Here is a 70,643-nt window from a genome sequence, read left to right as displayed (position 1 = left end):
AGGTGGGAATTGGATTTTTGGTATTGTTTTGTTGTGCAGGAACCATCTAACTGATACAATAAATACTATAAAGACATCTGAATATCATCGAAAATTGCAGAGCCCATAATGTCTTTTTAGCTGACAGTTCTGGTTTAAGACACTAAGCAATTCAAAGGTTAATTACTATGGAATGAGTGATTTTTATACTGCAAAACGGTGCTTAGCTTATGTGATTATTTCTGCCTTGTGAAGTATCTCTTATCATGGCACAAGTGGTGTCTGAACGTCCCTTTTCTGAAGGAAACTATCTGGGTTGTGAACTTATGTCTTTGTATGCAATCTGCATTCCATAAGATTTCCTCCCATTCCAAAACTCCCCTTGATGGGAAACTGGGGTGGCCTGACCTGGCTGCATTGCTCCTTCCACTCACAGACCTTGCACTTGGGGAAGAGGAATTGGAAGGTGCTGGTAGAGAATCCTAAAAGCATAGGGCTGGAAGGGACCTTGAGAATTCATCAAGTCCAGCTCCCTCCGCTGAGTCAGGACCAAGTAAACCTAGACCATCCTTGATAAGTGTTTGTCCAACCTACTCTTAAAAACCTCATCACAGGGATTCCACAACCTCCCTTAGAAGCCTGTTCCAGAGCTTAACTACCCGGATAGTTAGAAAGTTTTCCCTAATATCTACCCTAAATCTCCCTTGCTGAGAATTAAGCCCACTAGGTCTTGTCCTACCTGCAGTGCCCATGGAGAGCAATTGATCTCAGTTCTCTTTAAAAACAGCTCTTTATATTTGAAGACTGAGGTGGGGCCTGCAAACAGTCTTCTTTTCTCAAGACTAAACATACTCAATTTTTTCCACCTTTCCTCCGGGGTCAGGTTTTCTAAACCTTCTATCATTTTTGTTGCTCTCCTCTGGACTCCCTCCAGTTTGTCCACATCCGTCCTAAAGTGTGGTGCCCACTGCCCAGAACTGAACACAGAACTTCAGCGGGGGCCTGACCAGTGCTGAGTACAACGGGACAATTAGCTCCTGTGTCTGACACCCCAGACTGATATTAGCCTTTTTTGCAACTGTGCCACATCATTGACTCATATTTAATTTGTGATCCACTGTAACCCCCAGATCCTTTTCACATTTTGCAGTTCTGCATTTGATTTTTCCTTCCTAAGTGTGGTACTTGTCTTTATTGTGTGGATGTGCTAGTTTACGGCTACGGCTACTGTCCCACTCTGCCCTGAAGAGCTTAACATTTTACAATTGATTGTATTTCCCTAAATATTTGGGCTAATTGAGGCCTAGGAAATTGAGGGGGGAAATTTCCAGATTGATTTTAGATTTGGCAGACACCGTCTCTTCTATTTGCTTGTACCGGGCCTGGCACTATGTGGCCCTAATCCTCTGGGTGCCACTAGAAGACGCATAAATCATCATCATCACAACCTCAAAAATAGGCCATCCCTTGACTTTCTTTGCTTCTGTCTCTTCATTCCTCACTCCTGGCATGGGCCAAGCCACTGCCCTCTGCTCATGGCAGTCCTGTCTCAAACAGCGTGTGTGCAAACATTAATGCTCTAGCTATAGAGAGAGCTGGTTTGTACATTGCATGGAGATGCAATCATCATGGCTGATCTGGTATTTCTGGGCATGGTGTTTTTCCTCTCACTTAGGCCACACCTACCTTTGCTGCAGTGTGGCGAGGACGGACACTGCACGCCCAGATAGCGCGGCTATAAATACCAGTGTAGTCAGTGAAGCACAGCTTAGGCAAATAGAGGACAGTGCCCTATGTGGCTGAACCCCCATGTTATATTGTGATACTCTGTACCTCAAAATAGCACCGTGGAACGCCCATCTTCACCACAGTGATGTGATTCGATGTTTTGTACAACGGATGCCTTGTGAAGTATGACTTAAGAAATCTTGATCTGTTGAAGATTAATATCCTGATGAATTGTAGGCACTATCATTGCATCTGAAGTTATCAAGTTTTGCCATGTGCACGTTACTGAAATATGTTGTGAGGTTGGGAGCAATTAAGACTGGCCAGAGAGGCGTTGATGGCCCATTAAGGAGAATCCACTCACCCAGTGGCCCTCCCAGAGAATCCTCAGGGAAGGCACATACGCAATGGGAACTGCCTAACCCCCATGTCACAGCAAGCAGCGTTCTAGCACTTGGAGAGAAAGTATCAGTGAGGGTTGATGACATCACACCTGGGCCTCTCTCCTCCCCCATCTCAACACCTGGAGGATCATCTGGAAGACCAAGACTTTGAACTGGGGAGACTGGTCCCTGGCTGAAAGGGAATTCAGCCTGTGCATTAAGAACTGTGAGCTGCCTGTAACATCTAGTAGAGTGAGAAACTGCTTGATTCAAATCTTGCTTATTCTGTAGAATTTAGACTGCAGATTAATTTTTTTATTTTTTATGTAACCTACTCTGATCTCTGTGCTTGCTACTTATAATCACTTAAAAATCTGTCTTTCTGTAGTTAATAAATCTATTTTATATTTTATCTAAAACAGTGTGGGTTTGGGTGAAGTGTTTGGGGAATCTCAGCTCAGGTTAACAAGGGCTGTTACACATCCACTACCATTTGTAGGAGTCGCAAACTAATTAATGAGCTTGCCCTGTCAGAGGGACGGGTGTTGAGTGCAGTGGGAGTCCACTGTGCTGGACTGTGACAGGGCAGGAATGGAATGCAGCAGGTACAGACTGGAGCCAGGAGGTTGATAAGAGTGGGTTGGCAGTGTCTGGGGGTGCATGGGAAAGTGTTTTGTGACAGCGGCTTCAGGGTGTGGCAGGCATGGAGCTGCCCGGTTTGCAGTGCTAGTACCACCTGGAGCATGTCCACTTGGTGTTCCATAATGTTTAAGAGCCGCTCCCTGGCTTCGTTCTGGTGCGCTGTGTTCTTCTTTCGGTCCCTGTTCTTGCTGTCCTGCCACTCCTTCAATTCTTGTTTCTCTGTGGCGGAGTGCATCATAACCTCACGCAGAAAGTCCTCCTTGGTTCTTCTTAGCTGCTTTTGAATTCTGCATGGCCATTCAGCAGCCGATAACATAGAGGGAGGCTGGGCTCCCAAGGTCGTCGCTGTGAAGTTTAAATGCAACATTTTACAGAAGCAGTATTGTTTGCAACACAGACAACAGTGATTCAGTGCTTTAAAACGCAGCCAGTACTCACACCTGTCACTAACTGGCTGACCCCAGGCAAGTACACTGGAGGCAAACTGCTGCTCTGGTGCTGCACCCACGAGCTGCCGGCTCTACAAAGAGCTGGACGCGATACCCCCAACATGGTGAGTAGCTGCAGGGGCAGGGGAAATCTCTCTTCCCGGACGCTGCTGTACACTGGGCACGTGGCTCTTGGGGAGAGCCAGCACTATAGGAGGGGCCCGATAATCATTCCTGTCCCCACACTTTCCACAGGGACAATTACATACCCCCCCCCCCGGGCGCCTCTAGGAGGCAATACTTCCTCACTCGCAAGCACAGAGTCCGAGTGTAGCAAAATCCTTTTAATAAAGGAGGGAAACAATGCGGCATCACGTTGGAGAGACACCACAAACAGGATTATACACAAACCATAAGCAAAAAACCCACCTCCAAGTACATTTGGCACTGTCCTTTCCCCCTTAGAGTCTTAAGTCCAATCACCCCAAAGTCCAACAACCCAAAAGTCTCTGTCTCTGGTCAGTGCCACCCCAGAGTTCAAAAGTTTATCTGCAGAGTTTTACCCCCCCTAGCCTGGGTGGAAATGGGGGGGGGGCACACACAGGGTGTTAAAGGACACCTTACGTGGGCCGGGGCCAACTGCTCCGCCTCTCCGTGGAGTTCTGCTGCAGCCTTCACCATGACTGGCTCCGCTCCACCAGCTGTGCTGCTCCTCCAGCCGACCCATGAACCGCGTCAGCCGTCCACGCGAACCGCTCCACACTGCTCACTGTTCCATGGGCTGCTCCAACATGCTGCAGACTGCTCTGCTCGCTGCTTAGCAATAGATCTTCAGGCTCCCCCACTAGTTAACACAGCACTCAGTGATCTCAGCTCAGTAAGCTTAGCTCTTTTAGTGATTTCAGCTTGTAGTAGGGGAGCCCCAGTGCTTGTGCACCGTTGGCCCAACATGAATTCAAGTCAGCAGCCTCTAGATGGACTCCTAAAGGATTTAAAATTAGCTCTGCTCTTCAACAGTGGGCAGAGGAGGATGTGCAATGGGTGTTCCAGGCTCTCAAAAGGGGCCCATGCCATCAGGTACACACACACACCAATCCCCAACCTCTCTCAATTTACTGGGTTTTGGAACCCATGTCCCTTGTCTAGCAAGTACTATTTAATTTATTTCTGTCATAAAGCAGTCTCATAGTTCCTCATTCACATAATTAGGGTGACAGCACCTTTTTTCCTTCCTGCCCCAATAACAAAGAAACTGGGGATCCCAGCTGTCAAAATAACCATCCCATGCTGCCGTGGGAAATGCTTTGCCACTCCTTGAGATTCTTTCCACACTCCCCATAATTCACCACCAGATGTCAGGGTAGAGCTCATCCTGACTCTGCTTACACCAACAACTTGCTCCAGTGATTCCCAAAATCAGATCCACTTACCAGGGGCCTCCTCTCCTGTTTGTGCTTCACCAAGCTCCGACAGCTGTGACTGGCTAGTCTCCTCTGGGGTAGAGAGGAGCTCCTGGCTGCGTGCATCTCTGACCTCCAAGTCGTCCTCTGCCTCTGGGTCCCTTCCCCTTCCACAGCCTCGTCCAAGATTTCCTCCTCCTGGCTCAGCTCACTCTCGACCGGCATGTGAGCACCAAAGTATGCACAGCGGCTGTCGCAGTGGAAGTGGGGTCACCACCGAGTATCGCGTCCAGCTCTTTGTAGAGCCGGCAGCTCGTGGGTGCAGCACCGGAGCGGCGGTTTGCCTCCTGCGGCTTGTGGTAGGCGTTCTGCAGCTCCTTCACTTTGACCCTGCACTGCAGTGTGTCCCAGTCATGGCCCCTTTCTGTCATGCATCGTGAAATCTGTCCACAGGTATCATAATTCCTACGGCTGGAGCACAGCTGGGACTGGACAGCCTCCTCTCCCCAATGCTGATGAGGTCCAGCAGCTCAGCATTGCTCCAAGCGGGGGATCGCCTGGTGCGTGGAACAGGCATGGTCACCTGGAAAGATGCACCGAGACCACTGCACGCGTCACCGAGCAAACAGGAAGGGGACTTTCAAAATTCCCAAGGAATTTACAGTGTGGGGCTGATGGTTGGTCACCTGAGGGCAGGGCAGTAGAGTTCAAACTGATGACCAGAGAGGCAAGAACAGGCATTGTGGGACACCTCCCGGAGGCCAATCACAGCGCTGTAATTGACCAGGGTGTCTACACTGGCACCACGGTGCTGTAGCCCCGGCACAGAAAGCTCTACGCCTCTCGTTGGGGTGGTATTTTTACAGCGCTGCAACTGTGCAGTTTCTGCGCACTAAGGGGCTTGGCAGTGTGTGCACCTTGGGAGTTACAGTGCTCAAAGCTGCTTTAATGTGCAGAAACTTGCTAGTGTAGACAAGGGCCAACTTTGATCTCTGCCTGCTACTTATAATCACTGAAAATCTACCTTTCTGTAGTTAATAAATCTGTTTTATATTTGATCAAAAACAGTGCCATTTTGGTTGTCCTTGCTCACCAGGGCGCCCTGCCCAGGGCAGGTGGAGGGTTCAGGGCTCCCCTCAGCAGACCAGACTGACCTGCTCCAGCCCAGGCTCCTGGGCCCCGGCCCCACAGTCACTGCTCCCCAAGGGCTCTGCTGACCCTGGAATCAGATCCCCCCCACCTGGGCAGCTCTTACTGGCTGCGAACAGCCAGTGCCCTGCACTGCCTGATTCCTGGCCTCTGACCTGGCCAGAAGGCAGGGCCATCGAAAGGGGTGGGGCCTTGTGGCAAGGGGGGGACACAGCCCCCCAATTTTCTGTCTGGTCCAGCGTAGCCCCCCACCAGGAACAGGCTGGCAGCGCCCTGGTGCATAGGGACTATGTCGACTCCCCTTTGTGTATTTCTTCTCCCACTCTGTGTTTAGACAGTGAGCTCCTCAGGGCAGGGAAGGTGTCTTAGGGTACGTCTTCACTACCCGCCAGATCGGCGGGTAGCAATCGATTTCTCGGAGTTCGATATATCGCGTCTCATCTAGACGCGATATATCGAACCCCGAACGCGCTCCCGTCGACTCCGGAACTCCACCGGAGCAAGTGGCGGTAGCAGAGTCGACGGGGGAGCCGCGGACGTCGGTCCCGCGCCGTGAGTACGGGTAAGTAATTCGAGCAAAGCTACTTCGACTTCAGCTACGCTATTCACGTAGCTGAAGTTGCGTACCTTAGATCGACTCCCCCCCCAGTGTAGACCAGGCCTTACAGTATGTATGCACCGGGCCTGAAAGAGTGGGGCTTTACTGGTGGGTGAGGACTCTAGGTGCAGTGGGAATAAATAATAACGTGAATTGTCCTTTCCCTCCATCTCAGACTGTCTTCCTCACCTCACCTCATTTCCTTTTTCTTTGTCTATTTTAATTCCTCTTTCCTTAGACCCCTACATCTTTCTATCCCTCTCCCCTGCTTTGCACACAGTCACTTTCTCTCTCTCCCATCCTCTCTTTCCCTCAGTCTTCTCCCCTCCATCATCTCCCTTTTGTCTCATCTCTCCCATCTCGATCTCTCTTCTTCGAACCCTTCTCCCCCAAGTCTCTGTTTGGCTCATTGTTGAGATTTGCCTCCCTGGAGCAGACACTCCACCGTGGGGCCTGCAGGCCCAATTCCCTGCATCTGGGCTCCTCTCTAGCCCGCTAGGAGCCACCCAGTGCTCTCTGGCTGGCACTTAGGGAGAGGCCCCTGGAGCCCGTACGGCAGGCTGGAGCCAGTGGTGCAGGCCGGCTAACAGTGCCAGCAGGGCCTGTGCAAACTGCCCAGTCTGAGCCCTCCCCACTCACTGCTCTGAACTTCATACCGTTATACCTTCAGCAGGGAGTTCCTGCTCGTGCACTTTTAGAGAAATGGAAACATTCTGCAGTGGATCATTTGCAAACAATTTTGTTTGATTTAATTCTTCCTCCTGTTGCAATAATTTCAAATAGTGACACTGAACTTTGTGTTTCAGGAGCTGCAGAAAATACTGCTGCTGTCATTGTGGTGAATCAGATACCCCCCTCTATCTGTGCAATGGAAGGGTCAGAGTTCACCATCGAGTGTACATTCACCACAAGCAATAATTCACTCAAGTGGTTTGCTGAATGGAATAAAACCAGAAACAATGTAACAGCCAAGGTGAACAATGGAACAGATCGAATCATATTATCAACAGATAGAGAAAAGAGGTCTCTTTCCCTCACTGTGAAGAAAGCCGACGTCACTGATTCTGGAACCTACGTATGTGGGGTTGGGAGCAAAAATGGGACATCTCCTGGGACTGGAACCCAAGTGACCATTGATGGTAAATACCAGCATTTCCTTCTCTGTTCTACAAAACCCTTCGGGGGAGCTCAGGACACTGGCCTGGTTCCAGAGAGCTGGGGCAGGTGGTGCTGGGGGAGGTGGAGCAGCACAAAGTGTAAAGGGCAGAGCTGTGGGCAAAACTGGGGGACATTGTGTGGTACGTACAATGGTCCTGATCCTGCATTGCACTGATTTCTGTGGGGGGTTTGGCTGCACAAGGAATGCAGGGTCAAGCCCCAGATATTCAAACATTGTTTTGAGATGGGGTGTGAGGGGAGGTTTCTGATTGCCTAAACCTGTGAGGCCTTATACGCAACTTGAGAGACAAGGTGGGTGAGGGAATATCTTCTATTGGACCAACTTCTGCTGGTGATAGAGAGAGAGACAAGCTTTCAAGCTTCCACAGGGCTCTTCTTCAGCTCTTGGAAACTTAGATCTGGTCTACACTACAGACCTATGTCACCATAACTACATTGCTCAAGGGTGTGAAGAATCCACATGTCTGAGCGACGTAGTTTGTTACACCGACTGAACCCCCTGTGTAGACAGTGGTGCAGCTGGGCTGATGAGGTGTTTTAAGTATCGATGTACCCTTACTCCGAGTGTCACAGGTAAAGACAAGGTAGAATGGCTGGTTTAGCATAAGTAGTTAACACATATTTCAAGGGACCATTCAAGGCAGGGTGGCCCGTTAACACTTCTGAAGTCATAGGACAAAAAGACGGGGTTAGGGGGTTACAGATTGTTGTAATAAGCCATAAATCCAGTGTCTGTTCAGTCCATGATTTTTAGTGTCCAGCAGAGTTATGAATTTAAGCTCCCAGGCTCGTCTTTTGAAAGCGTTGTGCAGGCTTCCTTTGAGGATGAGGACCACTCTGTACCTGACCTGTGAGACGTGTTCCCCACAGGAGACAGGGCGGTTTTGTCTTGTATCATTTTCCTGTGTGAGTTCATTCAAGAGCACAGTGATTGTCTGGTTTCACCCACATCGTTGTTATTGGGGCATTTAGTGCGCTGGGTGAGGTACCCCACAGGTTGTGATAGTGTTGTGTAGGTGTATTGTGTGGGGTGTTGATCATTGTAGCAGTGGAGATGTGTCTGCAGATTTTGCAACTGTTGTTCTGGCAGGGTCTGGTGCTGCTTTGAGTTGGTGTGTCCAGGTCTGTGGGCAGCTTGCTTCTGATGATGCCCTTGGAGAGGCTGGGGGGTTGTTTGAAGGTCAGAAGTGGGGGTTCAGGTAAGACTTGTTTCAGGATGTGGTCCCCATCAAGTATGGGTCATAGTTGTTTGATGAAACCCCATAGGGGTTCCAGGATAGTGTGGTAGGTAGCAATTGATGTGCAGTCAGAGGAGGTTTTATTTCTGTATTCAAGCATGTTCTCTCAGGGTATTTGGACAGCCCACTCCATGGCTCCACTCACCTGGGTTCTATGAGGGGTTCCTCCCACTCTGGGTCTGTGGGCCAATCCGCGCCACTGCCGGTGGTTACTGGGTTTATGAAGGGAGGTGTGTTGATCTGTGGGTTTCTTGTCTAGGGTTGTCTGTGGGGTTCCATTGTTGAAGCTGATGGTGGTATCCAGGAAGTTGATGCTAGTGTGGGAGTGTTCCCCAGAGAGTTTAATGGATGGCTGGATGGGTGGTGGTTGTTGAAGTTGTGGTAAAATCTCTGCGGGAGTTTAAGCATTGCAGTTTGCTGTGGCACTGGGAGTGCATCTCCCAGACCTGAGGAAGAGCTCTATGGAGCTCAAAAGCTCATCCTTCTCACCAACAGAAGTTGGTCCAATAATAGCTATTACCTCACCCACCTTGTCTCTCTAATCTCCTGGGACTGACACAGATTCAGTGCACTCAACGTGATGGCATTTCTCTTTGCCTGAGACACAATAATTTGGAACACCACAGCCCATCACTTCCAAAATTTCAGGGAGTATTGAAGCATCACTGGGCAGAACTCTGTTGATATTAGAGAAATCAGAAAACCCAAAGGGGAAAGTGGGGGAGACATGGAGAGCCTGCTCCCTGTTTAGCAGAATAACAGCTCGGAGCAAAGCCAGCTCTGTAACTGTCTAAATCAAAGAACCAGTTTATGGCACCAATTAATACTTTCCAGTGGAAAAACATTCCTCTCTCATCTCTGCTCCTTCCCCCAGTAGAGTGTAACATGCTGACACTCTGGATGATTTATGTCCTGGGCAGAAAGAAGAGAAATAATAACAGTGGGGAAGGGAGGAGGGGAAGGCTCACAGAGCCCCTGGCATGGGGAGGATGGGGGACCTGGTCTGGGGACAATGCTGGAATGAGGGTACAGCCAAAGCCCTGAGCATGCAGGGAGAATGGAGGATCCTGGAATGGTGGACTGTAGCATGGGGGGAAGAAATGGGGGACACACAGAGCTCCTGGCATGAGAGTGGGGGCTAGGAAGTCCCTGAAATAGAGGGGGATGGGACGTGGCACCCAGGGACCTTGTGAGGGACAGAGGGATGCAAAGAGTCCCTGGTGCATGCAATGTGCTTGACCCACAGAAGTAACAAGACGTGGGCATCCCTCTAGTTTAGCCCTCAAAGAGACTAACCCAAACCCACAATGGGTTGAGCAGAGTCAGGATGAAGTTGTTTGCTCAGTAATAGGTTATTATTGAGTGTTTGCTTTGCAATAGTGCTCAGAGACCTCAACCAACATGTCAGGCCCACTGTGCTAGGCTTTCAGCTCCATGGCAGGGACAATGGAAGTGCCAGGAGCCCTGGCTCAGACAGGGAGCCTAGCAGACAGCAAGAGCCCCTAGAGACCTGGCTCTGCCACAGAGTGGGGAGCCCATCCGCCCTGAGACTCAACTCCCGACTCCACGGGCTGGAGCTTGCGGGACATAAGAACAGCCACACTGGGTCAGACCAAAGGTCCAGCTAGCCCAATATCCTGCCTTCTGACAGTGGCCAATGCCAGGTGCCCCAGAGGGAATGAACAGAACAGGCAATCATCCAGTGATCCATCCCCTGTCGCTCATTCCCAGCTTCTGGCATCCCCATCCCTGCCCATCCTGGCTAATAGCCATTGATGGACCCATCCTCCAGGCACTTATCTGGTTCTTTTTTGAATCCTGTGGATCTTGGAACCTTAAATCCAACATCTGGGTGCCATGGAGATCCTCAAAACCCCTGCTCAGCTGCCCCCTAGCCCTGGAGCTGCTGAAGTTTCCACCAGTAAAACCAGTGTTAAAGACTTGCTGACACTCTCTCGCTACGCTGTAAGCACAGCCCTGCCCAGAACAACGGTTGCACCCGATCCTCGCTCCCCTGCCATTGCCAGCAGAAGTGCATCACTTCTCAGAACTGCCCATTCCACGTCCTTCAGTGAATCCCATTTTTCTGTAACGAAGGAGAATTGGCCACCATCTCTCTTGCCCTGCATTGGGCTGGTGGAGGGAAATAGGTCTCAAGAAGGTTTTGAATGTGAGGAATTTGGCAGGCGTGTCAGGCGTACACAGGGTTCAGGTAAGAAGTCACATTGCTGGAGGGGATTTGTCTAGACTGAAGCTTCTGGGGTTACCTGCTCACTAAACATAGCAGAAAAGTCTTGACATGCACGATACAGCTCTATATGGGGCCAAGCGAAACAACATCAGATTAAACTCTTAACAAGTAGGGGAAACTAAACAGCAGGACTGGAGAGATTCATTTTGTACATCTGCCCTTGTCTGCTGGCACATGGAACAATTTCTCAATGAAGGTGCCATCATCTGTGTTTCTCTTTCTGCAGAAATTACCGACCTGATGGTGAATCAAACCCCAGCCAGTGTCAGTGATTTAGAAGGCTCAGAACTTACCATGAATTGTACATTCAAGACAGTCAATAACCACAGCCCCATGTATGTGCGATGGTATAACTATGGGACCGAGGGACTAAAGCAAGAGCTGGTGAATGAGAGCGAGGTGATCACAACGCTGCATTTGGACAATGGGTTTGCCTCTCTCACGTTGAGGAATGTGAATTCATCTAATACAGGAACCTATGTGTGTGAGGTGGGGATCACAGCAAGGAACCTCTCTGGGAATGGAACAGGAACCCAAGTGACCATCGAGAGTAAGTGCCAGAATTTCCTACCTGATCTTCTTGGGGAAATTAGGGCGAGCGAATGAGAACAAGAGCACACGTCTCCTGGAAGGTGTTGAGTGTCTTTAGTTCCACCTTCAATGGGAGCTGAGGGTGCTCCACGCCTGTCCAGAAGCACTAAACTCCTTGCAAGATAGAGCCCTGTAGGCCGGTATTAAGGGGGAAAAATGTTTCCATTTTAGATTGTTTACAGCCAAATGTTTCACATGGCCTGAAATTAGTCTCTAAATGTTTACTTGCCTATGTTGCATGCACACCCATTGGTATGTTCAAAGCCTGCCTGCGTGCCCAGACTGAACATTCGGGGTGAGGTGGGGTGCGGGGATGGTTTGCTGGTCTTGCCAGGCATCCTAAAGCTATGAGTGGAACTAAGTGAAAGCATCACTTTAACCTCTGATAAGCAGGGGATATTAAATGGCCAGGCTGGGAAAAGTACACAAAATACTGGAGGGTGAGACATTTCTTTTAATACATCCCCAGTCACCAGCCATTGCCCCTGAAATTCTCCTGCATCAAGGTGCAATCGTCTGTTTCTCTCCTGCAGAACTTCCCAAGCTGATGGTGAATCAGACCCCAGCCGATATCCATGCGTCAGAAGGGTCAGTTCTCACCATGGAGTGTAGATTCACGGTATTGAAAAACCACAGGACCTTGTATGTGAAATGGTATAAAAATAATGGAACTGGGGGGACGAAGAAGGAGCTGATGAGCGAAAGAGGCGGGGGCTCAGCAGCCCTGGATTTGGAAAAGGGTTTTGCTTCGTTCACTCTGAAGAACGTGAATGTAACCGATACAGGAACCTACGTGTGTGAAGTGGGGAGCACAGCTAGGAACTGGTCTGCGTCTGGAGCCGGAACCCAAGTGACCATCACTCGTAAGTACCAGTATTTTCCTATCTGATCTTCATGCTGTGAGAGACAGCGAATGGCAGCCTAAAGGACAGAGAATGAACGACTGTTGCTGGCAAATGCGGGTCTGAATTCTCAGGTGTGTACAGTATAGAACCCATAAAAATATGGGCTCCAGCCTGTGAGGAACTGAAGGTAACATAGTTCACAGTACCTCAGTGATTTAGGGGCCTCCAATTTTCAGAGGGGACTTAGGCACTCAGGGCCAGATTTTTAAAGGGATTAAGGCACCAAAAGTTGTAGTTGGGATTTTCAAAAGCATCTCAGCACCTAACTCCCATTGAAATCAGTCACTTTTGCCAACAGGACTTAGGCTCCTAAGTCATGTAGGCAATTTTGAAAGTTCCCCCCACATGCCCCTGGAGAGGGGTGTTCAGAACCTCCCAGGACTCAGGCCTGTCATAAGAACATTAAGGAGGGTGATGAACCTAACTCACAATTGCACCACAACTGCACTGGATGGGATAAGAAGCAGCCCCCAATGTCCATCTGCACCTGGAGCTAAACCAATTTCATGGCTAAAGAGTTGCTTCTTATTCTGTGAGAACGTCTTCATCGAATGCATCCCTATATCGAAAGTATGTAGAAAAACTGGAGATGTGATCCACAGGCGAGCGACAAAGATGATCGAAGGGATGGAACGCAGCCATATGAGCAAGGGCTGGGTATGTGTAGTTTGGAAAAAAGAAGATTAAGGTGGGGGACACGATAGCAGTCTTCAAATCCTTGAAAGGCTGCCATAAAAAAGATGGAGAAAAGTTGTTCTCTCTTGCCACAGGGGGCAGGACAAGAGGCAATGGGTTCAAACTACAGCACAGCAGATTTAGATTAAATCTCAGGAAAAATTTCCTAACTGTGGGAATGGAACAGATGCCTTGGGAGGTTGTGGAAGCTCCTTCACTGGAGATTTTCAAAAGGAGGCTGGAGAGCATCTGTCTTGGATGGTTTAGCGGTTCTCAAACTGTGGGATGGGACCCCAAAGTGGGTCGCAACCCCATTTTAATAGGGTCGCTAGGGCTGGCTAAGACTTGCTGGGGTCATAATTCTCCCTACCAGCAATGGGGTGAGCACTGCTGCTGCGAAAACATATTGAATGTATTGTTCTGATGATTTTTGGTGCAAGTGGAAGATGCTCAATTGACAGCCTGAGATTGAGAACAGGAGAGTGCAACATGAGCAGCTCTCAAGTAGCAACTTGTGGCCAGAGGTCACTTTTCAGGACCTTGCCTGTTTCCCTCTCTTCAGGGCCCTTTAACAGCTCACTCAGTTTAAAGGTCGTTCAAACCATCACCTCCTGCAGTCCAGTAAATAGAGTCCCCAGGGGCATCTTGGTCCTCCAGGCCCCAGTGCAGCGTCTCGCTCCTGATAATCCAAAACAACACGGCCCTACCTCCCCGAGGGTCTGTCTTCCTGCTTCCCAGCACCTCCTACCTGGTGTTTGTCCTCCACAGGCCTTTCCCACTGGGCTTGGCCATCTCTCCCCTGCTTGGCCAGGGTCTCTCCCAGGCCTCCCCGCCTAGAGACATTTCCTTACATTCTCCAGCTCCTTGAGCTTCTCCCCTGCTGGCTCAGAATCCTGCAGGACCCGTCTCACTCGCTGCAGTGTCCACACACATGGCCACAATTTCCTGGGCTTGCCCCCTTCTCAGCAACTTCCTGCTTCTTTTGTACTGGAAGCACCTGACTCCTCTCCGGTGGGACTTATCTTGTAATCGGGGTTGGCTCAGCCCAGGCTCTCCAGCCCATGGGGCAGGCAAACTGTTGCAGATGGGTACAGTAGAGGCAGTATATGGTAGTGGCTAGAGCAGGAGACTAGGAATTAGGAGGTTTTTGTTTTATTTCTGTCTGTCACAGACTGCCTGTATGACCTGAGGCAAGTCATTTAGTCGCCCTGTGCCTCCATCTGTAAAATGGAGATAATATTTCCTCTCCCAGCTTCTGTCTGTCTTGTCTATTTAGACTTCAAACTCCTGGGGTAGGGACTGGCTCTCTACGTGTATGTACAGCATCTAGCACAAGATCAGCGTGTGCCTGGTGAATGCTGTGATGCCCAGCATGCCAGTATTCACCTGTGATAGTTCTGAGTCACAGCTGGCAATGCCAGCATGGGGCAGGTTTAATGCATGAACAGAAATGAGATGATTTGTTTGTACACGCGAATTCAAGTTTGTTTCCAAACACATCAGTCTGAGGACAATTGGCTGTAACTCTAAAACAAGAGAAATGGAGTTGAGGTCTTAATGCGCAGTTCCTTTGTCTCCTCTGTTCTACCAGAGCAGCTGACAGAGTGCGCAAACCTCAGAGATCCAAAGACCCGAATCCCATCCCGCACTCCAGGCTCAGGGCTTGGCTACACTGGCGCTTTACAGCGCTGCAACTTTCTCGCTCAGGGGTGTGAAAAAACACTCCCCTGAGCGCAGCAAGTTACAGCGCTGCAAAGCGCCCAGTGTAAACAGTGCCCCAGCGCTGGGAGCGCGGCTCCCAGCGCTGTAAGCTAATCCCCACAGGGAGGTGGAGTACGTGCAGCGCTGGTGCTGCGACCACACTCACACTTCAAAGCGCTGCTGCGGGACTTAGTAACTGTCCTCAAGCATCTTTCCAACGTCAGCCAGTTTTAATTTCCTCATTGCCATTCACCCCCTTGTGCTCTAATGCGCCTCAGTGACTATATTGAGCTCAAGTTTCCCTCTCACCCACATCTAAGTGTCTAATGCAGGAATCCACAAATTTATCTGAGCATCCCCAGAACCGTAGATAACACCATTAATATTATGGCAGGTTTTTCTCCTTCTGAGAGCGTGTGAGATGCGAGCTCAGGAGAGATGGACAAAGCTCGTAAGATTTGGCATATTCCTTCACACTTTGGATGCTTATCTGAGTATTATCCAAACTGATCTGAACTTTTATGAGGTTGCCTTCAGTCTCTGTGGCTTATAGTTCCCCTTCACTGCCCTCCCACCCTGCAGGCCCTAGAGCCTGGACCACAGCTTGAGCCCGGAAGTCTACACAGCAATGAAACCGCCCCCCAGCCACAGCCCCGAGAGCCCGAGTCGGCTGGCATGGGCCAGCTGCGGGTTTTTCTTTGCTGTGTCACCATACCCTTAGTCCTTTTCCTTCTTCCCTTTCTCCAAGTACACTCAGGTCTCTTGGTTAATCTCTTGGGATGGGTTTGGTGACAGCCCCCCCCTTTCTAAACCTCTCCTCCCATGTGAAGTGAAACTGAGCTTCAAAACCACAGTAAAGGTAGCCTCATTTCCCCTTGTAGTGACCTGTGATTGTAGCTGGGAGGGGCACGTACCCAGAAGGGTTCTTTGTGGTTCTTCTTTTGTGGCACTAAAAAGATAAATTCCTGTTGTTCTCTTCAGATCACGTCTGACTCTCAAAATTCAGGTATACTCTTCCTATGGAAAAAATGAAGTCTCCAGTGAAATTAGAACACAAGACAGCAAAGAGATCAGATTCACTCATTGTGCCACTCAGAAGAGGAGTTATCATCCCAGCAGATGGCCAGACAAATTCTACAGCACATACAGAGCCTGCTATGGCCCTTTGCCTCATCTTCTGCGGGGTCCTGCCTATGGCTTTGTATCAAAAGTCTTCATACGAAGAGATGTTTGAAGATGATGTTTAGGAAGCTGTAATTTTCCTGCTTTTTGTCAATGGCCAGAATTTTTTCTGGGAAACAGAAATCTTGCTATGGCTACAAGCCGGAGAGCATCAGTTAACTTCTTAATGGCTACAAGCTGGAGAGCATCAGTTAACTTCTTAACACCCACAGGGGATATTTTAATGGCCAAGCTTTACAAAGGGGCCTGAAATGCTGGAAGAAAAAACTGTTTCTTTAAATACTTCAGCTGATTGACATGTTTCTGCAGCAAGGTGAAGTCTCTTGTGTTTCTCTCTCTCTGCAGTTGTTGACCTACTGGTGACTCAGAGCCCTGCCTTTGTCAAGGAAGAGGAAGGGAAACAGCTGACCATAGAATGTAGATTCAAGGCCCTGGAGAAACCCAGCGCCAAGTACTCTGTTAAATGGTATAAAAATGGGACTGATGGACACGAGAAGGAGCTGAAAAACCAAACAGGCTCAGTCACGACAATTCTAGATTTCTCAGCGGGCCTGGCTTCTCTGAACTTGACTAAAGCCAGCATGAATGATTCTGGGTTCTACAGATGTGACTTTGGTAAAAATGGCCGTGGGAATGGAACGAGAGTGACGATCCATGGTAAACAGCATCATTATCTTCTCTGATCTGCATTGTCAGGATAATACATTGTGGTTGCCACTGACTCACACTTCCCACATGGTAACTGAAACCCCACAGCTACTTCCTAGTCTAGGACAGGGAAACGCAGTGTTATCTCAGAGATAGGCTGGGTGTAAATTATGGAGTGTTGTTATAGCGGTGTGGGTCCCTGGATATTAGAGAGACAAGGTGTGTACCAGGCCCCATAAAAGGAGCAGTGAAAGTGGGTCTTCCAGACCTGCCTAGAAAGGCTGCAGGGAAGCAGCCAATCAGAACACAGCAGGCTCAGTTAAAAGGAACTGCTGGGCCTGAGCAGGTCTGTTCCTGGCAGGGACCAGAGGAGTAAGGAAGGGTGCTCCTTGACGAAGCTCAAGGGAGAACCAGAAGGTGGGTTCTGGTGGCACTGGCATTTGGTAAGGAAAAAGAGGAGTTAAGGACTTCAGCCCTGAGATAAGGGTGAAGAGGAAGGGACTACATGGGAAGCAGCCCAGGGAATAACAGCAGCAGCAACAACTATTACAGGAAGCAGCACATGGCAGCTATTTGTAGAGTCCCTGGCTTGGGACCCGGAGTAGTGGGTAGGCCTGGGCCAGGGTGGCCAAAGCCCTGAGAAGGGGGGAAGTTTATTTAGAAGCCCAAGCACAGGGCTGGAATTTAAAGGGCTGAAGACCCCTCAGAGAGCCATTTGCTGGACTTTGTTACCCCAGAAGGGGACTGAACTTGCAGGCATGACCTAGCTGGAGAGCTGGGGCAATAAGAACTGATAAGGCAAAGAGTCTCCAGGGAGAAAGCCCTGGGGGCACCGCTCTATACCAGAGCAGGCACTCCTAGTTCCAGCACCTATCCTATGCCAACGAGCAGTGTTAGCTCTGTCGACGGGAGACGCTCTCCTGCGGACATGGTGCTGTCCACACCAGCACTTTTGCCAGGAAAACTTTAGTCAGTCACAGGTGTGAAACCTCCGCCCCCCGACCCTCTGACTGACATAAGTTTCACCAGCAATAGTGGTAATCCAGACAAAGGCTAAGATTCCCAAAGCTGAAGACGAGCTCTGAGTAAGTTCGAAGCCTCGTCTCTCTCAAGTTGTCCCAATAAAAGATGTGACCTCACCCACCTTATGGGTAAGGACTGACATTTTAATAGTGACCATGAGAAACCAGCTTATTCTATTACTGTCTATTCAGAATTCTCATGTTATTAGAATATTAAATTTTCTGGCTTCTCACCTGCCACTGTTGAACAGACCCATAAGCTACATAGTAATTTTGTCACTATGGTGTTGGTGGGGGAATTCCTGACTGCAGCCCTGTTGAAGCATTTCTGAATATTTGCAATTGCCTTTCATTAACTAAAGCTCTATGGATGTCGTGGACTTGGCACGCTGCCCTATTATTCTTATAGGTCTGCATATACCAGGGCTTTTGCTGCATTGGGTTGCTATTGACTAACCAATGTCTCATCTGGAGGAATTGCCAACCCTGCAACTCCTTAAAGGTCTTAAAATGATCATTGGGGGGTGGGGGAGGAACTTGGGATGGGAATAGAGGACTCTTCTCTGTTCCCTGCTTCCCCATCATTGATTTGACTCCAATTAGCAGGACTGGATTGCCCAAGAGTATTGACTCGTCATATGTCAATGGACGAAATTTTAATCTGTCTGCTAGATTCTTTGGGGAGCGTCAATTGCTAGTGATCGTTCCTGTGAATATCTGGGATACATGGACCTTATGCACCACAGTAGTGCAGGGGTTCCTGTTCTATGTGGATCCATAATGGGGCATTATGAGCTATGTCTACGTACCACTGGGGCTGTCTTAAGAGGAAGAATGTATTACAAGGCCGAATACAATCCTCCTTTGCTTGCAGGAAGGTATTGTTTTTCCACGGATATCAGAGCTCCATGTTTAAATGTGAGGTCTACGTTTTTTTTTTAAGTAAAGAGCATGAACAAGAAGGGATGGGGCCAGTGGGACATTGGCAGAGCTTCCCCTTCGTTCTGACCTCTTGATGCTGTAGGAAACAAGGGGTCAGGATTTATTTTGATCACGTGAGTCAGTAGCTGAGAGGACAAGCTTCCCTCTGCCCAAAAATCAAAACAAAATTTAGATTCACAACCAGAAACGGGAAGAATTTCCAGGGCAGCACAGTTTGTTTCAGATGATGGTGAGTAAAATGGGTTGAAATAGCAGGACCAGAGCATTCAAGAACATTTCAATGAATGTCCTACACTGGCAAGCCCTGCTTGCAAATAGTGTCCTTCACATCAGATCCATGAGCCAAATCCTCAGCTGATACTAAAGGAGTGATGCTGAATTACACCAGGCTCTGGTTCTGGAACTTCACAACTGGGATAGGAAGAAACCCTGAATGAGGCTGCCACAGAGAGATTCTTAAAATTACCCCCACCCCAGGTACGAGGCCTGTAGCAAGAACTCCTCCCGAGCCTCTGAGTGTGAAAAAAAAGAACCTATTTTCTACGAAAGACCTGTAATTCTAGCCAGACCGAAACACAAGGCACCCAAGAATCTCAACATGCTTCTTGAGTAAAGAGGAACCGAAAGCAAACAAATGAGAAGAAATTACTGGCAGAGCCCTGCAGAAACACCCTCCACCCACAGAAGCAATCTTGCTTCCTCCCATTGGAGATCTTGCCCAGTCTTCTTTATCCATGACATTTAAAATATATGTATATATACACCAGTCAACTGAAATGTTCCTGCACCAAGGTACAGTCACTTGTGCTTCTCTCTCTGCAGCTGTTGACCTGCTGGTGAATCAGACGCCTGCCGCAATGAATGGATCGGAAGGAGACAAGCTCACTATAGAGTGTAGATTCAAGGTGGTGAAAGACTCCAGCACCACGTCCAGTGTTACGTGGTATAAGACAGGGGCTGATGGACACAAGAAAGAGCTGAAGAACAGAACAGGCATTGTCACAACAGCTCTAGATTCCTCAAAGGGCCTGGCCTCCCTCACCTTTATCAAAATCAATAGGAACGACTCCGGGCTCTACAGATGTGACTTTGGTAAAAATGGCGGTGGCAATGGAACCAGAGTGACCATCCATGGTAAATAGCAGCATTGTCCTCTCAGATCTTCACTGTATTTCATAGAGAAGAATAAGGACTAGGAAAAGAAGAGCAGATGCTAATACTTTGCATGGGGTGATATTGATGGGACAGGAGTTGCTGGCAAACAGAAGGAGAAGGGAATGTTATGGAGAGATTTGCAGTGAGAAGTCAGTGATTCCAGGTGGCTTTCCAGATCCTGACCATCTTTTTTTTTTTTGTCATCCAAGTACTTGCAACCCTCCCCTTTCCCTGTTGTCTCTCGCTCAGCAGCACAGCATTGCTGCCCACCAGAATTCTCTGAGCCGCTTGGTGATGAGTGAATCACAAAGGGTTCAGAGAAGCACCTCCAGGTTCAGAAGCTCTTCTCACCCCTATTGAACAGTCAGTTTCACCATGACAGGCTCTCTCGTAAGAAGATTTCCAGTATTTCCCAGTTTTGAGCGGGCTGGAAATGCCTCTCGGTATATTGCTGATTCTGCTTTCAGTCTTGGACAAAAACTAGTCGTGTCTAGATGATATCCCTAACAACCCACTCACGGCAGCACCACTATTGTAAGCTGCAGTGTTTTGGACCATAACTGTAGAATACTGTCTTTTTTTTTTTTTTAAATGAGGGAAATCTTGTTGAACCTCAGCACAGATTCCAGTTTGATTCTGGGTGAGGGTGTAAGCTAGTCCTTACTATATACTAACTGATGAGCCCATTGCAAATACCATCTTCTGACAAATGAATCCACCAGGTTGGTGTCGGTTATTCTTCCAGTAGTGGTGTAGCAGTGACCCAGTTTGCTGTTTCTCCGTCAGCTGTTCTGCCACGGGATTCCTCGGGTGGTGGTGGTCTAGTGACCTCGCTCACAGCATCTTCCCCTGCCCCTATCCAGCAGGACTCCTGCAGAGGTGGTAATGCATGACCCAAACTATGTTGTCTTTCCCTAGAACTAGTGGTGATAGAGGTGCAATAACTCAACTTGCCCTGCCTCGGTAGCCCCTGTCTAGTAGGACAGCAGTGAATTAATGTTTCTTTCAACAGCACATGACCAAAAGCTGATGAGCTCTTACATTGTTCCTGGGGCTGTGGCTGGGACACTTCTCTTCTTGCTGGTGCTCGGTATCCTTTTGTGGAGATGCAGACAGTGCTCCAAAGGTAAGCTTTACTTGGACAATAAATGTAAGCAATTTCTGTATGAGGAGAGCTCATAGGATGCCGATAGATTCTTCTTTGTGTCCTTCCTTTAGCTGAATAAAGAGTAATTTGGGGAATTTTTGCCAGTGAACATACAGAAGCAATGGTGAACTGGCAGCCCTAGTTAGTGAAGTCTCATACCTAAGCACAGATACCACCTGAGCAATGCTAGGACTATTCTATGTCTCCTCCCTGACCTGAGGAAGCACCTCAAGGTGTGAAAAGTGGATTCACTCTCCACGTCTATTCCACCTTTGGTTGGATTGCCAACAAAGCTGCCAATTATTGGCAATTGCTCGGGTGGGAACGTGTGGGCTGTAGATACTGCTCCGCTATGAACTAACTAGACTGACAACTGACTCCTTCATTTAAGTGACCCAAAGGTCATCAGAGAATAACCAGCTTAGCCACAACTTCATTTTTTTTTCCAGAACCACTTCAAAGCAGGTCAGAGGCAGAGATAAATCAGCTGGAGATGGTGAGTTGGAGAGCTTATCATAAGAGCCTCATTTAATTTTTCTCTCGAGCATAGGGGAACTGGATGTTGAGCATCAACTCCAGGAACACAAGGTAATAAAGAAATCGGTTCTCCTTTTACAGACTGCAGCTCCAAGAACTTCAGAGTAACAGAAAATGCAGCACTAGTTCCTGAATAGGATCAGGGTGGTACGACATTTAAAAAGTTAGAGAGGAATCAAGAATTAATTATCCTTAGAGCAAAGATAAAGAGGACATAAATTAGTGATTGCACAGGATCTTCAGTGATAATAGAGAATGCAGCATTGGTTCTAGGCAGGGGGACTGGGAGGTTCAAGGCAAGAGGGAATGTTATGCAGCTCCAGAAACCTCAAAACACTGGAGAATGCAGCATTTGTTCCTTGAACTTTAGAGGTGTTTCATACTCAGAATAAAGCTTCCTAAAAAGTCAGCACACTCTTTTACAGTGCCTGTCTCAGTGGAAGATGGTCTAGCATTATAATAGTATGATATGGGCATCACTAACCATGTACTTTAGACCTTGCGAAGCGGAAACGAATGAGCAGTCTTCACTCGTTTTCCTCTTGCTTTGCAGTCTTCTCCTCCACCAGCTGATGAGGTGACTTACGTTGACTTGAACTTCCACAAAAGGGACGCAAAAGCGGAGGAAGAGGTTGTTTACACGGAAGTGAAGATACGGCCAAAACAGAGAGATGACAATGACATCTACGCAAAAGTCAAATCTCGTCAGCGCTAGGGGAAGAGTTAGTGGGAATTAACAAAGGGGTGACCAGCATTTCACATGTCCATTAAATGCAAGTCTCCATGAAAAAATCAATTAGCTGTTAGTGAAAGATGTCCTTGGAGATCAAAGTCCTCTAGTTATGAACAGAACAGGTAGCAGTGCAAGATTTCCTCGTTTCCTGCTCCATCAACATGTCTCAACTCTGGTCTGGAGAGACCAATTCTGAGGGCAAACGGAGAGTTCTGCTAACCCAGCTACTCTTGGTCTATGAGCTGCAATTGCAGCCAGGAAACAGGTTGTGCTGTGGACAGTGGTTCACTAGGAACTGAGTCGAGCCCAGAAATTCATTTAATTTTTAGTTGCTATTTACCAGCACTGTATTTGAACAGCAACCAAGAGCCAAGCCCTTGAGCCACCCAAGTATGGAAAATGTTCCCATCTTGTTGTGGGAAGCGCTGTCCTCCACTGAAGATGCCAACTGTGCTGAACGAGGAAGGAAAAGCCTCCGAAGAGCCATGCTCCCTACCCTGGAGGATGTACAATAATGCTGATAAGGCTCAAGAGCAATTTCTCATACTTTCATGAATGAGACTGACATGATTGTTTAATCTTTCTAAGCACAAAGCAGGCTTCTCTGTTGAGAGGGAATTAAGCTTCCCTGGATTCCACCCACTTAAGAGCCAAACAACAACAATATGAATTGCTTCGCCAGCAGATTTTAAAAATTAACTAAAGCTTTTACAGCCGGTTTAGCCCAGGATTAAGCATGTACAATTGCACTGATTTAAATGGAGTTGTACCTACTTACGCCAGGAATGGATTTGTCCCCTTGTGTTTGTGAGAATTTACTGTAAATTTTAAAAGGAAATGTGTAATTTTAAAAAAAAGCCATCATTTCTAGTGGTTCAAGTAGATTGTGCTTTCAGATAATTAATAATAATAATAATAATAATAATTTTAGATAAACCCTCAGAAAAAATAACCCAAAGGGGCTGTTGGGCTCCCCAAAATGGAGAGACCTCAAAAAATCAATAGGAGTTCCTTTGAAAGTCTCCCCATAACACATTGATTTTTATGACTACTGCAGATGCATGAGATATAACCTGTGCAGACCATAACTCATGGATTTCCATAACGATACAACCAGAAGAGACAACACAGCAGCCATGTGAACACCTGCAAAATGTTCTGCTGATTATTAATACCTGCATGCATTCATTATTAACTAATACATGACATCAGCCATTTTCAAGACTGAACTCCCAAAAGAAAAGGCAGCTATCGAATTGCACTGTGGTTGCACCAATACTGGGTTTGGTCCCCTTATGTGGGGTAGGTCTTCAGTCACATCAGTTTCATGAATGCAAATGATGGGTTATTCAGTGGTAACTGTTGTTCATTGGGTATATCGCCTCTGCAGATCCACCCAGGGCAAATCTGCAGAGGCAGTCCTTCCAGAAGAAGAATTGGGTGACTAAATACCCACCATGAACACCACATATGCTGGGTGGAGACCAAATTCAAGCCTGGCTGAAGTCATGAAGGTTTCAACCATTTACACCAAGACTGTACATGTGCCTTATGATATAGATAAGACTGGCCATGCTGGGTCAGATCAATGGTTCATCTAGCCCAGTATCCTGTCTTTGACCAATGCCAGACGCTTCAGAGGGAATGAACAGTACAGAGCAATTTCAAGTGATCCATCCCCTGTTGTCTAGTCCCCCCTTATGACAGTTGGAGGTTGAGAGACACCACACTGAATGACACAGCTGTGGACAAAATATACAGCAGTTGGCCTAAACACTACAGCTTGCAGCAGAATTACTGCTAGTGGTTTAGGCCATCACTATACAGTGCTGCATATACTTCTTACCACACCAAATACTTCCACTTAAGGGCGTCTTAAAATGCCTCAAATGCCACAAGATTGGAAATAGCCAACTTTGGTTATTGACAGGACAGTGCCTTATTATTATTTTTGCCATTAGCAAAAGCCAGATCCTCCCCAGCAAAAGCTACTGCTGCTTGCTGTGGGAAAGTGAAGTTTATGAGTCACCATGAAAAGGGGAAGTAAAGTCAAAGGGTAAATCCTTGCTGCTGCTGTGCCAGGGTTTTTTTTGTGTGTAACTGAACCTATATCTGTATCAGCCTATCTGAAGAGGGAGAGTTTGGCAGGAAATCAGCAGTTCGTCAACGTTGATGAAAACCACTAATTACCAAATATATATATATATTCTTTTATTCTTGGTCTTTCTTCTTTCCACTATGAAATTAATTATTCCATTATTTTTAAAAGCAGCGTATTCGATTGAAAGCTAGGATTTCCAAAAGCTCCAGTGTGAGTTTTAGACACAACTCTCAGCTGGGCACCTCATTACATTATATCCCTTTGCCATCCTCAGTCTAAGGCCCCAGGTCTGTACATTGACTGTACATTGGGTCAGAGCCTCCATGGAGTCAGAACTGGTGAGGATCTGGGTCCATAACATTTAAACAGGATTCTGTAAACAAGACACTTTCTAAATGCTCTCGGTCAGAGGTGCCCGTAACCATCATCTTAGATCTACTGGTGTGGCAGGATTTTTTGGCTTCCAAGGTCTCACATGAGCTATGATCTGCCAACCTTTAGAAGTAACACAGAGTCAAATGCAAATGAACATGCTGCAAGTGTGTGGAGACCTTGCTGCAGATCCAGCTGATTGTCTAAAACAGGGGTGGGCAAACTAGGGCCATGTCTGGCCTGTCAGAACTTTTAATCTGTCCCTCAATCCTAGCCTGGAGCACCCTCCTACACCCCAAACCCCTCATCCACAGCCCCACTCCAGAGCCTGCACCCCCAGCCGGAGCCCTCAACCTCCCTGCACTCCGGCCATAGGTGCCAACTCTGTGGGTGCTCTGGGGATGCAGCACCCACAGAAAAAAAATGGTGGGTGCTCAGCACCCACCGGCAGCTCCCCATGGCCCCGCCCCCCTGTTCCAGCTCACCTCTGCCTCCTGCTTCTCCCCCCTCCCTCGCAGTGCTGCGCCGTGAAACAGCTGATTTGCGGGGCAGGGAGGGAGGGGGGAAGAGGCGCACTGGGGACGAGATGGGGCTGGGGCAGGGATTTGGGGCAGGGATCCAATAGGGGCAGGGAGGGGGCAGAGTTAGGGTGGGGCCAGGGGTGGGGATGGGGTTGGGGTTGGAATGGTGGCGGGGCCAGGGGCAGGGAAAGGGGTAGGGGGTTCAGGCACCCACCGGCACTGGAGAAAGTTGGTGCCTCTGACTCTGGCCCCAGCCCTGATCCCCCTCCCACCCTCCAAACCCCTCAGTCCCAGCCCAGAGCAGGCCCCTGCAACCAACCCCCAATTTCATGAGCATTCATGGCTCACTGTACAATTTCTATACCCACTGGGGCCTTCAGGCTAAAAAGTTTGCCCACCCCGCTCTAAAAGAAAGTCCCCTTTCCAGCATGAGCCCTCACCTTTAGTACCCGCCTTACGCTCACTCCAGTCCTGCTTTAAATCCTTCCTAGGATTATAGTTCTAGGAGACCCCCAGCACCCCTAGTCCCATTACCCCTGCACATGGCCTCTGTTCACAGGGTATAAAAGGAGCAGGGTGTGGGCAGATAGTCACGCCTGAGAACATCCTCATTCCACAGCATGTTAATGAGGCAGAGGCTGTTCAGAGCTGGACTCAGCACTCATTGCCAGCGAAGAACAAACACCCTTATTGAAGTGTGTGTAGTATTGATCCTAAACGAGTGTGCCAGGAGGTGGTGCTCTTTGCATTGACTGTCTGCTTCTCCACGTACCGGTGGGCGAGGTCGTATCTTTTACTGGACCAACTTCTGCTGGTGAGAGAGACGAGCTTTCCAGCTGCACCGAGCTCTTCCTCAGGCCTGGGCAAGGTACTGCGCGTGCCACAGCGAAATACAGGATCAAACCGATAGTTTAGCAGGAGCAGTTAGCACAGATTCTAAGGGATTAGTCAATTGTCTTATTGGACCAACTTCGACTGCTGAGAGAGCGGGACGGTTCCCCCGGAACACGCGCTGAAGCAGAGCTCTGTGTAGTTCTAACGCTTGTCTCTCACCAACAGAATTTAGTCCAATAAAAGATAAGACCTCGCCCGCCTTGTCACGCTGATATCCTGGGACCCACGTGGCTACAGCAACACTGCGTACGCGTGTGGGCAGAGACATCGTGTTTGTGTAGCACTCCGGTGAAAGGAGAGCACGTAGCTAAGTGTACAACTTGCTGCTGCAGCTGGGTAGGAGGAACTCGGCGGCTGCAGCGCAGCTCTTGCAGTAAGGCAGGCTCAAGATCTCCTGTCCCGTTACACGTGCAGCGCCCTGCACCGGGAGGCCGTTAAGCACAGATCCTCAAAGGTATTTAGGCACCTAATGCCCTGAGAAATCAATGGGAGTTAGGCACCTACAACCTGTGAGGCTCTGGGCCTGAATGCTTGAGAGCAGGCTTTGCCCGTCTGGCGCAGGTTCTGCTTTGCAGTGACACCGGTGCAGTGATATTACCGCTGTAATTAAGGCTGGTTGGCTATTCGCGTTCTCTCTCTTACCGACATAGCTTAGGCTGTGACCGTGGAGCCATTTTGTTCCTTATCCAGCAATTTTATGAAACTTGATTGACGTTATTTGTTCAATTGCACTTTTCTTTGTTAGAGAACAGACGTCAATGGGCTCTGAGTGCTAAATTGCTAATATTTCCTGTATGCAAATAAACATTAAAAAAACCCTATTCAGTGTTCTACAGTAGTAGAAGTAAAAGAAGAAATGTTTGTGATTTCCCCTAAAGGCTTCGTTCAAGCAGTAATCTATTGGGAGTAGGAGGATGAGGCTACAGGCCTCAGAGGGGGCTTCAGTGGGATCCAGCCCCCCAGGACCATGTTTTGCAAATGCCTAGGGCAAGTTGGCACCAGGGATGGCAGGTTTGTGTGATTTTTGGTGGTGCCCAGAATGGATTGAAGTCCCACCCCCTCCACCCCCACCCCTGCCTTGTAAGCTGATATATATTAAACATTAAAATAATGTAAAAATGTGAGGGCTGTGGGGATGAGGGGTTTGGGGTGTGGGAGGGGCTCAGGGTGTGGGGGGTGAGGGCTCTGAGGTGGGAATGGGGATGATGGGTTTGGGGTGTGGGAGAGGCTCGGGGTAGGGCAGAGGGTTGGGTGCGTGGGTGAGGGCTGCGGGGTGGGGCTGAGGATGAGGGGTTCATGGTGCAGGACGGGGGTCAGGGCTGGGGCAGAGGGTTGGGGTGGGGGGGGGGGTGAGAGCTCTGGCAGGGGTGCGGGCTCTGGGACGGGGCAGCGCTAGGCATGAGGAGTTTGGGGTGCAGGCAGGCTGCCCCCAGCTGGGGAAAGAGAGGAGGACACTCACCTCACTTCACTGTCACTGCACGTGTTCCTAGGGCCCCTCTCAGGTCCAGGAAGCCCCCTCGAATCCCCTGCGGTGGGTGTGGGCAGGGGTCTGCCATCATGTGTGTGCCTCCTCCCCTGCTGCTGCCCCTCACTGTAGCCTCTCTAGGGGTGGGGGAGGAGGCTGTCCCTTGCCCAGCGTGGGGCAGGAGCGGTGACTGCGGGTGGGGGGCCCTGTGCTGGTGGAGGGTCCCGCCGGAAAAGGGAAGGGTCCGTCTGAGGCAGAAGGTTAGTATCAGCCTGGGTCAGCCTGCCCTGGCACCAGTGGATGGGGGGCGCTAGGACCCTGCAGCGGCAGTTGATGCCGGGAGCTGACAAAGCGGGGGGGGGGGTGAGGCAGGAGCACCTGCTAATGGAGGGACAAAACTGACTCAGAGGTGATGCTCTGAGTGAAGATGCAGCCAGGGCTGAAGCTTAGATATAGACTTTAGGGCCATGTCTAATTAGCCCTCTCTGAGCAGCCGCCGCTACTTGTCAGGCTCCTGTTCGTGTACCGACGACGGCCCAAAAGGAGATGGAACAAAAGCAGAGCTCAGGGGCAGGAGAAACCGACTCCTGGAGTTTTGGGCACTGAGGTAAATGGATTCAAATATCTGAGCAAACACCCTGGAATTATAGATCTTCCTCCTGTCCCTCCAAGCCTCAGACCTGCATGCACAACGGGTGAAATCCTGACCTCACTGAAGTCTGTTGGGATTTTTGCCTGGCACTCGCTGCACAACATTTGTGAGGGTAAAGTGGGTCCGCACAAGTCAGGCTTATAAACTCTGTACAGACAGCCGGATCCCACCCATGTGCACACTGGGCCTGGTTCCCAGCATGCAAGGGAAATCAGGGATGCCATATCTGGATGCATCTTGGCACAGCAGGGAGGCAAAAGATGACATCTGCCTGTGCCAAGGGGACACCGTCACACCCGTCCAGCTGCTGGAGGAGCTCCCGAGGAAACATTGGCACATACCCAGGGGCTACAGAGCTTCGGGAGGGTGTTCATTCCTGTGACCATTCACAACTCCACTGGGTTAACACCTTTTTAGGCTGTGGAGGATGGCGGCTGAGTTGTAGTACAATCACTGTGCAATTCCTTTTTCTTATCTGTCCACACATCTCTTATCAGCAGTACTCAGTCACTCTTAGCTACATTTGGTTTGGGGAAGTGGGGGTGGGGACATGCACCCATTTTTTCTAACCGTTCTTTGTCGGCAGTGCTAAGTGCGCTTAGTGGCTATTACGGAGCACTAATCGCTACTAAGTCTGAAACTGGTCAAGGTTGGGAAGTGGGGCTAGGAAGGACCTTTTAATCACAGGGTGGTGGCAGCTGCCTGTATTGGTACTTGAATTGCATTCATATTTTTGCACATCAACCAAGCCGCAAAGACATTTATCTGTGTTGTGAGTTCCGCTACATTTGGAGGTAGTGGGTGGGGGCTGTAAGCACATCACACTAGCTACACTTTCCCCATCCTTGGGACTTTGGATACTCCCTAACCCACGTGGGGAGGGGGTGGGTGTGGGACAGACAGAAAAGCATTTGCAGTAAGATACAGTATTGCCAACCCCAAATATTCAACAATCATGAGTCCATCAAAACTCATGAGATTGGCTTTAAAACGATGTGATTATGTAAAAGTTAGTACATTTTGTGTTGTTTTTATTTGCCTTCTTCTTTTTTGAGTCTTTAGCGTGCATTGGGGTCACATGAGGGCCAGAAACTTATTTTTTCTTTAAGAATGAAGGCTGAACTCAACACAGATCCTCTTGACTCCAAAACCCGGGGCTGTAAGGAAAACACCATTCCAGTGCACGTGCTGTGAATTCTGGGCCCCAATCCTGAGCCTGAAAAAATCTTATGTTCATCATGGCTAGGAAGGAGGGACCTCACACAGGTGAAGGAAATGATAATATTGAATAAAAGGACTAACTGGAATGTGTAAGGTTTTGGGTGCCAGTGGAGGGTGTGGTCCTGAGAGTCCTGCAGACCCTTCCCAGTCAGGGGCAGCAAGTTAGCAGATGGACCCCAAACTTTTTTGGCCGCCCGTTCTATCAGTCTCTCCATTAGGGAATGCCCCCTCCCCTATACCAGCACTCCCAGCTATCTTCGAGACACCACTGACTTCCTGAGGAAACGACAATCCTTTGGTGATCTTCCAGAAAACACCATTCTGGCCACTATAGATGTGGAAGCCTCTAAACGAACATTCCACACAAAGATGGACTACAAGCCATCAGGAACAGCATCCCGGATACCATCATGGCAAACCTGGTGGCTGAACTTTGTGACTCTGTCCTCACCCACAACTATTTCAGATTTGGGGACAATGTTTACCTTCAAATCAGCGGGACTGCTATGGGTACCCGCATGGCCCCACAGTATGCCAACATTTTTATGGCTGACTTAGAACAATGCTTCCTTAGCTCTCATCCCCTAACGCCCCCTACTCTGCTTGCACTACATTGATGACATCTTCATCATCTGGACCCATGGGAAGGAGGCCCTTAAGGAATACCACCAAGATTTCAATGATTTCCACCCTACCATCAACCTCAGCCTGGACCAGTCCACACAAGAGATCCACTTCCTAGACATTAGAGTGCTAAATAAGCGATGGTCACATAAACACCACCCTATACCGGAAACCTACTGACCGCTATTCTTAACTACATGCCTCCAGCTTTCATCCAGACCACATCACATGATCCATTGTCTACAGCCAAGCTCTAAGATACAACTGAATTTGCTCCAATCCCTCAGACAGAGACAAACACCTACAGAATCTCTATCAAGTGTTTTTAAAACTGCAATACCTACCTGGTGAAGTGAAGAAACAGATTGACAGAGCCAGAAGGGTACCAAGACGTCACCTACTACAAGACAGGCCCAACAAAGAAAGTAACAGAATGCCACTAGCCATCACCTTCAGCCAGCCTCTCCAGCGCATCATCAAGGATCTACAACCTATCCTGAAGGATGATCCCTCACTCTCACAGACCTTGGGAGACAGGCCAGTAGTCGCCTACAGACAGCCCCCACAACCTGAAACAAATACTCATCAGCAACTACACACCACACAACAAAAACACCAACCCAAGAACCAAACCCTGCTACCAACCCCGGTGCCAACTCTGTCCACATACCTATACAAGGGACACCATCACTGCTCCTGATTCCTTCTGTCCATGCCAATAACCAGGTGCTACAGAGTCCTACTCCGTCTGCCTCTGCTGTCTCTGGGGTGCCGCTCCTGCCCTTCTAGCAGAATGGTTTCCCTCCAGGAAGCTGAAGGCCCTGCCATTTCAAAGACAAGGGTAGCATTATATAGTTTTTTTCTGTGGAAAAAAACAAGAAATCTTCCCCCTTATCATAATTTGCTGAAGGAGGCCAGAATATTGATACTTTTCAGCATTCCAGGAATGTGACTGTTAGACCATCCTTGGTTCCCAGACAGCTTTCGCAGCCCACGAGGAAGGAGCAGAGGCTACTGGTAGTAAGATACGTGTACTAAGGTTTTCAAAAATTTAGACTTTTCATAGACTCTCAGAAGGCCGGGGAGGGGCCGTTCATTCCAGGGGCAATGCTACCAGCTCACAATTTCTTCTTTAAAGGCCGGCCAACATTTGGAGAAAACAGAGGTTGTCAAGGTAGGAGCATGGAACAGGGACATGGCTTCCCAATCCGGTGGAGAAGATCCGGCACTCTGTGCCAGAGAGATGTTTCTGCAAATGATCACCCCTCTACATGTCGCTGAATGGAGGGGTTTGATCGGTTGTGAGGGTGGATTAAGCAGATATGTACTGCCTTTGACCCTCAAGACTCAGCTTCAGCTTCTGCTACACCACAAATTGGTTGAAATGTGCTCACAGGCCTGGGAGGCAATTCAACTGGAAATTGACTATATTCTCATCAAGCACATGGAGTTGCCCTGCAAAGGAAAATGTGAACTATGACCACCACCTGCCCCAGCATCGCCAGAAAATCCTTTCTCTGTGCCTGCCTAACACCAGGGACAAGCACAGGGAAAGAAAGAGACACTGCCCCTTTATACGGTTCCCTGGAGATTCAGAGCAGCACCACAAGCCCCTCACCTGTCCCGAGCAAAGGGACATCGCGCTGTGTTTATCCAGCTGCCAGACCGGCTTCCCTACGCACCCTCATTTCCGAACTTGTGCAGCATGGCTCCGTGCGGGGAGAAGCCAGACCCCAGGGACAGGGGTAGGAGAATTTTGAAATCTTCCAGGGGAGAGAGGACTGCTGGGACTAACTTTTTCTCAGATAACTAGTGTCCCCTTCCCCTCCCTGGACTAACCCCCAGACTCCAGCCCTGTTCTGTGCAGCTCCTCTTTGCAAGCGGGTAGTAAGATTGGAGCGAGGGGAAGAAGAGCAGCACTGAAACTGAAGGGACAAAGAAAACAACTATTAGACAAACAACTGTACGTTTTCTACAACGGTGCCACTCTCAACGGGAACTCTAACCCCGCCCCCTCCCTTCGCCCAGTCTGTGCAGCCCCAGGTCTGTCACTGCCAGCGTGCCGGCTGAGAAATGCCCACACGGGGGGCACAAAGTCGGGGAGGATGGTGTTCTCCAGCCACACACCGATCAGCAGCACCCACGCGTGGTCGGTAGCCAGGTGGCTGCTCTTGGAGCAGGATCCAGGTTCACCGGTACTGATCAAAGAGCGCAGCGGAAAGCTGTTCTGATGTGCTCAGCGCAGTTCATGTCTACAGGTGAAAACGGGGGACACGGCCCTTTACAGATTGGGGAAGGACCAGGCAGAAAAGGATTCAGAACATTGTGGGACTGGGAGTGGAGGACGATTGAAACTCGAGGCCTGGTATAGTCCCTTTTCCCCTGTCCCTGCTGCCAGTTGGCATGGAAACGGGGCCAGGCCACAGCCGGAGGCATGTACACCGCACCCCTCAGGAGGCCTAGCTCCCTCGCTCTCTGTTTGCCTGCAGACACTTGGTTCTGGGGGGACAATGGGGGGTGATTGCACAACCACTCGCCTAGACACGGAATACAGCCACTAGTGTAGATCTTGCCTTAGTCTGGCTGAAGGACCGTGAGATTTCCTTTTGCCCAGCTGCATTGCCTTCCTCTTGGCAGGTGTGACGTACTTCTTTGCCTCCTCGTGCCAGCTGAGACCTGTTGCCTTGCTCACACCTAGACGTGTATGGCCCACGGTGTTGCCTTCTTCCCAAACACGATCACCAGAGACATTCCTTATCACACCAGGTACAGCTGCTCTCCTCCTCCCTTCACAGGTGTGACCCCGTGCTTTGCTTACCCTCCACTGGGGCATTGCTTATTACCAATGGACGCTGCACTGCTCTTCTGGTTAAGTAAAACACACTCTTCTTTTTAAACTTAGATTGCCAGGTGTGGGTCATTTCCTGTGCAGAGTTAAGTTGCATCATTTTGTATGAAGGGACATCGCATCTGTGCACCTGGGTCTGCCATCTCCTGGATGTGGCAGCATGTATCAGGCATCGGGGATTTTCATTCTTAATCACAGATTTAATACTGCGGCTACCAAGGCCTTCCATTTGCAGGCAGCATGTCAGTATGAGGGACTGATGGGCCAACAGCAGAACTGCCCAGCCAAACCCTTCCTGATCTGTGGGGGCTCAGATAAAACAGGACTCAGGTGTGACCCATGGCTGGGTTTGGGTTTAGTTTTGCAGAAGGGAATAGAACCTGATGAGATTTTCCAAAGCAAAGTTAAAACAGCCCCTCCATTTTGCTCACTCTTTGTACTATAACCCCACTGCACCACTCTTTGGGAATTACCCCTGTATTTTACATGGTATATTTGTTATTCTGGACCCCGATCCACGCCCCCTCTGAGAGGATACAACTGGAATAGAAATTACTCAAAGGGAGATTCAAGGCCATGGACGTTGCTGGTGTGATACTTTCAAACTCTGAGAAGGCCGGGTTAGTGTAGAGTTTTATAGAGAAGAGAGGAAGTTTTAAAAATTAATTCAACAGGAATATTTTTAAATTCACTGTGTGATCTGGGAACGTTCAGTGTGACAGAATAGGGAAGTGGGCAGGGGATACTGGCAGGAAACTCACACGTGGAACAAAGAAACAGCAGATAAAAATACCATCGAGCAGAGGAGCGTTCCCAAGAGGCAGTGAGGAAAGGGGACGAGGAGAGAGAGTGCAGCAATGGCTCTGGGGTTACCTCAGTCAATGAGCTACAAGAACTAAGAGCACCGGCTGTTTTAGCAGCAGATCTGACACCTCCTCAATTAGGGACCCTGGCAGGGAAAGGTTCTCTAAGGAACATGAGAGCCCAGCTGGAAAGGCTCTCTCTGCTTTGGCCACTTCTCCTGTCTCCGTGGATGGGTGAGTTTGTGGGGTTTGACTCTTTCAGAGAAGCGAGTGTTTCGGGGGAAGGAGGGGTGAACTGTAACAAATCTTTCTGTGGAATTAAAGGGCGTAGAGAGGTAACAACTGTGTTATTGGTTTTGATCTGAGAATCATCATTGAAAATCAATTTACAGCATTTTCTTCTTATGCCAGGTGTACACTAGAAACTCCTGCCAGCACAGCACTGTCACTGAGAGGTGTGATTTTTATAGATTCATAGACTTTAAGGTCAGAAAGGACCATTATGATCTTCTAGTCTGACCTGCACAACGCAGGCCACAGAATCTCACCCACCCACTCCTGTAACAAACCCCTAACCTATGTCTGAGTTACTGAAGTCCTCAAATTGTGGTTTGAAGACCTCAAGTTGCAGAGTATCCTCCAGCAAGTGACCCATGCCCCATGCTGCAGAGGAAGGCGAAAAACCTCCAGGGCCTCTGCCAATCTGCCCTGGAGGAAAATTCCTTCCCGACCCCAAATATGGCGATCAGCTAAACCCTGAGCACGTGGGCAAGACTCACCAGCCAGCACCCAGGAAAGAATTCTCTGTAGTAACTCAGATCCCACCCCATCTTACATCCCATCACAGACCACTGGGCATACTTACCTGCTGACAATCAAAGATCAATTGCCAAATCAATTGCCAAAATTAGGCTATCCCATCATACCATCCCCTCCATTAACTTATCAAGCTTAGTCTTAAAGCCAGATATGTCTTTTGTCCCCACTACTCCCCTTGGAAGGCTGTTCCAGAACTTCACTCCACTTATGATGTTCTGCATCAGCAAAAGCCCCAGTGTAGATGCGATACCAGCCGGAAAGTGCTGTGGCCAGGGTAGCTTATTGTGCTGAAGGAGCTGGTGGACACGGTCCTAGCAAGAGCACCGTTCCCCTGCTCTGAGCTGTGTGTCCTCGAGGAGGGTTTGCCGGTGTAGTTAGAGTAGCAAAGCTTTTCTAGCACAAACCAGGTCGTAGTTTAGAAAACAATGGACTGATCTGAATTCACGGCTGGCAGAACTCCACTGCCGTCTATGGGAACAAATCAGTGGAGATGTTGGCCGCTGTGTCAGCAAAGCTGGTAAAGAAGCTGTTTTACGATTGCCCTAGATTCTGCCCCCCCTGCTCATGCTGAGTAGCCCCATTGGGAACGATTCCACCTTGCCCCAGCCCCCTTTTGCAGCTAACTGCAGGGTTCCCATCCCACTTCCCCTGCCAGCGCCCTAAGGCGGGTCTGTGACGTTATTGATATAAATTGGGACCATATAGAACATGGGTTGCAACCAAGGTCCTGTAGTGGCACCAAATCTTAGGTAAAGGGGGTCATATAAGGTGTCTAAGACCAGGTTATGGGTTGCTGATTATGATTATGCTGTCTGTGTGCATGTATCATTTGAGTTGAAGTTATGTATATTGGCTCTATACTGTCTGTATTTCAAGTTGGTGATGTGCTTCTGGGTAATATCCCAGACAAGTTGGTGTTAGCTCTGCTTAGCCTGCTTGATGGCCCATTAAGGACTATCAGCTACACAATTGACCCATGGAGAGAAGGCAAACATGCCTTGTGACTCAGCGAAGTATGCAGGGACTGGCCCATGTGACTCCAGACTCCATTTCGCTGTAATTTTCCACAGTAAGGACAAAGAGGTTCTTACACCTGGAAAAGCCTATATAAGGCTGATGCATCATCTCCATCTTGTCTTCAATCCTGCTTCTTACCTCTGGAGGGACTTTGCTACAACCTGAAGCTCTGCACAAAGGACTGAATGACCCATCCCAGCGGGGGATGTTCCAGAGACTTGATTTGAACCTGCAGTTTATGCCATCACTGCTGCAAGCCTGAACTAAGAACTTTGCCATTGCTGTATGTAATTGATTCCATTTAACCAATTCTAGCTCTCATCTCTACCTTTTTCCCTTTACGAATAAACCTTTAGATTTTAGATTCTAAAGGATTGGCAACAGCGTGATTTGTGGGTAAGATCTGATGTGTATATTGACCTGGGTCTGGGGCTTGGTCCTTTGGGATCGAGAGAACCTTTTTCTTTTATTGGGGTGTTGGTTTTCATAACCATTCATCCCCAGGACGAGTGTACTGGTGGTGATACTGGGAGACTGGAGTGTCTAAGGAAATTGCTTGTGTGACTTGCGGTTAGCCAGTGGAGTGAAACCGAAGTCCTTTTTGTCTGGCTGGTTTGGTTTGCCTTAGAGGTGGAAAAACCCCAGCCTTGGGCTGTGACTGCCCTGTTTGAGCAATTGGTCCTGATTTGGCACTCTCAGTTGGGTCCCGCCAGAACCGCATCGTCACAGGGTCCCAAAACTTTTCCCATCACACCCCCTTACCCATAATGGAACGTGTCTGGGCCCTCTCCAGGAACCTTGGTTGGGAGCTGCAGTTGGGAGTGGAGAGCCGAGCTGCAGTCGGGGCCAGGAGCTGAGGCCGGGGTCGGAGCTGCGTCTGGGGCCGTGTCTGGGAGTGGAGCTATGGCTGTGGCTGTGGCTGGGGCTGGGTGTGGAGCCATGGCTGTGGCTGGGGCTGCAGCCAGGAACAGGGCTGGGAGTTGGGGGCAGGAGTTGGGGGCTGAAACCGCGGCTGTGGCTGGGGATGAGGCTGCCCCATTTTTTGCAGTTCACCCTAATTGAGTGACCACAGCTGGCTCCCCACTGGGACCCCGGTCACAGTGGCGTAGTCCTGCCTGGATACACATTACCACAGGTTAATTGGGTTTTTGGATTAGAACCATACGCTTGTCAAAAAAATTTTTTTTGATATTGAAGAGTTTAAGGGTTAAAAATCAGTTTCAATTTGCAAATATCTAGAATATAGTATGGTGATAAATAACAGTCAGCATAGATTTGTCAAGAGCAAATCATGTCAAACCAACCCAATAGCTTTCTTTGACAGGTTAGCGAGCATTGTGAGTAGGGGAGAAACAGTAGATGTGGTATATCTGGACTTTAGTAAGGCTTTTGATATTGTCTCGCATGACCTTCTCATAAACAAAGCAGGGAAATACAACCTAGATGAAGCTACTATAAGGCGGGTGCATCACTAATTGGAAATCCATTCCCAGAGAGTAGTTATTATCAGGTTTCAGTGTACCAGCCATGTTCGTCTGTATCCGCAAAAAGAACAGGAGTACTTGTGGCACCTTAGAGACTAACAAATTTATTTGAGCATAAGCTTTTGTGGGCTACAGCCCACTTCATCAGATGCGTAGAATGGAACATATAGTGAGGAGATATATATACACAGAGAGAGTGAAAAGGTGGAAGTTGTCCTACCAACTCTAAGAGACTAATTAAGAGAAAAAACTTTTGTAGTGATAATCAAGATGGCCCATTACAGACCGTTTGACAAGAGGTGTGAGGATACTTAACATGGGGAAATAGATTCAATGTGTGTAATGGCTCAGCCATTCCCAGTCTCTATTCAAGCCTAAGTTGATAGTGTCTAATTTGCATATTAATTCAAGTTTAGCAGTTTCTCGTTGGAGTCTGTTTTTGAAGCTTTTCTGTTGCAAAATTGCCACCTTTAAATCTGTTACTGAATGGCCAGAGAGGTTGAAGTGTTCTCCTACTGGTGTATGAATATTATGATTCCTGATGTCAGATTTATGTCCTTTTATTCTTTTGCACAGAGACTGTCCGGTTTGGCCAATGTACATGGCAGAGGGGCATTGCTGGCACATGATGGCATATATCACGTTGGTAGATGTGCAGGTGAACGAGCCCCTGATGCTGTGGCTGATGTGATTAGGTCCTATGATGGTGTCACTTGAATAGCTATGTGGACAGAGTTGGCATCAGGCTTTGTCGCCAGGATAGGTTCCTGGGTTAGTGTTTTTGTTGTGTGGTGGGTGGTTGCTGGTGAGTATTTGCTTCAGGTTGGGGAGCTGTCTGTAAGCAAGTACAGGTCTGTCTCCCAAGATCTGGGAGAGTGAGGGATCATCCTTCAGGATAGGTTGTAGATCTTTGATGATGCGCTGGAGAGGTTTTAGTTGGGGGCTGAAGGTAACGGCTAGTGGCGTTCTGTTATTTTCTTTGTTGGGCCTGTCTTGTAGTAGGTGACTTCTGGGTACTCTTCTGGCTCAGTCAATCTGTTTTTTCACTTCAGCAGGTGGGTATTGTAGTTTTAAGAATGCTTGATAGTCTCTAAGGTGCCACACGAAGTCTAAGGGTTAATCTACACCAGATGTTGCTGCACCAATGTAGCGTGTGTGGTGAAGATGCTCTATGCCGCTGGGAGAGCGCTCTCCCATTGGCACAATAAATACACCTCCATGAGAGGCAGCAGCTGTGTCTGTGGGAGAAGCTCTTCCGCCGACATAGCGCTGTCCACACTGGTGCTTAGGTCAGTAAGTGGTAGTGTGTACAAGCCCTAAGTGTTATGTCAACAGTTACCTTTATCAACCAAATTTGTCATAAAAAAACTATATCAAGTTTGTTTGTCTGGGATTAAAGTCAGACTAACCAGCTGATAGTTTTCCAGGTCACCCCATTTACCCTTTTAAAATACTGGCACAACATTAGCTTTTGTTCCTGTCCTCTGGAACATCCCCATTGTGCCAAGAGTTATTAAAAACAAAATGGTTCTGCAGGCTCCTCAGACAATTCTTTTAATGTTCTTGGGTGGAAGTTATCCAGTCCCGCGGAATTAAAAAAAAGTTTACCCGAAACATTGCTAGTTTACATCCTGCCTAGTTACTGATGGAATAGAAGGTATTTCATCAGCTCTGTAAGACAGAAATACATCGTCCTGCTCTTTGTTCTGTAGAGTGTTGTGCTGGTTAGCAGCACGGCTTAATAATAAATAATAATAATATTGGGGGCAGGCAGTGGGGTCTAGTGCACAGGCAGGGGCAGCTCTTGCAGGGGCTCTAACCACCCCAAAATTTGCCTTAGCCCTGTTGTAGCAGCTGCCACTCTGCAGCTGCCCAGCTCTGAAGGCAGAGTGGAGAGAGCAGAGGCTGCTGGGAGGGCCCCCAGCTCCAGCAGCGGAGAAATACACCTGGGCAGAGGACTGGGGTGCCCGAGAACAGCCCCTGATCCCTATCCCCACGCGCCAGGGCGCAGCACCCAGGGCAGGTGGTAGATCCAGGGCTCCCCACAGCAGCCCAGACTGACCCACTCCAGCCCAGACTCCTGGGCCCCACCCCTGTGGTTGCTGCTCCCTGAGGGATCTGCCAGCCCTGGAGCCAGGTTCCCCTGCCAGGGCAGCTCTTACTGGCTGTCAGCAGCCAACACCTTCACTGCCCAGTCCCGGCCTCCAACTTGGCCATGGAGAGGGGCTACAAAGAGGGGTGGGGCCTTGTGGCAATGGGGGGCTCAGTCCCCCAATTTTCTGTCTGGCCCATCTCAGCCCCCTACTGGGAAGAGACTGGTGGGGCCCCTGTGCCTAGGGAATAAGGAAACTCCCCCTCTACAGCATCTGTTGTTCTTCTCCCACTCTGAGCCAGTGAGCTCCTCAGGGCAGGGACTGGCTCTGACAGTACGTACCGGGCCTGACACACGGGGCTGGACTAGTGGCTGAGGCCTCTAGGTGCAATTGGAATAAGTATAAATAACAACAACGAAGATCATTGTCTTTTCCTTCCATCTCGTACTTTCCTCACATATTTTTCATTATCTATTTTACTTCCCCTTCCTTAGGCCCCTACATCTTTCTATCCCTCTCCCCTGCTTTGCACACAGTCACGTTCTTTCTCTCCCATCCTCTCTTTTCCACTCCCAGCTCTCTCTTTCCCTCAGACTTCTGATTCTGCCACCTTCCTTTTGTCTCCTGTCTCCCATCTCTGTCTCCCTTCTTTGACACCCCCACCCCCAGTCTTTGGTTGGCCCATTGTTGTTGAGATTTGCCTCCCTGGAGCAGACATTCCACTGTGGGACCTACAGGCCCAATTCTCTGCATCTGGGCTCCTCTCTAGATCCCTAAGAGCCACACAGTGCTCTCTGGCTGGCACTTAGGGAGAGGCCCCATGGAGCCCGTACGGCAGGCTGGAGCCAGTGGGGCAGGCCGGCTAACAGTGCCAGCAGGGCCTGTGCAAACTGCCCAGTCTGAGACCTCCCCACTCACCGCTCTGAACTTCATACCGTTATACCTTCAGCTGGGAGTTCCTGCTCGTGCACTTTTAGAGAAATGGAAACATTCTGCACTGGATCATTTGCAAACAATTTTGTTTGATTTAATTCTTCCTCTTGTTGCAATAATTTAAATAGTGACACTGAACTTTGTGTTTCAGGAGCCGCAGAAAATACTACTGCTGTCATTGTGGTGAATCAGACAACCCCTTCTATCCGTGCAATGGAAGGGTCAGAGTTCACCATCGAGTGTACATTCAACACAAGCAATAATTCAACCAAGTGGTTTGCTGAATGGTATAAAACCAGAAACTATGTCACAGAAAAGGTGAACAATGGAACAGATCGAATCATATTATCAGCAGATACAGAAAAGAGGTCTCTTTCGCTCACCGTGAAGAAACCCAATGTCACTGATTCTGGAACCTACGTATGTTGGGTTGGGAACAGGGATGGGATATCTCCTGGGAAGGGAACCCAAGTGACCATCTATGGTAAATACCAGCATTTCCTTCTCTGTTCTACAAAACCCTTCGGGGGAGCTCAGGACACTGGCTTGGTTCCAGGGAGCTGGGGCAGGTGGTGCTGGGGGAGATGGAGCAGCACAAAGTGTAAAGGGCAGAGCTGTGAGCAAAACTGGGGACTTGAGAGACAAGGTGGGTGAGGGAATATCTTCTATTGGACCAACTTCTCTTGGTGAGAGAGAGAGAGACAAGCTTTCAAGCTTCCACAGGGCTCTTCTTCAGCTCCTGGAAACTTAGGTCTGGTCTACACTACAGACCTATGTCACCATAACTACATTGCTCAGCGGTGTGAAAAATCCACGTCTGAGCAACGTAGTTAGTTACACCAACTGAACCTCCTGTGTAGACAGTGGTGCAGCTGGGCTGATGCAGTATTTTAAGTAGAGACATGCAGAGCGTCACAGGTAAATACAGTGTTGAATGGCTGGTTTAGCATAAGTAGTTAACACCTATTTCAAGGGACCATTCAAGGCAGGGTGGCCCGTTAACACGTCTGCAGTCATAGGACAAAAAGACGGGGTTAGGGGGTTACAGATTGTTGTAATAAGCCATAAATCCAGTGTCTGTTCAGTCCATGATTTTTAGTGTCCAGCAGAGTTATGAATTTAAGCTCCCAGGCTCGTCTTTTGAAAGCGTTGTGCAGGCTTCCTTTGAGGATGAGGACCACTCTGTACCTGACCTGTGAGACGTGTTCCCCACAGGAGACAGGGTGGTTTTGTCTTTTATCATTTTCCTGTGTGAATTCATTCAAGAGCACAGTGATTGTCTGGTTTCACCCACATCGTTGTTATTGGGGCATTTAGGTACCCCACAGGTTGTGATAGGCATATGTAGGATCCGTGGATTTTGAAAGGTGTGTTGTGGGGGGTGTTGATCATTGTAGCAGTGAAGATACGTCTGCAGATTTTGCATCTGTTGTTCTGGCAGGATCTGGTGCTCCTTTGAGTTGGTGTGTCCTGGTCTGTGGGGAGCTTGCTTCTGATGATGCCCTGGGAGAGGCTGGGGGGTTGTTTGAAGGTCAGAAGTCGGGGTTCAGGAAAGACTTATTTCAGGATGTGGTCCCCATCGCATATGGGTCATAGCTGTTTGATGATACCCCGTAGGGGTTCCAGCGTAGTGTGGTAGGTAGCAATTGATGTGCAGTCAGAGGAGGTTTTATTTCTGTATTCAAGCATGGGTATTTGGACAGGCCACTCCATGATGCAATCTACTTCTCTAGTAGAATGTCCTTGTTTGGTGCAGGCAGTTTTGAGTGTGTTAAGGTGTGTATCCCAGACTGCCTCCTAGGAGCGTATTCTGAGCTATCTGAATGCCTGGGTGCTGGCTGGTGAGTCTTGCCCACAAGCTCAGGGTTTAACTGATCACCATATTTGGGGTTGGGAAGGAATTTTCCTCCAGAGCAGATTGGCACAGGCCCTGGGTTTTTTTTCGCCTTCCTCTGCAGCATGGGGCAAGGATCACTTGCTGGAGGATTCTCTGCACCTTAAAGTCTTTAAACCATGATTTGAGGACTTCAGTGGCTCAGACACAGGTTTGATACAGGAGTGGGTGGGTGAGATTCTGTAGCCTGTGTTGTGCAGGAGGTCAGACTAGATGATCATAATGGTCCCTTCTGACCTTAAAGTCTGTGATTACAGATATCTTAGTTGTTTGGGGTGGTTACTGAGTTTATGAAGAGAGGTGTGGTGATCTGTGGGTTTCTTGTCTAGGGTAGTTTGTAGGGTTCCATTGTCGAAGCGGATGGTGGTGTCCAGGAAGTTGATGCTAGTGTGGGGGTGTTCCCCAGGGAGTTTAATGGATGGCTGGATGGGTGGTGGTTGTTGAAGTTGTGGTGGAAATCTATGCGGGAGTTTAAGCATTGTATTGTGCTGTGGTGCTGGGAGTACGTCTCACAGACCTGAGGACGAGCTCTATGGAGCTCGAAAGCTCATCTTACCAACAGAAGTTGGTCCAATAATAGATATTACCTCACCCACCTTGTCTCGCTAATATCCGGGAACTGACACAGCTACAGTGCACTCAATGTGATGGCATTTCTCTTTGATCTTGGGGAAATCAGAAAACCCAAAGGGGAAAAGTGGGGGAGACATGGAGTGCCTGCTCCCTGTTTAGCAGAGTAACAGCTTGGAGCAAAACACCTCAGCAACTGGCTACATCAAAGAACCAGTTTGTGGCACCAATTAACACTTTCCAGTATAAAAACATTCCTCTCTCATCTCTGCTCCTTCCCCCAGTAGAGTGTAACATGCTGACACTCTGGATGTCCGGGCAGAAAGAGGAGAAATAACAGTGGGGAAGGGAGGAGGGGAAGGCTCACGGAGCCCCTGGCATGGGGAGGATAGGGGACCTGGTCTGGGGACAATGCTGGAATGAGGGTACAGCCAAAGCCCTGAGCATGCAGGGAGAATGGGGGGCCCAGGAAGGGTGGAAAGGGAGAGAATTAGGGCACAGAGAACTCCTGGCTTGGGGCAGAATTGGGGACTGTAGCATGGGGGGGAAGAAATGGGACACACACAGAGCTCCTGGCACAAGGGTGGGGGTTAGGGAGTCCCTGAAATGGAGGGGGATGGGAGGTGGCACCCAAGGACCTTGTGGGGACAGAGGGATGCAAAGAGTCCTTGGTGAATGCAATGTGCTTGACCCACCGAATCAACAAGACGTGGGCATCCCTCTAGTTTAGCCCCCGAAGAGTCCAACCCAAACCCACAACGGGTTGAGCAGAGTCATGATGAAGTTGTTTGCTCAGTAATAGGTTATTATTAAGTTTTGCTTTGCAATAGTGCTCAGAGGTTCAAACAACATCGGGCCCACTATGCTAGGCCCTGTACACTAGAGCTGGTGGTTTCAGTTTGTGAGACGTTTCATTATTTCAGAACTGGCTTCATTCCAAACCCAGACGGATAAGGACTGCACCAGGGCCAGGGACCCGAGGGCTTCCAGAGTCCCAGAGGCCAGTTACCAGCTGCCTGCTCAGGAGCAGAGCAGCCTGGGGAGTCACTGGCCCAGGCCTCTAGGAGCCCTGGGATCTCCAGCCCGGGGCAGTCTGCATGGCGGAGCTACCCCAGAGCTGCACCCCTGGGAGCTGGTCCTGGAACTTCCAGGCTTTCAGCTCCATGGCAGGGACACTGGAAGCGCCGGGAGCCCTGGCTCGGACAGGGAGCCTAGGAGACAGCAAGAGCCCCTAGAGACCTGGCTCTGCTGCAGAGTGGGGAGCCCATCCGCCCTGAGACTTGACTCCCCGAGCTGGGGCTCGCGGGATATAAAAACGGCCAGACTGGGTGAGACCACACAGGGCTTTAGGCCTTTCAATCCAACATCTGGGGGCCATGGAGATCCTCAAAACCCCTGCTCAGCTGCCGCCTGGCCCTGGAGCTGCTGAAGTTTCCACCAGTAAAACCAGTGCTAAGGACTTGCTGACACTCTCTCGCTATGCTGTAAGCACAGCCCTGCCCAGAGTAACGGTTGCACCCGATCCTCGCTCCCCTGCCATTGCCAGCAAAAGTGCATCACTTCTCAGAACTGCCCAATTCACGTCCTTCAATGAATCCCATTTTTCTATAATGAAGGAGAATTGGCCACCCTCTCTCTTGCCCATTGGGCTGGTGGAGTGAAATAGGTCTCAAGAAGGGTCTGAATGTGAGGAATTTGGCATGTCTGTCAGGCGTACACAAGGTTCGGGTAAGAAGTCACATTGCTGGAGGGGGTTTGTCTAGACTGAAGCTTCTGGGGTTACCTGCTCACTAAACACAGCAGAAAAGACTTGACATGCACAATACAGCTCGATATGGGGCCAAACGAAAGAACATCAGTTTAAACTCTTAATAAGCAGGGGAAACTAAACAGCAGGACTGGAGAGATTCATTTTGTACATCTGCCCTTGTCTGCTGGCACATGGAACAATTTCTCAATGAAGGTGCCATCATCTGTGTTTCTCTTTCTGCAGAAATTACCGACCTGATGGTGAATCAAACCCCAGCCAGTGTCAGTGATTTGGAAGGCTCAGAACTTACCATGAATTGTACATTCAAGACAGTCAATAACCACAGCCCCATGTATGTGCGATGGTATAACTATGGGACCGAGGGACTAAAGCAAGAGCTGGTGAAGGAGAGCGAGGTGATCACAACGCTGCATTCGGCCAATGGGTTTGCCTCTCTCACTTTGAAGAATGCGAATTCATCTAATACAGGAACCTACGTGTGTGAGGTGGGGATCACAGCAAGGAACCTCTCTGTGTCAGGAGCTGGAACCCAGGTGACCATCAGTAAGTGTCAGCAGCCTCATACGTGCTTCCTACTATGAGATCCAGATACTATCAGCTTCCTACAGAGCGATGGAGCAGGAGCAGGGAAAGCCGTGCTGAGAGCAGTGCTTAGTCTGTGCCAGGCTTGGCAATCCATAGCCCCGGCACTCCTGGGCAGGGCATAAAGGCATCTGGAGCAACACTTGGTGCACCTGAGAATCTGTTCCTCCTTTCTACATATCATATATACTCAATCATAAATGAACTGGCTTATAAGGTGACCCCCTCCCCCAAGATGGATAAGTAAAAATGGAAAAAAAATTATAACCCGTTCATAAGCCGACCCTATAATTCAGGGGTCAGCAAACTTTGGCTCCCAGGCCATCAGGATGAGCCACTGGTGGTCCGAGATGGTTTGTTTACCTCGAGCATCCACAGGCACGGAGGTAACCTAAGTAAACAGAGTGTCCCAGAGCGCCAGCTGCTTACCCTGATGGGCCGGGACAGCAACTCGTAAGGAAATTTTTTTTTGAGGGGGGGGGGAAGCTAGAGGAGTAACCCCTGTGACCACCACCCACATGACCCACCCCTAACCCAGGACCCCAACGCTCTCCCCATCCCATCCCTTCCCACCTTATCTGGGGAGGATGTCTCTGACCTGGCTGAAGCTGCTCCGGCAGGCTGGGCAGCGCGGCTGCAGCCTGCTCCGGTGGGCCAGACCGGGCGGTGCGGCCGCAGCATGTTCCAGCGGCTGGGCCGGGTGGCATGGCCGCAGCGTGCTCCAGGGGGCTGGGCGGGGCACGGCCGCAGCCTGCTCTGGGGGGTGAGGCCAAGCAGAATGACTGCAGCCTGCCAGCCCCGGAGCTGCAGCTGCTTCAGAGGCTGGGGGGAGAGCAGCGTGGCCAGAAGTGGAGAGACTCTGGCCCCGCCTCTGCCCTTCTGGCTCTGCTGCCTCTCCTTGCTCCCTCTGTTGGGGGGAGGGGCTGTGTCCCACCTCTCCCTCTCTATACCTGTTCGTAAGCCGACCCCCTTCTCTGGTGCTTCCCTTTTTACTAAAAAAATTCGGCTTATGAACGAGTATATACGCTAGGTTCTTTTACTGCCCTTATCAGCATAGTATCTGAGGCCCAGATTTGCAAAGGTATTTAACCATTGCTCCACTCAGCACTGGCAGGCCTAAGTGACTTAGGAGCCTCTCTCATTGGCAGTCAGTGGGGCACTAAATCACTTTTGAAAATAAAATGTGGGCTGCTAAGTCACGTAGACTTTGCTCCACTCAGCACTGCAATGTGTAAATACCTTTAAAAAAATCTGGGCTTGAGCAGCTTCCAGCCACGCATCAAGCCATGTGACTAACACCTGCCAGGTATGGTCCATTCTCTCTCTCATCCTCTCCCAAGAGGGGGAAGTGTGTGTGCAGTGGAGCATTTAGAGTAGGTTTTTAAATGCATTTAACTGACACCCACAGCTGAACCTGATGCTTGTGTAAATACAGATGTTCAGCAGTTGTCAACAGAATTACTTTTTTGTGGAGGAGGTGAAGGTTCTAGTTAGTGCTGCAATCTGGTGCCAGTTCCAAGCATTGGGAAGTAGTGCGGCATCTCAGCACTGCTGCGTGCTGACTGGGGTAAATGCTGATTTTGTAATGGCGACCACTGGCAAGGAGCTTTAGGTAATTTGTAGATTTGGAATCCCCCTGTTATTCTTGCTCTGGGTAAGGATTCTGTCCAGGTCTCTAGTGTCTTGCTCAGCTAGGGATTCCCTACTCCTGCGGCAGAGTCAGCGGGCTGGTTGGCCTCATGGGAAGGTTCCCCTAGGCAGAGGGCTGAACACAGGCCGACGACCCCACAGGTCCCAGCAGCTGGCATAGGAAGAGGAACCTGCTGGGAAAAGGGGAGGCCAAGGAAACTGCCTGTGACACAGAAGGGGATAGGAAATTAAGGAAGGGGAGAAACAGTTTTTCATCTTTAAACTGTCCCTGCCACCCCTTTATTTATCCATCAGTCTCTGTCCCTCCTTTAGAGGCAAATATGTCCCTCTCGATCCCTGCATCCCACACTGACAGGTTTTTCTTGATTTCAGATAAAAGGAGAAATGCCTCCCACGTTGTTTTCGTCATCCGGATGGTTCTCGGGGCCCTTGTTATAATCTTGGCTGTGATTATTATTACAGAGTGTGTGATCTCAGAAAAGAGGGGTGAGTGAAATGTCTGCAATGCAGTCACTGTGCAGAGTCAGCCACAGAGCTTGAGTTACACACGAGGTCCTTCTGCCTTTTCTTTCTGGGCAACTTCCCCGTGCCAGTGCGTTGAAACTGAGAAGCTGTTTCAGAGCCGGCTGGGACTGTTTTCTTGGCCTGTCCGTTCTAGTTTGTGTCGAACATTAAATCCGGGCATCTCAGAATTAGAAGCACAGAGTTTAGGTTCCTGAAGGCCTTTACCTCTCAGGTCTCCCTTTCACAGCATCAATGATCATTTCCTATCGCTGTGTCTGTCCAACGTGCCCTGTTTATTTCTGGCTGGCTGGCATGCACGGAGCTAGTGCAGCACTTGGACAAGTGTGATGCACGTACTGCAGGAGTATTCTTTAGGTTCTAACTTACTGAGTCTGATTTTTCCCCACAGCTGCTGTCAGTCGAACAATATGAGGATCAGCTGTTACAGCGTACACCTGGAGATGGAGCTCTCAGACACCTGGTACCCAGGCATTCCCCCCAACGCCGTGTTGAGCATCCTGCCTGCCAGATTCTGCACCTGCAAATAAACCTTGATCTGAATGGAAGTTCACAGGTGTTCAGAATAAAGAAACTCTTCTCTGACACCCCTCTTTGAGGCAGCAGAACCCGGTGATCGCTGATGGCTTAGGTAGTCTCAGTGGCATCTGAGCCATAGGAAAATATGAGATGAACATTTGTTACCTAAAGATTCCCCTTTGTGCTACCTAGCAATCACTTTAGAGGCTCATGGAACCCTTGAAGTGAAGATGCTCAGAACAAGGGCCCAAAACTCTTCCCTATAATTGGTTCAGCTGCTTGTCAGTCAAAGAGGAAATGGAAACATCTGCTGGGAATTGCTGTTCCGTGGGTTCAGATGGCCCCCTTGCTGAAGTCAACCAGCACACAGTTAACCACATGCTTAAGCGTTTGCAGGATTGAAGCCTCTATAAAGGACCATGTTTTTATAACTGGTTTTGTTAATTGTTTTACACATGCTGCTCAATTAGTTAGATTGTCTTACACCCGAGGCTAAGGCTATGCACTTCCAAAGTGTTTTAATACAATTCTGATAACTCTGGCTATTCTTGATGTCCCTATTTAGGGACAACAAGAATACACAGTCCTTTTTTGAATCTTTCTGTGCTCTTACTCACACCGATTTCTTGTGGCAGTGAGTTCCACAGTTTAATCACACATTAGGTTAGAGTGTTTTCTTTTATCAGTTTGAATTTCCCACCTTCTAATTGAGTTGAATCTCCCCTTGTTCTCATGTTGCATGACAGAGAGAACAGAACTTTCCAATCTACCTTCTCTAGACCGGTTAGTATTTTACATGTCCTCTCCTGTTCATTCACGTTTCTAAGGTAAATGATCCCAGTCTTCTCCATTTCTTTTCTTAGTAGAGTTTTTCAATGACCTTGATCTCCCTCATTGCTGTTCTCTGAACCCCACAATATTCTTTTTGAGAGCAGGTGAGCCAGACTGAAACTGATATTCCAGATGAGGCTGCAGCATGGATGTATATAGGAGCATTATCATTTTTTTTGTATTATTCACCATCCCATTCTTTCTGCATCCTAACCAGAAAGATTTCTGTTAGTTCAGTGTTTGAGGATGGCACTCGGCTGTTCTCAGTGGTGGCAGATCACAGAACAAGAAGCAATGGTCTCAAGTTGCGATGGGGGAGGTCTAGGTTGGATATTAGGAAACACTGTTTCACAAGGAGGGTGGTGAAGTACTGGAATGGGTTACCTAGGGAAGTGGGGGAATCCCCATAATTAGACTTTTGTAAGACACAGCTTGACAAAGCCCTGGCTGGGATGATTTAGTTGGGGTTGGCCCTGCTTTGAGCAGGGGGTGGGACTAGACACCTCCTTAGGTCTCTTCCAACCCTTATATTCGATGATTCTAAGTGGCTTCACAGATGCCAGGTCCCATGGCACAAGGATTGTATTAACTTGTGCTCTGTACAAATATTGGGCCAGATCCTGCTCCCATTAATCTCAACCCCTCTGGCACCCAGACAAAAAAATTCTCCAAGGTTACCACGGCTATGACCAGGTCCCTGTGTATCCCCTGCTTCTATAGTCACAGACTCCAGGCCCTGCCCTCGCCTTGCTGCAGAACTGAGCTCCAGCCTTTACGTTTCCACTAAAAAAGCATCACCCCATTCCCCACTTCATCCTGAATTCAGGAAAACATGACTGAAGCAGCTGAGGGATTTCCAACCTGCTACCCCTGAGCACTGCAGCATCCAGGGACCCTGTCACAGTGTTTAGATGCATCAGGCCATGGGGTAACAAGGGTCCTGGCTTAGCCTGAGGCTGCTGATCACTTGAGACTGGAATCAGTTATTTCCTCCCTTCCCAAGTTTGACCCCTTGCATTCCGGGGCACTGCTCATCTACCCACAGGGGTGCGGCGCTGTTCTTGTTCAACAGAGCAAACGCTTTCCTTTACGGGTCAGTCAGCGAATATGCAAAACTTAGTCTGTCTGAGGGGGACCAGCTTTGTCTGGCACCTGTAACTTATTGCCTGGACGCGGCGGCAGGCAGCTCACTTCAGGGGATCTGTGATCATAACTGCAGATTTCATACTGCTGCGGCCAGCTCCTTCTGGAGAGCGCAGGCAGCACGTCAGCACTGGGGACAGAGAGGCCACACCCAGAACCAGCACATCCAGCACCGGCCCCCATGAGCTTTGGGTGGGCAGATAAAATGGGAGGAAGAGCCCAGCCAACGCTGAGTTTACAAAACGGACACTAAACCGATGAGACTTTCGAAAACCTAAACTAGGGCTGTGCATCATTTTACGCTTCTTTAGCATTAACACCCCTCCCCCCAACTGTACCTGTGAGCAGTCTGTATTGTGCCATCTTTACCCACATGCCCTGGGACACAAGTTGCATGGGGGTTACTCGTAACGTGGGGGAGAGAATCAGGCCCTGCGCAGGGATGGCTGATCCCATGAAGGTTTGGGAAGGCTGGGTTCATGCAGGATCCCACCGAGAAGAAAGGAAGCTTCAGAAGTTGAGCAGCAAAAGTTTTTGCTCTGCCCCGTGATTTGGGTTCAACTTTTCACAGTGTTCAGACCCCTGCCGAGAGAAACTGGAAGTGGGCGCAGGATGCTGTAAAAGGCAACAGGAAACCAAGCTGCAGAAGACAGTATCAGCCTGTAGAAATCCCCAAAGAGAAGAATTAGCAAGACACAGCCCTGCTGGGGGAGTGCGCAGAGAGCGGGGCTCAGCCTGGGGTTACTTTACTCCTGAGAACAAACAACAATGTCTGCACAGTCACAGTTTGGGCAACTGCACCTAGACTTCAGTGGCCAGCAAGGGCACCTGTTCCCAGGCTGCCAGCTCCCCAGTGTCACCTCTTGGGCGGAGACTGCAGCCCTCTCCCCTCTGACCAGGGTAGTTCCAGGCTGTGCAATTTCCTGCCTTCGCTATATTTCCCACCACAGACAGGCTGGCCAAGGAGACCTGCTCGCCTCCTTTCCGGGCCGGCTTCAGGCCCCAGCTCAGCAAGCAGGTGCTTGGGGCGGCCAAGGGGAAGGGGCGGCATGTCGGGCTCTTCGGCAGCGAGTCCCTCGGTCCCTCTCCGAGGGAAGGACCTGCCGCCAAATTGCCGCCAAAGAAGAAAGCGGCGCAGCTGAGCTGCCCAAGTGCCACGATTGTGATTGCGGCTTCCCATCCCCCGCCGCTTGGGGCAGCAAAAAGCCCTGCTCCTTTCAGAGGACGTTAGTAGGTGTAATTGCTGCACTTATAAGGTAATTTCCACCACTGCCTGTGGGTGAGACCCTACCCCCATGTTCACCACGTTTATAGGGTTCTGATATATTTTGTACAAAGTGCGCCTTGTGAGAGATCAGTTGAAAACTCATAATGTGCTGAGCATAATTGTCCTGTTAAAATGTGTGCGTCGGTATTGGCTACAGCATTGTACAACTTGTGCTACATGTTTGTTACTGAAACATGTTGTAATTCAGGGGAACGCCCACAGACTAGCTCCCAGTGTCAACAAAGGGCTGACCACGGGTGTTAGAAAACGATGAGCTATTGAAGCCACCATTCGCCAGCAGCGGGGACTGTAAACAAAAGATTTGCAGATCATCCCTCATGTACAAAGACAGTGTGAACAAAAGATTTACAGTTCACCTGGAAGATGCTTCAAATCTCCCATAAACCACAGGCTGATTGTCTCCTCCCCTTGCTGGGGTGCAGGTCATCCTCACAGAAAGGAGGAGGGTATAAAATGAGACAATGGCTTCCCCACATCCTGGCCTCCCCATCTCAACACGTGGTGGCAGGAGTGTGAGAAAGACAAAGAACCATCACTGAAGTGTGTGGGGAGGTGGGGGGGGGGGGGGAAGGGTCTTGGCTGGAAAGCCTCCCAGTCAGTATGGCCTGCGGAAAGTTTTGGGGGGAGAGAGAGACCTTTGTGCTTTCAAATCTTATTCATCTTGGTAACGTTTAGGAGTTAGGATACAACCACAATCTTTTCTTTTCTAACCAGTGCTGACTTTTTTGCCTCTCTCACTTAAAATCTCTCGCTGGTTAATAAGCTCGTTTCATTGTTTTTCTAAGCCAATTTGCTTTTGGCTGGTGTGTTCGGGGGATCTCTATGCCCGTTAAAGGCTGGGGCATGTTCATCACCCCTTGGTAGAATGATGGACTTTTAATGAGTTGACACCATTCAGGGGTGGAGGGTCCTGAGCCGTACACGATGCACAGCTCTGGGGTGCAAGGCTGGGACTGAGGGATATGCGGGTGCTGCCCTAAGTCTATTCATGACTAGCTGGGCGTAGCATTCGTGGATTCAGCTGGGCCTCACGTTGGATGCTGGTGGCTGAGAGTGAACAGAGCGTGGAGGGGTTCACTGTTCACCAGGTCTGGACACGCCCCCTGTCCTTCCAACCCTTCCCCCGGGGCTGGGGCCCTCTGTGGATCCGGGGTCCTGCCCATGGGCTGGAAGAAGGCCCTGAGCCAGTTTAAAACCAGGCTATTTCTCCAAAAACCCCTTTGTCTATTAGCCCCTGGAGAATCCAGTTTGAAGTAGTATCTGTGCAGCTCTCTGAGGGGGGAGAGTCCAAAGGGCTGATGACAGAGGGATACATTAACATCCCCTGTCCCTACTCCAGAAGGTACCTGCAATGCCCCAGTAACACACAGAGGGAGAGGGGAGAGTGTGAGGGAGATTGTTACAGAAACAATATTTTGTCTGCAAGTTTCTAGCACATACCCAGGCTCTCTGAGCCACTTGAGTTCCTGCTCTGCATCCTGCACAGTGGACTGTGTCACTTTTTCAAAACGCAGAGAGTGTTTCCATTTGAATGATCCATTTTAGTGTGAGGAAACCAACAATGAACAAAGGTAAAGCATCCCGGAGGGAATCACAACGTGTGAATCAGTAACTACAGGCATTTGAACTAACGCCCAGGGAAGGCAGTGGCAGAGAGATTGAGGGGGCCACTGCTTTTCTTTTAAGGTGCAAAGGACAGATGACAGCCTTGCAGGTACGTACAACACAGGCTGCAAGTGACACTGACTGAAACCATTGTTTGAGTTCATCCTGCAGCCAGCTGGGACAGGGTGCAGCCCACAGGAGCTAGTGCTGGTCCTCCCCATGAATGGGAAGGAGCTCAAACAGGATGAAGTGAGAGGCCCAGCCCCTAGAGTCAGGAGATTACATGCAAATCTCTTCTTTTGTTTACAAAAAATGGTTTCTAGCCCTCATGGTTGCAGAGGAAAGCTTGAAAATGTGACCCCCCCCCCAAAGGGTCAAAAACATGAAGGCAAATCTCATGATTTTGGGGAGGTGGATTCATCATTTTTTTTAAACCAAGTGTTGGCAATAGTGTCCTTCCCTGTGATGCTCAGATTTCAATTTCTGCTTCTAAAATGGACAGCTCACCCCCCCCCTCCATTCACACACACCGCCTTCGGAGAGGGTCTGGTACTTTCCCTCCCTCCCAAGGAAGCCTGTTCACCCTTTCCTCTCCAGACATTACAAACCTCATGTTTAATCAGAGCCCAGCCAAGGTCAGGGATTCGGAAAGGTCAGATCTCACCAGGGAGTGGAGATTCAGGACCCTGGAAAACCCAAACCCCATAGACATGGAATGGCACAAACATAATGGAACTGGAGGAAAAGGAGCTGATGAGTGAAAGGGGCTTAGGTCACAGCTGCTCAGTATTTGGAAGAGGGTTTCACATCTCTGAAGAAAGCAAACAACTGACACAGGAACCTACCCCCAGCAAGGAACCTGTCTGGGACAGGAACTGGAACCTAAGGGACCATCACTGGTCAATGCCAGCAATTTGCTACCTGCCCAGTGTTGTAAGCACCAGTTAATAAGAGACTTAGAGGGCGAGTCCACTGAGCACCATGTCAGAGCTCAGCCTCTGCACCTTTCTAGTCTCCCTGAACTGCCTCTGAGAACGGGAGAAGAACTAAGATGCTAAGAGCTGCTGGCTGCAGTTCAGCCGTTACAGGCTGACACCTGACACAAGTGCTAGAATCAGAATCTGTTACCGTTCTGAATGTGTTTTATTCTTTTCTTTATGAGTTGAAATTGAGTTATTTTTTCCTCCTTTTATCCACCCCTTCCTTTATCCAGTCTTCCCTCTTCCTTTCTGGAGTTTGTTCGCGCAACAGGCATCAGGTCTTCCAGTGACTCATTGCTTTTCTGTATGAAGGATTTTGGTAACGATATAAATATGCCCCATGCATCAACCTCAGTGTCCAATATTTCCATAAATCGATTATGAGGAACACTGGGGCACATCCTGAACTAGTAGAAGTGGTGTTCTGCTAACTTCTGCCTTCTTTCCTGCTTATGTTTTATGGAATTATGTTTCTGAGGGAGATAATCTGAGACCATTGAGAGATCTGTCTTTCCCTCTCCCTTCCCTTCAGTTCTAGCTCTCATTAACCTCCCCTCTACAACATGGCTAAACAACTATTTCATCTCCACTTCCTGTGGACACGTCTCTACTTCTCACAAACATTGTCCTTACACCGTCACAGACTAAACCCAAACCACCCAGTGAAGTACAAACTGTTGTGGTGGAATTAGTTTGCAGCGCTGACTCTTTGCTCACTGGCAAACTCTGAGCCCAACCTCCTGAAAGCTGCAGGCCAGCAGGGTTGGGGCTTGATGCTGAGTGGAGGACAAGAGTGTCTGCACGTGGGAGTTGCTCCTGCCCTGGGGGTCAGGGTGAACAACAGATCAGGGAGTTCAAGGCAACTCAAGTTACAGGGGGGGGGCGGGGGGGTCACTCACAAACAAGGCTGCAGAGGCCCTAACACTACAGCAGAACAGAAGGGGAGATGGTTCAGGTCTTGGTTTTACAAACTCATCTGCTGGAAAAACCAAGGCCAAACCTGGGGTGGTTTGGATATGGGGGTTGTAGCAGAAAGAGCCTGAAACACAGAGCCTGGTACTAGATGAGGCCTGAACCAAACATCAGCCAGAGTCAGGCCCTGCTTACAACGCCACTGTCCAGTACATGAACTTGGTAAGGATGGGGCAGGTGTTGCTAAAACAGAGACACTCCTAATAAATACTAGGCACTAGCTAGTCACTAAACACAGTCCAGAAGGGTAGTATGAGAATATCTCACTACAGCGTTATAGAATAAATACACTTCCCGAAGATGGTACAGGGACACACTGACCCCTCCTAGGGTTCGAACCAACATGTCCAGGCTGTAGGGTGGTAACTAAGCACGTGAGAGGGGCAATACACAACTTGTTTGTATCAGGGTATAAAAGAGGGGTCATAGAAGGTACATCTGGCCAAGGGGGCAGTGGAAAGTCCCGCTGCTGACTGAGCTGGCCCATTCTCATGGGTGTACATGTCCTAGTGTCCATGCAGAGTGTATAGGGGGGGGCTGGTACAAGTGCTTTGTCAACAACAAACCTGGCCAAGCACCGAATGAGTCTGTTGTCTTTTAGGCAGTTTGACTGAGGGCTGCAGGGCCAGCTACCATGAAATGCAGCCAACAGGGTTAGTCCTGAGAGAGGCTGGGCACCTGCAGCTAGGGTGACCAGACAGCAAGTGAGAAAAATCAGGACAGGGTGTGTGGGGGTAATAGGAGCCTATATAAGAAAAAGACCCAAATATCAGGATTGTCCCAATTTTATAGGGATATCGGGTCACCCTGTAGGTGAGGGCTGCGTAAGGGAAAGGAGCCGTTCATGACCCTGGAATTCACTGTCACAAACAGAGCCCCAGCTGGTGACTCCAGACCTGGAGTGTAATTTGACTCATTTGAGAGTTTAGAACCAGCCAGAGCCTTCCCCCTACAGCTCCCCTGGGGGGGGGGGGGAAGGGCATGAGACAGGTCACTTTGCTCAAATGACAAGGTGGTGATGACCCGCGACTCTGTTGTGATGCAGTGATTGTTGGGTCAGTCCCCAGGGGCTGCAGCATTTCACACCAGGCTGTCGCCTAGAGCACATGGCTGCTGCCTGTGGGTCTGAGTACAGGGACCAGGGTGATGGAGCAGGGCCTTTGGGACCAACCTGCTTCCATTGCTAAAGGGAACGTGAGACACAGAAGGATGAAGGAAAATATTCTTGTAAGGAGGAAGGAAACAAGTCAGGGAGGGAGGGATGAAGTATTGATAAGGGAGGAGAGGGTGTGTGTGTGTGGGGGAAAACCCAAAGAAGTTAATGAGAAACACCAGGGAACTAAGGGGAATGGGAGGAGAGAGGAAAAAAAGAGAGGAGTGGGCAAAGAGGCTAGAAGAGAAGAAAAGAGAAAGGAGAAGCACAGAAGTGGATGGGGGTAAGAACCCAGACGGTTTCTTTAGCATCAGGTAGAATCCCAATTGCCTTTGTCAGGATATGCTCAAAGCAGCCAGTTGTAACTACTAGGGGTTAACAATGCAGGTGTTTGTACAATTCAAAAAGGAAAGGTTACAACTGGCCATAGCTGAGAGCTGGCATCAGCTTGGTTCTTACCTTTCAGGTCCAACTGCAACGTAACCTCTTATTTCTGTTGATTTGATCACTGCAGCTTGTCTGTCAGAAGTAGTAAGAGAACCTGTTCCTATCAAGAGGTAAGGAATGCACCTTCTCCTAGCAATGGAGTGGAAACTAACCAATCTGAGTGTACTTTCAGGTGAAGGAAGTGAATCTAGCCTTTGCTGTCAAAGGCTACAAGCAGTTTCATAAGAATAAAGCAGGATACATAACCAAAGCTTCTGAGGTTACAGAAGTATTGACTTGTTCCAATCAAGAATAAGGAAACCACTGATACCTACCAGATTAAAAATACAGCTGATTGTATGGAGAGAAAGAGAGAAACCAATCCAGCAATTCATCACGCAGAAGGTGTGCATTTATACTCCCTGTTACAAAATGAATCCAATGACAATTCATTTACATTTGTTGCCTGACAAAATATGGTCTGTCAAACATTGATCTTTGCAGAAAGTCATATTTCGAGATGCAAGGATGACACATGGCTGTAGTTTACAGGAAGGAATTAGCGGATCCATCCTTTTAAGGAGGTAAGAAATATGGGAATGGTGTATTGTAATAGTCAATGGTTCTGGACATACTTTCAGGTGGAAGGAAGGTAACTGATGTAATCTTAATCTCTCTAAAGAGCATGAGAAGTTGCTGTACGGAATAAAGCACTAAAAATGGGAGCTACCTGTTCAGATGAAAGGAAAGTAGTTGGTAATTCTAACCAATGATGATGATCTCTGCTCCTTTTTCCTTCCCAGAGAAGGCCATTGCTTGTTCCTACAAGGATGTAACAGGGAAGTTATTTCAAAGAACAAGTGCACTAACCAAAGTGTGAAGATGAGCATTGAGCCTGTTCTTCCATTTGCAGAGAGGAGTTGTCCAGCTGATTCTATTTGTGCCTAATTGATCATTGTTGCTTATTTTTCAGATGTCAAGAACTAAGTGGAACTGATCATTTCTATCAAGAGGTAAGGAAGGCACCTCCTCACAGCATGGAGGCACGAATTAAAGGCTCTGTTTCTATTTTCAGGTGAAAGGAAGGTCTTACCATTCAAGGGAGGATGAGAGGCTGCTGAATTTAAGAAAAAAAGTCAGACAGGTAACAATACTTGGCCAGAGGGAAAAGCATCTTTTACTTCTAGTTCAGAAAAAGGCAAGCAGCCATTTATAAGCTTCAGGTTTTAACCAGTGTAGCTAGCTGTACCGCTAAGAATCAAAGCCTTGTGCTGGAACATGACTGACAAGTAGGTGAGCACTGAAAGGTCTCTAGAAGCCTAATGATTTGGATGCTAAGGAACCTTCTCCACTGAAGACTCTTCATACCTGGTAATAAGTAGTAATAAATAATTCTATCAAACATTGATTGCAGGTTTTGCTCTTCTGAGATATGAACAGACCAGGTGGTCATTCCTACCAGGGAGAAGTGAGGCTCAGTGGCTGTCCCGGGCAAGGAGGTAAGAAATACCAGTCTCCAAACATCCATGTGTACATGAAGTAGTGTGGATTTTGCTTTCAGGGAGAAAAACTGTGGAAGACCTTACTTGTCATGGGGAGAGTGTCAAAAGCAGACACAAGATAAAGCATAATGGACTTGCCAGCTGCTCAATCCATTGAGGACTCCAGTGACAAAATGCCTTTTTTTTATTCCCTTGAAATAACCCAGACAAAAAAAGCCACTTCAAGTAGTTCAGCTAGTCGCAAATCAGAATCAAGTCTGCAGAACATCACAGACATGGAGGTAAGCATTTAAGTTTCCCTGGTTCTAAATGAATCTGGTGGTAAAGCAACACTTGCAGACCAAATAAATAGGCCACATTGCATCTCCAGATGCAAGGAGACCAGAGGGCTGTTGTGTTCTAGAAGGGATTAATGCAAATCTGACTAGCTGAACCAGGCATGTCAATTGGAAAAAAAAAATAAAAGCACCTTTCTTTAACATTCAAGTGGAAATGAATAGATCCTCATACTTTCAGATGAGAGAAATGCAGCTGAGTTGAACGTTGAGGGTGTGAAAACTTCAGGAAGTTGCTAGAAGATCTACAGAAAGGAAACAAGCAAAACTCATCACTGCTACCAAGAGGTAAGGAACTCACCTCAATGGAAAAATTGATGGATCTGGTTTCCCTTCAGGTGAAAGAAATGCAGCTGATCTGATCTCCTGGGGATTGAGGATTATAAGCAATCATTACTTAACAAACAAACGCATGTTGCAAGACCTGCAAAAAGTTGCCTTCCTTGACTAGAATGGGAAGACAATCACTTATCACCTTCAAGTTTCAAACCCACAATGCAGCAGACCATCACTGACAAGGAGGTGAGCATTTAGGATTCTCTAATTGCCAAATGGATTTGTCTTTTCAGGAGGAGAGTTACAGATGCTCAGGATTTGAGTACAACGGAACAGGAATGGAGCTAAACAGATCCAACACCTGAAAGGATGATTGGATCTCAAAATATGAAAGACCCTTCATTCAATAAAGCAACAGGATTGGCTCTGAGGAGAGGTAAGCAACATTTGGGAAGTCTAAGAAATGAGCATAGCAATTTTGTAGTGCTGAGTGTAACTTATGTTGTGTCAAAGGGTTTGTTCCAGCTGATCACACATCTCAGGAGCTAAGAGGATGTGAGGGGGATGGCAGATGTCAGGGGATTCATCTTTATTAGGAGGTGGTGAACCTGCTTGTCACTTCTGAGTGACATCAGTGGCTTTGGTTTTGCTTGATGAAGGAAAGAGCCAGCATGGACAGTATTCAAGACACAATGTTCAAAAGTTGCTGCTGGGATGGAAGCAAAGAAGAAAGCCCTGGAGACAGGTTAGTGCTGGGACACAGGCACTATCCTGGAGGGGCCTGGGACAGGGTGTGTAACCATAGCGACCAGCGGGTCCTTTCCCCACTGTGGTCCTGGCTCGCATGCACAGGGTGAAACCGATCGCCGTGTTTGGGGTCGGGAAGGAATTTTCCTCCAGGGCAGATTGGCCAGAGAGCCTGGAGGTTTTTCGCCTTCCTCTGGGGCATCGAGCAGGGACCAGCCCTTAGGGCCATTTAGGAACAGACATAATAAAATCCATCAGAGAGAACTTGTCTCCCTTTGGTTTTTGAATTTTCTATAAACCCGTCCTGTGCCCCTCAGCCATGCCCATGCTCCCAGCCCCGCAGCAGGGCAGAGTCCCTCCCAGGTGCACTGCTCCCCCCTCCGTGCCAGCATGGCCCCCATGTCACTCTCCCACTCCAGCAGGGACCCAGCACAGGAGAGACCAGCCCACCGTCCCAGAGAGGGAAAAGCCGTGTGCACGGCCCCCAGGGATGGGGAGGGGACATGGCCAGGTGCACCGGTCAAGGGGAAAGCAGGAAGCCCAGCGGCACTGTCACCATGTTCTTCTCCCAGGATGCCCCGAGGGGCCAGGCCAAGGCCTTTGGTCGGCCACATCCAAGCGCTCTGCCCCGCTGCTCTGGTCCTAAGAGCCCCTCAAAGAGCAGCTCTGAAAGGGGCAGTCAGTGAACCCAGAGCAACTGTTCCACTGGCATGGTGGGGCCACCGCTCCCTGGGCACCTGAACTGGGCTCACAGGCTAGCAGCGAATAGTCCCCCAGGGTGGGTTCTGCTCTGGCTGCCCCTTGCTCCAGAGGGGGCCATCAGGCATCCAGGAAGCTCTTGCCTTCAGCTGTCCTCCGCAGTCTGCTCCAGCTGTGCCCTCCTCTCTTCTAACCCCACCTCCAAGTCTGGCACCTCTCAGGGTGGTGCCGGGTTGGCCTGCAAGAGCTCATTCCCCCTGTATTGCCCAGCATGGGGTCCATAGATCTCACTGCAGACATTCTGGGAAATCAGATCTCCATGATCTGCCTCAGGGGACTGGGAGCACGACCAGGGGACACAGGGCAGGGTCAGTATTAGCAGCACGTGGCTGGAGGGGATGAGAAGAGGGAGAGGGGCCAGCAACATGTTACTTCTGCATCCACTTCCTGCCCCTCCCCAATCAGCTTCCCAGCCGCACGCTGAACCTAAACCACAGGGCAATGCCCAAAACGTTGTGGTGGGGTCTCAAACCTCTATAAACCCAGCCGCCTGAAAGCCACCGGGGCCTGATTCTCCCTGCAGGGAGACAGCATCTCCAAGGTGAAGACAATACAAGTGACTCGTACCTTGGGAAGGCAGTTGGGGGAAAATGCGATATCCTGTGCAAAGATACCACGTGAACTGGTGTCACTCAAACAGTGGTGCAGGAGGGGACCTAACACTAGAGAAGAGCAAAATGGGGAAGGTTGTGGTCCTGGTTTTGCAACAATCTCCTCATTTCAGCTTCTATTTGGCAAAATGAAACCAAACCAAGGGTAGTGGGGAGGAAGGTCAGATCAGGGGTTTATTTTCTTGTAACCCTTCCCCACCCCACCCCTGCCACGAGATCATAGAGAGGTGGAGGGATGGTTCCGGCCCATCTCAGCCTGGCCTGAACACTGCACCACGGTCTGTACACATCCTGCCTAGGAGGAGCTGGCTGCAGGAGTATAAAACCACCAGTTAAAACCCCACCATCCTAACATGTGACTGGTGATCACAGCCCCACCTACATGGAGAGGGGCAGAGCTTAACTGTGCATCCAGCTTCCACACACACACTGCATCCCCAAGCGTTAGCCAGGGTCAAACACCAGACACCAGAGAGTGGGGCTGATGGCACCAAGGCACAGGACAGACAGAGGCTGGGCACCTGCAGCTCCCACTGGTTCCATGTGGCCAGTGACAGAGGGAAAGTGACACATGAGTCGGGAGAGTGATGGAGACCCCAGCAGGGGAGGGGAGATCGAATTGAAGGCAGCATCTCTCACAGCCTAGGGCTACATGAGACTCCTTCGAAAGAAGGAAGCAGGAACCGTTGCACGGCCGGGCTCCTCCCCGGCTTGCCAAGGGCTCACTGCCACACCCAGGCTCTGACACAGGTTAGTCCCAAACTGGAACTAATCAAGATTGAGCTGAGAAACTCTTTCTGCATCTCAGGGGACTCTGGCAGATGCTTCCTGCCATTTCCTACCCCATCCTCCTCATAGCCCCTCCCTCTCAGGAATTGCCCTCTGGCTCTGAGAGCCCCAGGTGCTGCCTGAACCCCTTCATTTGTCCAACAGGGGTGCAGGACCTACTTCAATTCCTGGTGCCAGCCACTGAGTGACATACACCCCCCTTCAGAAAAACCTGCCTTTCCATTACGTGTGAGGCCCCCTCTGGACTGCTCTCACCACCAATTCAGAACAGACTCCATATATCATAGTCCTATAGCCATGTTCCCCAAGTGCCCCACACTCCTGAATGCTAGTCAGTCTATAGAATTTCATCTTCTCCAGGGTTTCCAAGTCTCCACACAGTGTCTCTAGCTCTCCCTAAAGCTCCTGACCATCAGGATCTGACCACCCCTCTCCTCCCCCGTGGCCTGATGTTCTGCCGACAGCTGCTCCTTCTGTCATTGAACCATCAGTAACTCTATCCTGCAGACTCCAGTCACTCAGGGGCATCTCCAGTCCTCAGGACGGGAACCATAAAACAGGTGTCCCATTTCCTGTTCTGCAGAGGATCACGGCTTTCATCTTGGCCCTGGAGGTTCCACCTGGGTCCCCATACACCCTCCTCCCTACAGAGCCCTGAGCTCCGCCTGGGTCAGGGAGCCCCTTTTCATGAGCCCTGAATAAACTTCACAAGTATTAAGCAGGGTCCTCTGGAGACAGGACAGAACTGGTTTTTCAGAGACATTTTGGAAATTCAACTAATAGCCCTTTTTATTGGCCAGTCACTGCTCCTTCCTGAATTCAGCACAGGGAAAGCCCATCACTTCTGCCTCTCCCCCCAGAAGAGGTACCACCAGCAGCAGCCACAAATGTCATTTGTGCTGCAAAGTCCTCCAGGGTCTCTGCTCCACAGCCTGCTTGTTGCTAAAACTCCCCTCCTACTTGGGCTGTGTCAACCTCCCTTCAATAGCTTCTGGGGGGAGTCACATCACTCTCTGACTGGCCAACCTTAGAGCCCAAGTCAGTTAACCCCTGGCCTGTGATTGCTGCTGGGATGTAACAACCACAGGGGAGGGGAGCAGTTTCCAGGTTCAAAGTGGTGACACTTCAGCCCATAACATCACTGGGCATTTAATAGCTGTCGCCTTTGACCACAGGCAGAATTGTTGCTGGCAGATCACTGCCTCCCATGACGGACACTGGAACCAGGCTCCTGCATTTTAAGATACTGATAAGTTACTGGAGATACAATGTCCTTTTCTCCCATCAGCCTTAACATTGTCCATTTCCCAGCCTGTTACCTAGGATTAACTGCACTGTCCTACATCGCTGGGGCATTGTGAGCTCACTTGAACAGAGAAAGAATAGGGTTTGTGACCTGGGACAAGGTTTTTCTTGCTTGTATTTCACTCTTGAAATAGCAGATTTTTTTTACCCTGGTTTTGGCAGAGCACTTTGGAGGTCTGAAGAATCAGAGTGGGACAGTCTGTATCCTCAAGAGGTATTTAGGCCCCAAACTCCTGTGGAAATCCCTAGGAATTGAGACTAAATATCTTGGTGGATCTGGTCCAGTGACCTCACAATAGACCAAGCACCAAGCTGCAAGTGGTCCAGTGCTCAAATGAGGCAGGAGAGAACCCTGATCTCCAGTGGAGCTGGTCAAACTTTGTTCAAAAATTTTTCCAATGAAAGTAATTTTGTAAACAATGTCAGTGAGGTGTTGCATTTAAAATGATTTGCAGGAGAGCCAAAAAATTCAGTTTTTGAAAACTGAAAAAGTTTAGGGACTTTAAATAAAAGCCCCAAACAATTCACAGAAACAGTCATTTATTCCTTTAAAAGTTTGTGGAAAATATTTAATATTTTCTGACCAGGTCTAGCCCCAAAGTCCCTGTACAATTTTCTTTCAGCCTCTATGCACCAATCCAGCCACTGTAACAGAATCTAACTTGCCCAGTTCAGGAGAGTTGTAGCTGTGTTGGTCCCAGGAGGAGGCACAGAAGATGCGTGAGGTAATCTCTTTTACTGAACCAAGTTCTGATGGTGGAAGAGACAAGCTTTTGAGCTTCTTGTGACCTGAGGAGCTCTGTGGCGCCTGAAAGCAGGAAACCTGGTTCAGTAAGAGATTACCTGCCTCACCCACCTTGTCTGTGTTTTACGAGTGTCAGTCACCATGGTACTGGAACTCTGGAGCTGGTAGCAGAGCTCACAGCCCAGGCAATGTGTGAGCCTGGCAGCCTGAACCACAGATGTTACATGGCTCATTGCCACCATCCATTGGTGAACAGGGGAAAGAGCAGCGGACAGGGCAAGTACAGCTGGAGAACTCACTGCTCAAGCTTTCTACCTGAAACCCTCCATGACCTTTTGGGTCCTCAGCAGGACTGTACACGAGCCCCAAGTTGGTCAGATAATGTCACTGAACGGAGAGAGCAAGACTGAGGGGAACAAGGCTCCTACCTGGAGGCAAGAACTCCGCTCAGGGGTCCTGTCACCCTCTCCACAGAGGGCTTTGCAAAGAGGGGGCACGGAGGAGACTTCCCGGCAAGAGGCAGCATTGAGGGGGATCTTGGCTGAAGCTGCAGTGGAGGGAAGTGAACTCTGGTGAGGGGCTCTGACACAGCACCCGTACAGCTGAGATCACTATAGTGGGGATAGGTGGGGGAAGGGCTCACAAGAATTGACAAGGCCCTTCCCTGAGGGAAGCCTGGAAGCTGGAAGTTTCTGCTTTGGTTCTCCCCAAACTGAACTTCCTTGAAATCGCTCACCAGTCTCCAAGGTTCCACAAGTGTTCCTGTTCTCTCCAGGGAAGTTCTCACGTGCAAGGGCCGGGCAGCCGAGATCACAGCTTGACCAGCCACTGAAGACTCCTTAAGGCAGCTCAGTGGGCCACTTCTCTTCCCAGCAGGGTCTCCAGCTATTGTAAAGAAGCCCTTCCTACTGCAGAGCTGTCATCCTGAGCCTGCAGACAGGCAGAAACAGCTCAGAGATGTGAACTGCTCAGTGCATCTTAACAGAAGTGTTAATTCTGTCCCAAATTGAGAATGTCTACATTAACTATTTCATTGCTGAGCATTTTAATAGCAAATCAGTGTTTTTATCTCACAAGTGAGAAAATTCCCCAATTTTAGTTTGCATTTTTAGTACTAAACTGTGCTGGACAATCACAATTAAAAAATTGACAAACAGCATAAAAACAGTTAAAATGCAACAGCACAAGGGATACTGTACTGATCTTATTAATCATTGACATAATTAAAGCCATCCCCTCTTAAAACAGCCATAGCTACTGCAAGCTCCTCAGCTTGCAGCATTTCAAAGCTCACTCCCATTTCCCCATCAAGACATTTCATACAGAACATTGCTTGTTTGAAAAAGTTTCCTTTTTGTCAGAGTGTCCACTTAAAAATGTGTCAAACAGAAAGAACAAAAACAGTTTTCCGCAGAGTTTTTTGTGTGGAAAAATTCCCAGCATCACCAGTGACTGCCTGGTGGGCCAGGGTGACTTCGACCACCACAGGATTTACTTTTGGGGGGAGGGAGGGAGGGTAGGGGGAAGAGTGTGGCACAGAAGCCAGAGAATGGAGCAATTCTTTTAAACAGGACTGCAGTAGTATTTAATCATCATCATCATCATCACCCACCACCACCCCCCACCTACTTATTGTCCTATTTCCTCATGAGGTCACCAAGCTTCCCCAAAGTCAGCATGTTCTTTTCCAAGGGGTGACTTGGCCAGACACTGATCTGATGCTGTCTTTAGTACAGCTCCTGCCACTCTGCTAGTACCGTCTGTAGCTCTTTAGCACGGCTTTTGGTTCCAGCAGTGGAGTGAGCAGGGTCTGACATAGGCCCCAGACCTCTCGCTCCACCAGCAGCCTCTGAGAAGGTCGGTGGTTAACTAGAGCCACAGGACCATGCCCTACTTCTCATGTTTGGGATAGTCTATTGTCTACAGTTGCTGGGGATGTTGGTGGGGTTTTGTTGCCTTGCACTCATAGGATGCTCACTCGCTCACATCCAGCCAACTCTCCACAGGGGTCCTGCTGCAATATTCCCTTGTTTATAACTTTCCCATTGGCTGTAAGGAAAGGAAAATCTGGACAAGAAGACAATGGCGAATTGGTGACGCAGAAATAACTAGGAGAAGAACGGGTAGAGACTGCCTGTGAACCTTTATGGGAACAGGCAGAGAACATTACTGAGCAGGCAGGACAAATGGCAGTGGGACTTGGACATGATCTAACCTACCTCCCACCATGATACCTCGCCCCTAGATAAGCACCTGATTCAACCTCCCTCTCCACCTCCATAGAGGGTCTCTCCAAGCACCTGCAGTCATGTGATCCTGGCTGACTCCCCCATCCAGTCCTCTAGTCAGACTTTGCCGGCATTCCCAGCTGCAGGTCATTCCGACAGAAGTTCATCTCTTGGTTAACACAAACACCCCCCAGGTGCATTGAACTGAGAGGAGTGTCCATGCTTCTGTTTGACCTGTGATCAGCGAGGCTGTGGGTGAAATCCCAGCACTATGGGAGTCAACGGCAACATCCCCACTGAGTTCAGTGGGGCTAGAACTTTACCCTGTGCTCCTTCCCCATCACAGCTGGGCACATTCACCCAGCTTTCCTCTGAGTGGGTCTGAGGGATGGGGCTGGGTTTTACTGCAGTAGGGTCTGATGGGGGTGACAGAGACCCAGGGGAAATGCCACCCCTCTGCATTTCAGTGCAGGGCACAACTCAGCCTGTGTGTGAGCAGTGGGGAGCTAAACCCTGGTTTGCAAGTTCACCTGGGGCACAGGGCTTGGCCCAGCTCTCTGCACCATGGGGCATTTCACCTGGTGGGGAGCTTGTCAATATCCCTTTACTACAGGGGTTTTTAGAAGACTCCTTCCTAAAGTATCTGAATCTGATTTTCCTTCTTTGTTACCACCTGGAGCTGATTAGAAACAGCCAGGGAGCAGGGCAGGAGATTGGGAAGCTTTGAGCCAGAAGGGGAGACAACCAGAGACCAGCAAGGGAAAGAGGGAAGGGAAAGTATAACCGGGGGGCACCCACCTCTCATGAGCACCCCCTGGTCAAGTGTGTCTGCGGGTTTCAAATAGTATCAGGCCACACCCCCAGGAAGTCCTCCCTCCCTGGAGGGAATCATTTTCACCCACTGGGTCTCTTCTGGCCCCAGCTGGGCCCTCTTAGCCATTCTGTTCCCCCTTGGGGGGGGGTGTCAATCACAGTTCAACTGTAAGCCCAGTTCCCCAGTGGCCTATGGGAGGGGAGAGGATCCAGGCCCACCCACTATTCCAGGTCCCACCCCATGGATCCTAAGAACAGCAGCCACACACCACAGAAACTTTCCTGGGCCACTTCTCCACAGCCCCAGCCTTCACCAATACTTCACCCTTACCTCAGAGGTCTTCTAGGTTCAGACCCAGCAGCTCTTCCTCACTGCCAGCCAGCATTGAGTTGTCCATGGTGCAGCCATTCCCTTTGGCCAGTCAAGATCCCCTCTACACTCCTCTAACTGTAGCAAGAAACAGACTGACACTGCAGCTGAAACTCCTTTTATATGGCCCTCCTGCGCCCTGATTGGCTGCTTACTGCAGCCATTCCCTGATTGGTCACACCCTGTACGGTCTCTCTAGGCTGCTCGGAAGACTTAGCTCCGCTGCTCCTTTCCTGGGATGGATGTGGCAGGACCCTGAGGCCTCCAGCAGGGGCCCTCTGGGCCTAGTCCGCCCCATTGCAGGAAGTAAATGGAGAGAAAAGATAGAAAAGACAGCAGAAAAAAGAAAAACACAAAAAAAAGAAAAGATCTGCTGGAAATAGCCCCAGGAAAGGGGGGATGGAAGAGGAAATAGAATAAATACAGGGAGAGAAACCAAGAGAGACAAGTGGGGAGAGCTGCAATGATTGCAGGAGGGGAAGGGTGACACACTGCTCATGGGGAAGGGTCATGTGTACGGGGGAGGGGAGAACAGCTGTTTTTTAAAGAAGCACAGAGGCAATGATGAAAGGTGACAGATTTCACTTTCTATTGTTTTTCATTGTCTGTTTCTAAATGGCTATAAGGGCTGGTCCCTGCTCGATGCCCCAGAGGAAGGCGAAAAACCTCCAAGCAGGGCCGGCTCTGGCTTTTTTGCCACCCCAAGCAAAAAAAAAAAAAGAAGTGTGTGTGGGAGGGGGGGGAGCAGAGCGGCAAAGCAGGAGGGGAAAAAACCAACCAAACAAAAAAACCTGGGGCACGGCCGGAGCAGCAGGGGGGAGGGACCTGCAGCGCAGCTGGAGCACCAAAGCAGGGAAAGAAAACAAAACAAAACAAAAAAACCTGGGGCATGGCTGGAGCGGCAAAGCAGGAACGGGAAAAAAAACAAAACAAAAGAAAAACCTGTGGCGGGGCCGGAGCAGCAAAGCGGGGGTAGGGAGGAGGGACCTGCAGCACAGCCGGAGTGGCAAAGCAGGGAAAGAAAACAAAACAAAAAACCTGGGGCATGGCCGGAGCGGCAAATCAAGGGGGAAAAAACAACAAAAAAACCCTGCCGGGCAGCCAGAGCCAGGGTGCAGGGGGACTCCCTGTGCTGCACCCAGTCTAGCGGGGAGGAAGGGGAGGGAGCCGGGGGGCAGCCAGGGCCTCAGCGGGGCGCTTGTCCCGCGGTCCTGACCACTGTGCCGCCTGCCGGGAGGGCTCCGCTCCACTCCAGTCGGCGGAGAGGGAAAACCAGGGGCTGCCCTGCCCAGTTTGCTGCAGGGCGCGTCCCTCCTACGCACTGCCACCCGCTACAGGGCGGCCGGAGCGGCAAACCAAAAAAAACAAAAAACAAAAAAAACGGCCGTGCTGCCCTAGGATTGGGCGGAATGCCGCCCCATAGAATATGCCACCCCAAGCACCAGCTTGCTCAGCTGGTGCCTGGAGCCGGCCCTGCCTCCAGGGTCTCTGGCCAATCTGCCCTGGAGGAAAATTCCTTCCTGACCCCAACCATGGCGATCAGTTTGGCCCTGTGCATGCGAGCAAGGACCAGGATGGGAAAGGACCCACTGGTCGCTATGGTTACACACCTGCCCCAGTCACACCCTGAGGTACAGTCTGTGTCCCACTATTTGCCAGTCTCCAGTGCTTTCCTCTGAGAAGGTACAACTCACTTCCTTGCTTCCATCCTGGCAGACGGAACCAGCTGCTCTCCTTCCCCAGCAGGTGAACAGATCCGAATTTGAATCCCCCAACAGCCCTGTCAAGGTGAATGCTATTTCTTCACCAGTTCTGCCAGCAGCAGCATCGTTTCCCTACTGGCTGCTCTGACCAGCTGCACGGCTTTATCCTTGGTGGGTCCAACAGGCTCTTCCTCCATAGACAGGTATCAATCAGCCCCTTCATTAACACACAGAATACAGCCAGATAGTGCTGACCTGTGACAGTCACAACCAGCTCCACTGGTCAGTCCGGCCAGACACAACCTCTTACATAGGGTGACCAGGCAGCAAGTGTGAAAAATCGAGATGGGGGTGGAGGGCAATAGGAGCCTCTATAAGAAAAAGACCCCAAAATCGTGACTGTCCTTATAAAATCGGGACATCTGGTCACCCTAATAGCAGATGAAATTCAATGTTGACAAATGCAAAGTAACGCACATCGGAAAATATAATCCCAACTCTAAATAGAAAACGATGGGGTCTAAATTAGCTGTTACCACTCAAGAAAGAGATCGTGGAGTCATTGTGGATAGTTCTCTGAAAACATCCATTCAGTGTGCAGCAGCAATCCAAAAAGCTAACAGAATATTGGGAATTATTAAGAAAGGGATAGATAATAAGACAGAAAATATCATATTGCCTCAATCTAAATCGATGGTCTGCCCACATCTTGAATACTGTGTGAATTTGGTCACGCCAGCTCAAAAAAGACACATTAGATTTGGAAAGGGCAACAGAAATGATTAGGGGTATGGAACACCTTCCCTATGAGGAGAGATTAAAAAGACTGGGACTTTTCAGCTTGGAAAAGAGACGACTAGGGGGGTTGAAAATCATGAACATTGAATAAGGAAATGTTATTTATTTCTTCAGATAACATAGAAACTAGGGGCCACCCAATGAAATTATAGGCAGCAGATTTAAAACAAACAAAAGAAAGTATTGCTTCATAGTCAACCTGTGGAACTCTTTGCAAAGGGATGTTGTGAAGGCCAAAACTATAACAAGGTTCCAAAAAGAACTAGAGAAGTTCCTGGAGGACAGGTCCATCAATGGCTATTAGCCAGAGTGGGAAGGATGCAACCCCATGTTCTGCATGGCCCTAGCCTCTGTTTGCCAGAAGCTGGGAGTGGGTGACAGGGGATGGATCACTGGGTCACCTGTTCTGTTCATTCCCTCTGGGGCACCTGGCATTGACCACTGTCAGAGGACATGACACTGGGCTAGATGGAACCTTTGGTCTGACCTAGTGTGGCCGTTTTTATATAGAATCCAGGTGTAGCTGCCCCCACTAGATTCCACTCCCCTCCCAGAGCTGAGATAGAGCCCAGGAGTCCTGACGGGGTCGCTCGCTCCACAGAGTTAGTAACAAAGTACTAACAAACATTAACATTTTAAACCTAACCTGTCTCCCTTAAGTGACTTGCCACAAGATGTCATAACATGTTAGTATTAGAGCTGAGTGGATCTAATATTTATTTAATTTCCTTTCTTTTATATAGGAATTAGAGTGCCTAAGTAGCCCCTGGAATCACAATTCAAGTTGCCTCCACTTACCAAAATCTGAAATGGTGCCCCTGCTGGCTAGGTGGAGAGAAGGGCCCTGCAGCATGCAAGGCAGGTTTCCTGGGATGACTAATTGAATCTATTTCCCCATGTTAAGTATCCTCACATCTTCTATGGGCCATCTTGATTATCACTTCAAAAGTTATTTTAGTCCTGCTGATGATAGCTCATCTCAACTGATTGGTCTCTCCCTGGTTAGCCAACGATGTAATGTCTGGCTCAGTTGTCTAGTCTTGCTACATCCCAAGACTTTCAATGGCAAAGCCTCCGAGACAATTGCAAACCATCGAAACCACTTGGCAGAAAAAAAGGAACCTTGCAACAGACAAGGGATCATCCTGCCTGGGAATAGAAACAAAAGACGTTTTCAGTGTAACACTGAAGGGGAGAGGCCCCCTGAATCCATTCACTGAGGAAACATCTTGCTGAATGGGGGTGTTTCATGAACGTTTGGAGCCTGCTTCCTGTGACACTAGCGAATTCCGCAACAGACTGAACTTTTGGGGTGTGGGGGGGAATTATTTTGCCAGCTAGGAAAGGGAACTATTGATAAGTGTGGCCCTAGTCTGCATTTCATGATTTTGTTTTGTATTGTAACCACTGGTTTCAACTGCTCTCTTGTTTCTAGTGGACTCTGTATTCTCTCTAAAATAAACCTTCTCTTGTTTCACTACAAGTGCTGTGTGGTTCACAGGAGCAATGATTTAAGGTGAAACTGGTAAAGTGGGATATGTTGCTCCTTTGGGGACAGAGGCTCTGGGTTTTCTGGGAGTAGCAGCATCAGGGGCTGGATATCACAGGGGATTGCTTCAAGGGGACTGGGGTCCACCTGTGAGGCAGAAGGGCCAGCCTAACCCTAGGAGAGTGCTTGAGTGGCTGACGAGCTGGG

General features: G+C 49.3%; 2 protein-coding genes, 1 long non-coding RNA gene and 1 pseudogene across 3 annotated transcripts; all 4 read left to right on the top strand.

Moving 5' to 3' along the window:
- The first annotated feature begins 11,149 nt into the window (after window positions 1–11,149).
- LOC123349523 (polymeric immunoglobulin receptor-like) lies at window positions 11,150–24,426 on the top strand. Its single transcript, XM_044987674.1, has 5 exons — window positions 11,150–11,525; window positions 12,100–12,429; window positions 20,809–20,922; window positions 21,393–21,439; window positions 22,034–24,426. Exons 1-5 carry the CDS (start codon window positions 11,150–11,152, stop codon window positions 22,193–22,195), a joined length of 1,029 nt encoding a protein of 342 aa, XP_044843609.1. The 3' UTR covers window positions 22,196–24,426.
- Window positions 24,427–33,754: 9,328 nt separating this feature from the next.
- On the top strand, window positions 33,755–47,531 carry LOC123349042 (cell surface A33 antigen-like). Its single transcript, XM_044986774.1, has 5 exons — window positions 33,755–33,948; window positions 40,212–40,544; window positions 44,518–44,838; window positions 46,900–47,013; window positions 47,441–47,531. The coding sequence occupies exons 1-5, from the start codon at window positions 33,888–33,890 to the stop codon at window positions 47,461–47,463; spliced, it is 852 nt and encodes a 283-aa protein (XP_044842709.1). The 5' UTR covers window positions 33,755–33,887; the 3' UTR covers window positions 47,464–47,531.
- Window positions 47,532–57,101: 9,570 nt separating this feature from the next.
- On the top strand, window positions 57,102–58,993 carry LOC123349085. The gene is made up of 5 exons (XR_006573364.1): window positions 57,102–57,465; window positions 57,675–57,749; window positions 57,985–58,091; window positions 58,373–58,515; window positions 58,739–58,993. It is a non-coding gene; the product is annotated as an uncharacterized LOC123349085 (long non-coding RNA).
- Window positions 58,994–68,044: 9,051 nt separating this feature from the next.
- Window positions 68,045–70,643, top strand: part of LOC123349522 — a 17,838-nt pseudogene continuing 15,239 nt past the window's right edge.

Source organism: Mauremys mutica, chromosome 14, assembly GCF_020497125.1.
Source record: "Mauremys mutica isolate MM-2020 ecotype Southern chromosome 14, ASM2049712v1, whole genome shotgun sequence".
NCBI classification, from domain to species: Eukaryota; Metazoa; Chordata; order Testudines; family Geoemydidae; genus Mauremys; species Mauremys mutica.
The sequence above is the reverse complement of the archived record's forward strand: the minus strand, read 5'-3'. Positions and strand labels throughout refer to the sequence as shown.

Coding starts and splice junctions, on each gene's coding strand:
- LOC123349042 (XM_044986774.1), top strand. CDS start 33,888: ATGAGAGCCCAGCTGGAAAGGCTCTCTCTGCTTTGGCCACTTCTCCTG. Junction 33,949..40,211: donor TCTCCTGTCTCCGTGGATGG/GTGAGTTTGTGG, acceptor TTTGTGTTTCAG/GAGCCGCAGAAAATACTACT. Junction 47,014..47,440: donor TGTGATCTCAGAAAAGAGGG/GTGAGTGAAATG, acceptor TTTTCCCCACAG/CTGCTGTCAGTCGAACAATA.
- LOC123349523 (XM_044987674.1), top strand. CDS start 11,150: ATGGAACAATTTCTCAATGAAGGTGCCATCATCTGTGTTTCTCTTTCT. Junction 12,430..20,808: donor AACCCAAGTGACCATCACTC/GTAAGTACCAGT, acceptor TTCTTTCAACAG/CACATGACCAAAAGCTGATG. Junction 20,923..21,392: donor ATGCAGACAGTGCTCCAAAG/GTAAGCTTTACT, acceptor TTTTTTTTCCAG/AACCACTTCAAAGCAGGTCA.